Here is a 72,089-nt window from a genome sequence, read left to right as displayed (position 1 = left end):
TACCACAGGCATTGTATGGCACATGTGCTATAAGGAAATGTCTTATCTAGCTGCATTTTTTTTCTAAGAATTTGTTTTCCTGTTAGATAGATAGCTCTTGGTTTCCACTATGTGCTTTTCCAAAAGTATGGATTTAGAGAAATTGCCTAATTAACTCACTGAAAGTTTGCTTTCTCATTTGAAAATCAGAATAAAATTTTATTTGGAATTAAATTTTGAGAAAACCACTGATCTCTGTCTAGACTCTAAAGGGTTCCAGTGCAGCAAATTTTCAAAACTTAGTTATGTACTACTGCAATAGGAAAGAAGTCAAAGTCACCAGGGATTTGTTGAGTACTTCTAAGAGTTAAATTGGAGACACAAGAGTACAGTGTGCTTTCCTAACTGATTATGATTAATGGTTGGCATTTCAAATTGATATGTGTTATGTTTGATTACATGCTGAGAAAGGAAAAAAAGTGCTGAATGAAACTGTTGGTCTTTTTTTCCCCTTAAATCTGAGTTCCTGATGTACTAACTTCATTTTTTCAGCAAAACTGTTCTTCAAAGAAAGAGAAATCAACAGTGCCGAGCCCTCTCTGTCTTTCCAATATTCACAATTCTGGACAATAATTTTATTTTTATTTCATTAGCTTTAAATTTAAAACTTAACTTTAAAATTAAAATTAAAATTTAATTTAAAATTAAGCTAGCAGGAAAAAATAGGTTGACACTGTTCACATATTCAGTTGCAAAATTCTAGCCTACCTCTCACTCCTGCTCTTTTCACTCTTACATTTTAAGTTAAATTCTCCACCAAATGAAATTCAATGGCTTGACAGTTAAATTTGTTTAAACAGAAGTGGGTCAATGTCATTTTCAAAACAAAAACAAAGATAGTGTTAGCATGGGCTGGTGCATAATATCATAGGCATTCATTTCTAAAACTAGACTTTAAGGATTACAAATGTAATTTCTTTGTGAACTAATGCTTGAGAGGTCAGTGTGCTTGATCAACTTGTGATTTCCTGATCTGAGTCTGTAGTACCAGATTCATATCTATACTGACACTCTTCCCTCTGCTGACCCAAGGAAAATGTGCTATAAATCAACTGAGTAGTTTTGTAATGTGCTCAGTACTTGTAATTTTGACTGTAAAATTCCTTCATTCATAGCAAAGCTTTATAATAATATAACATGTGATGAGGTGGATCTCAAATACAGTGGACTCTTCTGATTATATCATCCCCATTGCACAACTCTGGTTTCAAATGCAGCCATGACTTTTTGATAGGTTTTTTTTTTTTTTCAATGTCCTTGCCACTTTAACAACAGAAAGTTGTCAGATCTCTAGGCTTATTATTTTTTTTTTATTCTTTATGTTTGTTTATTAAATTTTACAGTGTTTCTTTCCATTCAGGTACTGAGTCTTGACGTTTCTCCCTGAGGCCACTCTGTGGTTTTCTCCAAAAATGGTAAAAGCTTTATCCTTTACATCTGAAACATGAGCAACCTTGGGTCGTCCTACCAGATTCCACTTGGCTTCATATTTGGTTACAACCCTATTCCTGTTTTCAGCTCCTCCTCCCTCTGCCCCTTTCACTGGGGCTGCTGACATTCCAAATCCATCTCTCAGCCCCACCAACTTTCTGAGTCAATCAACATTCAAACCACAGTATGGAGTTCACCAACAATCTTAGTCAGCAGCAAGTATGGTCAAGAATTGGTATTTCTGGGCGCCTGGGTGGCTCAGTGGGTTAAGCCGCTGCCTTCAGCTCAGGTCATGATCTCAGAGTCCTGGGATCGAGTCCCGCATCGGGCTCTCTGCTCAGTGGAGAGCCTGCTTCCCTCTATCTCTCTTTCTGCCTGCCTCTCCATCTACTTGTGATTTTTCTCTGTCAAATAAATAAATAAAATCTTAAAAAAAAAAAAAAGAATTGGTATTTCTCTGCCATGCATTTCACACTTGAGTTGCTCAGAAAAGCTCTAGGTTATCTGTAGACAAACTATTCCAACCCATATGGCATTACTGTACATATTAGTTTTTAGGCATGACACTCTAATATCCTCCTAACCCTGTGGTCCTGCCACAAACTAAAGGTTACATGACAGGACCTTGACACACAACCTAGTTTGTGCCTGTCCCTTTCTCTGGAGGGCTAGACCTTGTTCGTTGTACCTTTAGCTACTTTATAGATCCAGGCTATAAATGGACACTTCACATTAGAGCATGCCATAGTATCTATCTGATATAAAATTCCAGCCAGCAGACTGAAATCCTTATATAATAGAAATGAAAATTTGCCATAATCAAGCCCAAGTTACAGACAACCTTTGAGAACAGCATACTGAACCATTGGCTTCCTACTTTGGTAATCTTCTTTATATTTGATCAGGTTCTCCAATCCCCCATTCTCAAAAGAGCTAAACTTCTTAAGCAGTATAGCCTAATTCTGAGATTGTATCACACTTTACCCCAAGCCCTTCAGAACAGAGTAATATGAGATGCAGCTTCTAGCCTCAAGGTGGGACATGACACATACTTGTGAAACAAACAGAAAATACAGTATGTGATCACTGTTTCTGCTACTTTAGGCTCTGCTGACAGAGGCCTTGGTACCCATGGGAGGAATACTATCACTATGAGACATAAATGTGATTCCATTAAATTAGAAGTTGAGAGAACCACTTATATTGGGGATTCTCCTAGTATTGGAATGATTAGTAAAAATGAAAAGATATATTTCTGACTGATCCTGACTGTCTAGGAGAAATAGGGTGACTATAATACAGTGGGGATTTAAAAGAATGAGGATGGAAACTAAAGAAGGCCCCTCTTAATACTTAGTTAATTTTTTCTTTTAAAAAATGTGATAGCTAGCCCCAGCAGCCCTAAATAGGCATAACCAACAGGGTTTAGATCCTTAAGGAATCAAAGTTCTTGAGTGAAGTAAAAAATATATAAAATGAGTTGAAGTAAAGAGAAATTCTATCTATGACCTAGGGTCACATGCATGAATTATGTTCTTTTCCTTACTATAACAGACTTACATTTATTTATTATAACAGATTTAGTTATTACAACAGAGCATGTTGGTAATAACTTTTTTTTTAAAGATTTTATTTATTTATTTGACAGAGATCACAAGTAGGCAGAGAGGCAGGCAGAGAGAGAGGAGGAACAGGATCTCTGCTGAGCAGAAAGCTCAATGCAGGGCTCGATCTCAGACCTTGAGATCATGACCCAAGCTGAAGGCAGAGGCTTTAACCCACTGAGTCACCAGATGCCCTGATAATAACTTTTCAATTTAGTTCACAAGTTATAGAATATCAACACATGATTGTGACAGAACCAGTGTAAGGGTGAACATTTCCCAAAGATCCTGAGCTAGGCCTTGCATGCATCAATGGATGAGGTTCTGGGTTTTCTCATTTTGGGGAGGAGGGAAATATGCCTTGGTTGTTAAGGGTTATCTTTAGAATGATAGCCTGGAACCAATGTTTGTAAATGAAAATATGTTCAAAAGATATCCAAAGGGGTGAATTGTGTAAAATTTGTCATGTTTTTTAGCCACTCCATATTCTTGTATTTCAGAAATTCTCCACTTTAAGTCTTTGAAATAGGAGGGCCTGCCTTCTGTTGTGGAAAGTTCCAAGAACTCCGCTGGACCTTGAATTAAGAGCTAGAGACACAAGAAGAGAAAACTAGGACAATGACAGTGAGGCTGAGCACTGCCTGGGTAAGTTGACAGCACTTAACATTCAGTGGAAATGGTAGAAGCTTTGTCAAGTAGTTTGGAGTATGTTGTGGAATGCCTCCGAACCAAGCTATCCAGTTTACTTCATGATAATGTAAAATACCCTCTCACCTTTTCATAAATCTATTTCCTCCTTAAACTTCTGTTGAAACCAAAAGATCTATCTTGTCATTCTCCTGAGTCATAGCAAGATTCTACACTCCATTTGAAATCACTGACTTGGGTAATTTGTTCCATGCTTTACTTCCCACAGAGAATCTCTTCCCTGTTCCTTGTGACCTTTAATATCACCCTTTCTCCAACTGTCATTTTCCCTCCTCACCCTCTCACCAAATAATAATTATTTTCCCAACTAATACCCTAAATAATAATCTTATTGTTATATTTTGATTGGAAAAGAATAGTAGTAAACAGTAACTATGACATTACATACATCACTAAAGTTTTGAGTTCATTTTGTTCATGACAGAAGTTAGGTATCATTTATGTAAAGAACTATGCATCTCCTGAAAACACACAGAATGTTATGAAATACACCAAAGTTATTTAAAATGTAATTTTGGGTGCGCTTGGGTGGCTCAGTGGGTTAAAGCCTCTGCATTTGACTCGCGTCATGATCCCAGGATCTGGGATCGAGCCCCGCATCGGGCTCTCTGCTCAGTGGGGAGCCTGCTTCCTTCTCTCTCTCTGCCTGCTTCTCTGCCTCCTTGTGATTTCTGTCAAATAAATAAATCTTTTTAAAAAATAAAAAATAAAATGTAATTTTGGCATCTCTTAGAGAAATTAAATAAGTAAAATTTAAGAGCAGAGTGAAAGTGGGTCTTAGACTGGAACAACAGAGTATCAAATTTCCTTTGTGTAATAAATGAGATATGAAAAATAATACTTCTATACAGACTTTAAAGCTTTTTGCATATGTGATGATAACAATCATCTATTAAGGTAAAGGGCTACACGTCAGCATGCAACTATGATAAACACAGAGTTTTTATAAAAAAAGAAATTTTCTGGATAACTACAGCCTACCCGTTTAACTTCCAACATACTTTCAACTCTTTCTAATTGAAAAAAAAAAACTTCTAAAAACATATTATAAAACTTCCCTGCCTTCCTAATAAGATTAGATGACACAGAACACAAACTTTTCTCTATGAAAAAGTTTGCTTTTGTGAATGTCAATTATTAAACCATGTTACAAGGCTGATAAGACCTATTAGGAAACATGAAGCTGTTTGCCACAAGCCACTTTACTTTAAAGCTTTGAACTTGGCATAAGACCCAAACTCTTATGGAACCTACAAGTCCCTTACAACAGAGTTGCTGCCTACATCTGCAACCTCCTCCCAAACCAGTACTCATGCTCACTGTACTCTGGACATTTTATCTGAGCTTCTTCATACCCCAGAGACCTGCTGTGTGGTTTCTTCTGCTCCTGCCCTCTCCCTTCCATGTGTTACCTGGCAGCTTCTGCTCATCCTGTAGGCCTCTCCTTGTAGGTAACTTCCTCAGAGCCTAGCACAGTCCATGGCACATATTAAAGTGTTTAATGGATTAATGAATAAAGTATCAAAAGAGCAGATTCCACCAATGTTCTTGAATAAGAATTCAATATGGCAGTAGCAGGTCAAGATGGCAGAGAAATAGCTTACTGAGATGATGTCAGGTAGCAGGAGATCAGCTAGATAGTTTACCTAAAGATTGCAAACACCTACAAATCCAACAGGAGATCGAAGAGAAGAAGAACAGCAATTCTAGAAACAAAAAATCAACCACTTTCTGAAAGGTAGGACTGGCGGAGAAGTGAATCCAAAGCAATGGGAAGATAGACCGTGGGGGGAGGGGCCGGCTCCCAGCAAGCAGTGGAGCAAGGGAGCACAAAATCAGGACTTTTTAAAAGTCTGTTCCACTGAGGGACATTGCTCCAGAGGCTAAACCGGGGTGAAGCCCACATGGGGTCAGCATGGCCCTAGGTCCTGCAAGGTCACAGAAGGATTGGGGGTGTCTGACTGTCACAGAGCTCGCAGGTATTAGAACAGGGAAGCTTGCTACAGAGTTAGAGCGATCTCACAGCTCGGGGTTACCTTGAACCGGTTGCGGGCTGGGTGAGTTCGGAGCATGGCTGGAGGCCAGGGAGACAGGAGTGATTGGATGCTATTCTCTGAGGGTGCACTGAGGAGTGAGGCCCCGAGCTCTTGGCTCCTCCGGGCTGGAGACTGGAAGGCCACCATTTTCATTCCTGTTCTCTGGAACTCTACAGAAAGCGCTCAGGGAACAAAAGGTCCCGAAAGCAAACCAAAGTGGATTACTCAGCCCAGCCCCTGGTAAGAGGGTATAATTCTGCCTGGGGCAAAGACACTTGAGATCACTACAACAGGCCCCTCCCCCAGAAGATCAACAAGAAATCTGGCCAGGACCAAGTTCACCTACCAAGGAGTGCAGGTTCAATACCAAGGAGATCAGAGGAATTCCAGAGGAGGAGAAAGCAAAGCACGGAACTCATGGCCTTCTCCCCATAATTCTTTAGTCTTGCAGTAAATTTAATTTTTTTCAATTTTTTTTCTTTCTTCTTCTGCTAAATTTTTTTTTACTTTTACCCGTTTCTTTTTTTAACGTTTTTTAACTAGTTTATCTAATATATATATATATATATATATATATATATATATATATATATATATTCTCTTTATTGGTTTTCTTTTTTTAATTTTTTCTTTTTTTTTTTTTCTGAACCTCTTTTCATCCCCTTTCACCCCACCCATGATTTGGGGTCTCTTCTGATTTGGTTAAAGTGTATTTTCCTGGGGTCTTTGCCACCCTTTTAGTATTTTACTTGCTCCTTTATATACTCTTAACTGGACAAAATGACAAGGCAGAAAAATTCAGCACAAAAAAAAAGAACAAGAGGCAGTACCGAAGGCTAGGGACCTAATCAATACAGACATTAGTAATATGTCAGATAAAGAGTTCAGAATGATGATTCTCAAGGTTCTAGCCGGGCTCAAAAAAGACATGGAAGATATTAGAGAAACCCTCTCAGAAGATATAAAATCCCTTTCTGAGGAAATAAAAGAACTAAAATCTAATCAAGTTGAAATAAAAAAGCTATTAGTGAGGTGCAATAAAAAATGGAGGCTCTCACTGCAGGATAAATGAGGCAGAAGAAAGAAATAGTGATATAGAAGACCAAATGACAGAGAATAAAGAAGCTGAGCAAAAGAGGGACAAACAGCTACTGGACCACAAGGGGAGAATTCGAGAGATAAGTAACACCATAAGATGAAACAATAGAATAATTGGGATTCCAGAAGAAGAAGAAAGAGAGGGGGGAGCAGAAGGTATATTGGAGAGAATTATTGGAGAGAATTTCCCTAATATGGCAAAGGGAACAAGCCTCAAAATCCAGGAGGGGCAGAGAACACCCCTCAAAATCAACAAGAATAGGTCCACACCCCGTCACCTAATAGTAAAATTTACAAGTCTTACTGACAAAAAGAAAAACCTGAAAGCAGCCCAGGAAAAGAAGTCTGTAATGTACAATGGAAAAAATATTAGATTGGCAGCAGACTTATCCACAGAGACCTGGCAGGCCAAAAAGAACTGGCATGATATATTCAGAGCACTAAAAGAGAAAAACATGCAGCCAAGAATACTATATCCAGCTAGACTATCATTGAAAATAGAAGGAGAGATAAAAAGCTTCCAGGACAAACAAAAACTGAAAGAATTTGCAAACACCAAACGAGCTCTATCAGAAATATTGAAAGGGATCCTCTAAGCAAAGAGAGAGCCTAAAAGTAGTAGATCAGAAAGGAACAGAGACAATATACAGCAACAGTCACCTTACAGGCAATACAACGGCACTAAATTCATATCTCTCAATAGTTACCCTGAATGTTAATGGGCTAAATGCCCCAATCAAAGGACACAGGGTATCAGAATGGATAAAAAAACAAAACCCATCTATATGTTGCCTACAAGAAACTCATTTTAGACCCGATGACACCTCCAGATTTAAAGTGAGGGGGTGGAAAACCATTTACCATGCTAATGGACATCAGAAGAAAGCAGAGGTGGCAATCCTTATATCAGATCAATTAGATTTTAAGCCAAAGACTGTAATAAGAGATGAGGAAGGACACTATATCATACTCCAAGGGTCTGTCCAACAAGAAGATCTAACAATTTTAAATATCTATGCCCCTAACGTGGGAGCAGCCAACTATATAAACCAATTAATAACAAAATCAAAGAAACACATCAACAATAATACAATAATAGTAGGGGACTTTAACACTCCCCTCCCTGAAATGGACAGATCATCCAAGCAAAAGATCAACAAGGAAATAAAGGCCTTAAATGACACACTGGACCAGATGGGCATCACAGATATATTCAGAACATTCCATCCCAAAGCAACAGAATACACATTCTTCTCTAGTGCACCTGGAACATTCTCCAGAATAGATAACATTCTGGGTCCTAAATCAGGTCTCAACCGGTATCAGAAGATTGGGATCATTCCCTGCATATTCTCAGAACACAGTGCTCTGAAGCTAGAACTCAATCACAAGAGGAAATTTGGAAAGAACCCAAATACATGGACACTAAACAGCATCCTTCTAAAGAATTAATGGGTCAACCAGGAAATCAAAGAATTGAAAAAATTCATGGAAACAAATGATAATGAAAACACAATGGTTCAAAATCTGTGGGACGCAGCAAAGGCAGTCCTGAGAGGAAAATATATAGCGGTACAAGCCTTTCTCAAGAAACAAGAAAGGTCTCAAAAACACAACCTAACCCTACACGTAAATAGCTTGAGAAAGAACAAGAAAGAAACCCTAAACCCAACAAAAGAAGAGAAATCATAAAGATCAGAGCAGAAATCAATGAAATAGAAACCAAAAAAACAATAGAACAAATCAACAAAACTAGAAGCTGGTTCTTTGAAAGAATTAATAAAATTGATAAACCCCTGGCCAGACTTATCCAAAAGAAAAGAGAAAGGACCCAAATAAATGAAATCATGAATGAAAGAGGAGAGGTCACAACTAACACCAAAGAAATACAAACAATTATAAGAACATACTATGAGCAACTCTACACAAACAAATTTGACAATCTGGAAGAAATGGATGCATTCCTAGAAACATATAAACTACCACAACTGAACCAGGAAGAAATAGAAAACCTGAACAGAGCCATATCCAGTAAGGAGATTGAAACAGTCATCAAAAATCTCCAAACAAACAAAAGCCCAGGGCCAGATGGCTTCCCAGGGGAATTCTACCAAACATTTAAAGAACTAATTCCTATTCTGAAACTGTTCCAAAAAATAGAAATGGAAGGAAAACTTCCAAACTCATTTCATGAGGCCAGCATCGCCTTGATCCCAAAACCAGACAAAGATCCCATCTAAAAAGAGAACTACAGACTAATATCCTTGATGAACACAGATGCGAAAATTCTCACCAAAATACTAGCCAATAGGATCCAATGGTACATTAAAAGGATTATTCATCACGACCAAGTGGGATTTATTCCAGGGCTGCAAGGTTGGTTCAACATCTGCAAATCAATCACTGTGATGCAATACATTAATAAAAGAAAGAAAAAGAACCATATGATACTCTTAATAGATGCTGAAAACATTTCACAAAGTACAGCATCCCTTCCTGATCAAAACTCTTCAAAGTGTAGGGATAGAGGGCACATACCTCAATATCATCAAAGCCATCTATGAAAAACCCACCACAAATATCATTCTCAATGGAGAAAAATTGAAATCTTTTCCGCTAAGGTCAGGAACACAGCAGGGATGTCCATTATCGCCACTGCTATTCAACATAGTACTAGAAGTCCTAGCCTCAGCAATCAGACAACAAAAGGAAATTGAAAGCATCCAAATCGGCAAAGAAGTCAAGCTATCACTCTTCGCAGATGACATGATACTCTATGTGGAAAATCCAAAAGACTCCACTCCAAAACTGCTAGAACTTGTACAGGAATTCAGTAAAGTGTCAGGATATAAAATCAATGCAGAGAAATCAGTTGCATTTCTCTATACCAACAACAAGACAGAAGAAAGAAATTAAGGAGTCAATCCCATTTACAATTGCACCCAAAACCATAAGATACCTAGGAATAAACCTAACCAAATAAGCTAAGAAACTATACTCGGAAAACTATAAAGTACTCATGAAAGAAATCGAGGAAGACACAAAGAAATGGAAAAATGTTCCATGCTCCTGGATTGGAAGAATAAATGTTGTGAAAATGTCTATGCTACCTAAAGCAATCTACACATTTAATGCAATTCCTATCAAAATACCAACCACTTTTTTCAAAGAAATGAAACAAATAATCCTAAAATTTATATGGAACCAGAAAAGACCTCGAAGCCAAAGGAATATTGAAAAAGAAAGCCAAAGATGGTGGCATCACAATTCCAGACTTCAAGCTCTATTATAAAGCTGTCATCATCAAGACAGCATTGTACTGGCACAAAAACAGACACATAGATCAATGGAACAAAATAGAGAGCCCAGAAATAGACCCTCAACTCTATGGTCAACTAATCTTTGAGAAAGCAGGAAAGAATGTCCAATGGAAAAAAGACAGTCTCTTCAATAAATGGTGTTGGGAAAATTGGACGGACATGCAGAAAAATGAAATTGGACCATTTCCTTACACCACACACGAAAATAGATTCAAAATGGATGAAGGACCTCAATGTGATAAAGGAATCCATCAAAATCCTTGAGGAGAACACAGGCAGCAACCTCTTCCACCTCTGCCATAGCAACATCTTCCTAGGAACATCGCCAAAGGCAAGGGAAGCAAGGGCAAAAATGAACTATTGGGATTTCATCAAGATCAAAAGCTTTTGCACAGCAAAGGAAACAGTTAACAAAACCAAAAGACAACTGACAGAATGGGAGAAGATATTTCCAAACAACATATCAGATAAAGGACTAGTGTCCAAAATCTATAAAGAGCGTAGCAAACTCAACACCCAAAGAACAAATAATCCAATCAAGAAATGGGCAGAAGACATGAACAAACATTTCTGCAAGAAAGACTTCCAGATGGCCAACAGACACATGAAAAAGTACTCCAAATCACTCAGCATCAGGGAAATACAAATCAAAACCACAATGAGATATCACCTCACACCAGTCAGAATGGCTAAAATTAGCAAGTCAGGAAATGACAAATGCTGGCGAGGATGTGGAGTAAAGGGAACCCTCCTACACTATTGGTGGGAATGCAAGCTGGTGCAACCACTCTGAAAAACAGCATGGCGGTTCCTCAAAATGTTGAAAATAGAACTACCCTATGACCCAGCAATTGCACTACTGGGTATTTACCCTAAAGATACAAACGCAGTGATCCGAAGAGGCACGCGCACCCAAATGTTTATAGCAGCAATGTCTACAATAGCCAAACTATGGAAAGAACATAGATGTCCATCAAGAGATGAATGGATAGGGGCGCCTGGGTGGCTCAGTGTGTTAAACCACTGCCTTCAGCTCAGGTCATGATCTCAGGGTCCTGGGATCGAGTCCCGCATCGGGCTCTCTGCTCAGCAGGGAGCCTGCTTCCCTTCCTCTCTCTCTGCCTGCCTCTCTGCCTACTTGTGATCTCTCTCTGTCAAATAAATAAATAAAATCTTTAAAAAAAAAAGAGATGAATGGATAAAGAAGATGTGGTATAGATACACAATGGAATACTATGAAGACATCAAAAGAAATGAAATCTTGCCATTTGCGATGACATGGATGGAACTAGAGTGTATCATGCTTAGTGAAATAAGTCAATCAGAGAAAGACAACTATCATATGATCTCCCTGATATGAGGAAGTGGAGATGCAACATGGGGGGTTTAGGGGATATGAGAAGAATAAATGAAACAAGATGGGATTGGGAGGGAGACAAACCATAAGTGACTCTTAATCTCACAAAACAAACTGAGGGTTGTTGGGGGGAGGGGGTTTGGGAGAGGGGGTTGGGCTTATGGACATTGGGGAGGGTATGTGCTATGGTGAGTGCTGTGAAGTGTGTAAACCTGGAAATTCACAGACCTGTACCCCTGGGGATAAAAATACATTATATATTTATTTTAAAAATTAATTAATTAATTTAAAAAAAGAATCCAATGTGGCTTTTTTTTTAGTTCCAGCATTTAAAATCTAAATATTTTATATTTTCTAAAAATTAAAATGAATATCTATGGAATAGATTTAATGGGAAAATATATAAATATATATAAACATATTTTATATATAAATAGAAATATTTATATAGATATATATAAATAGAAATAATAATAGATAAATAATAAATAGAAAATAAAGCTAGCGATGAGTTAAACAATAGATATGCGAATGTACAGATCCCTTTTTCTACCATCAAGATAACATACCACCTTCAACTGCTAGGTGGAAATCAGCCAGAAGAAAGGAAATGAATAATCAGATCAATTTCTTGCAAAAGGTGCCTTAATTAGTCTTAGAGATTATCCATGCTATCCCCCATCCCCCTCTTCTATGGAATTTTAATTCTCATTTTTTTGGAAAAGGGATAAAACATGCAATATTACAAGATGGTGATATTCTGTTGCAATATAGTACTACTAAACAGATGGCAAAATTTGGGGAAGTTTGTGGCATAATATGTTAGAATCAAGAAAACACAGGTGTGTGGCTCATTTCTTCTAAGTAGCTAAGTACCTGCGTGTATTCTATGATCAGAGTTAATTTCCTCATCGACCATATTTTAATTTACCTATATGTGTGTGGCATAGGGTCAGGAACTGTGTGTGTATTTGTGCAGGGAGAGTGAACCCAGACTGTAGGAGAAATCATATATATGTATACATATAAAACAGTCTTTCCCCTGAAGGAGTTAATAACCATTATGGAAAACTTGAAGCAATCAGAGAAAAAGCAGGCACATAAACAAAAGCTAAATTGTGTGGTTCAGACTCCCAAGTGGAGTAGGAGTTCAAAGAGGAAAGAAATGAATGTGGGCTGGGGTTTTGCCTGAAAACTTTTTGCAGGGGGAGCTCAAGAATATGTTAAATATTGTTGCAAAGGATTGAAGATATTCCTATAACATTTCACTAATTTTTTTAAAGGTCTTCCTAAGATGTTCAACTTTTTTTTTCTTTTTTCCCAATTGACTGGTTTCTGGAAACATATAAGAATTCTTTAAGGAGAAAGCACTGGTCTAGCCGGACAATTTAGTGGAATCAAGCCTGGGGGGAATGAGTTACAGATGTCACAGCACTTCCTCTTTCTTTGCATCCCTCTCTGATGGGAGAAAGGAATCAGACCATGGTGGGCAGCAAAAGGAGCAGAGGGAATGTAAACAAGGTAGAAGTTAGTTCTGGGTACATGCAGAAGCACAAGGAAGCTGACAGGTGTGGGATACAGCCCTGTGAGGATGGAAAAACCACATAACAGCATACATTTGATCTATTTAAATCAAAAGAAAAGCCAAAGCTCCTGGGACAACGACTGATTCCAGGGCTTGAAGCAGGGAAAGTGCAGGATGAGCCCTAAGCTCGTGGGTGCACTAGGAAATGAGGTGCTCTCAAAAAATGATGGGGATGCATCAGAAGCACACAAGAACCAGTCTGAAATAGTCTGGACAAATTTGAGCACTAAATTATAATGCCATTGGTAACGTATTATAAATATTTGAGTGAAACAAAACTCCTGAGTCTATACCGAAATAAACAAATGAGTAAATAATTATATCCAGGGAAGAGAACATTATTCTTTACTGTATAATGCCAAGTAATAAATACAGAAGCTAGAAAATCATTAACGAATAGGAGAATTAGTAGGTGAAAGTTTAATAAAAAAAAGGGGGGGGCATTTCTATAGTCTCAAAATAGTTGCACAAATTACTTGTTAATTGCAAAGAAAAAGACAGTAACTTGACAGAGAAATCTGGAGGATATTTTAATTCAGTCAAACAAAGCTAACCTCACCAATATTGGGACACAGGGACATTATATGACTCTTGAAATGATATACTGAAAAGGACAGAACATTCTTTTGCTGATATTCCTGCCAAAAATGCATTACCAGGATCTATCACGAGCAAACATCAGACCGACATGTTTTAGGTAAAAGGAGACTAAGTAGAAAGAGAACTAAATGCAACACCCAATGCTGGATTGGATCGGGAACCAGGAAAAGAATAGCTATAATGGGTTTACTCGGACAAATTGATAACATCTGAATATGGAATGTGGATAATAACATTATATTAGTGCTAAATTTCCTGTTATCACCAGCTCTGTTGTGGTGATATAAAAGAATATCCTTGTTTCTAGGAAACACATACTTTTAAGAGTAAAAGGAAATGATATTTTCTACTTATTCACAAAAAATATATATTAATATTACAGGTTACATATATACATGTGGTGTATGTATGTGTATAGAGAGAAATAATGGCTCAAAATGTAGATGATATTAAAAAAAGTCACAAAAGGGACACCTGGGTGGTTCAGTCAGTTAAGTGTCTGCCTTCAGCTCACATCATGATCCCTGGGATCGAGTCCCACATCCAGCTCCCTGTTCAGTGGAGAACCTGCTTCTCCCTCTTTCTCTGCCTGCTGCTCTGACTACTTGTGCTCTCTATCTCTGTCAAATAAATAAATACAATCTTTAAAAACAAATTTTTAAAAAAAGTCATAAAAGAGGGGAAAAAAAGCCAAAGTACAATGTTTAATTTTATGTCTTGAAATGTGACCATCATTTATATTGTTATAAGAACCAAAACCAGTATCTAAACTTCAAGCTAACTCTTTGCTTAATAGAAAACTCTGTTATTTCATTGGCCCCAACAGAAGAAAATGGCAAAAATGCAAGAAAAATGAGTTCAAATTTAAAACAACACGATTTGGTCTAAAGTATTTACTTACTCTTAAAAACTTGATAGTGGCGACATGAGAAAGGGATTCTTGCCTAACCAGCGCACCCAATTACATAAACACAGCAATTCCCTTTGCCGATTCTTCTTTTTGCTCATGCTCCATCTCAGGTTTCACTTTTTTTTTCTTTTTCCTTTTTTTTTTTTTTTTTTTTTTGTGTGTGTGTATGTCTCTACCTAAGGGTAAAATAGGTGACATTTTTCTATCACAGAGGGTTTGGGCCTATAACACCTACAACCTTCAGATTCAGCCCCACCACAAAGCCCACAAGAACAACACCTGGCAATTCTGAGTGTTTATGGTTTCAGAATTATTCTTCTGCCCAAGGTCAAGTTTCCATATATCCTGAGTGAGCCTCTCGGCTGCCCACAGGCTCTCTCATTCGTAGCTTCCTACTTGATTCTTCATCGTAGCTCCCTAACCTAAGCCTTCAGGCTCAGTTCCTGCCCTATTTCCTTACTGTTCTCTAGTTTCACCAGAGACAAGAATCCACCCCTTCTGTCTACACCGTGACAATCTATTAGTTCTGCCAACTCCCTTTTTTTTTTTTTTTTTCAGTCCCTGCCTTGACAAGGGAAATTTTTCAACCGAGAAAGTTTTTACTGGAACTATGATTCTCTTAGGAGCTTTTGATCTGTAGGTATTTGTGAACTCAAGTTAGAATATGCTTTCTCTCTATGAAAAAAGGATATATGTCCTGGAATAATCTGAGATCTTTCTTTCTTTCTTCTTTCTTTCTTTCTTTCTTTTCTTTCTTCTAAGATTTATTTATTTTAAAGAGAGAGAAAGCATGAGCGGTGGGGAGAAGCAGAGGGAAAGGAAGGGAGTGAGAATCGCAGATTCCCTGATGAGCGCGAAGTCTGAAGCAGGGCTTGATCCCAGGACCCTGAGATCATGACCTGAGCGGATAACAAGAGTCAAATACTTAACAGATTGAGCCACCAAGGCACCCTGAGTTTACCTTTCTAACATGCTCCCAGCTCCTGCCACTGCTGTTGGACTTTGAGAGCTGTGACACTAGAGTTAGCTGTTGGGTCCTTTCAAGAAGTGTGATGCTGTGTCTTTACCTATTCACTGAGGACAAGCAAACAGTTACTCTTAAACAAAAGAGCTTGTCCAAACTCACTCATGAGAAGATAAATGCAAATTAAAGGTACACGGAGATACAATTTCTCACCTATTGGATTGGCAAAAACTTAAAAAGTATACTAACACACTCTATTGGCAAAGCTGTGGTGAAATGGGTCCCCTCCTGTCCTGCTGGTTAGAATGAAAATTCGTCCTGCCCTTAGACAGGGACATGGTGCCATATCTAACAAAATTACATATGAATCCCCTTAGGATATAGATGTCCCACTTTTAAGTAATTCATTGTGCAGATGTACCGCCCATAACTTGAAAGCACTGGTGCACAAAGATATTCCTTGCATTATTTGGCAGTGCCAAATACCAGAAGCAACATGCCCGAATACATGTGGTCCGTTGAATAAGCTGTGGATACATTTACACAGTAAACTCCTAAGCATGCTGCAAAGGGATGAAGCAGAGTTCTGTGAGGTGAGGCGGAGTGCAAACAAGAGCTCCGTTTTCATTAAGAAATATAAGCAAATATGGTATCTAATCACACGTGCAAGGAACAATAGAGGGAAGATAAGACTGACACGAATGTGGCTGGTTACCTCAACAAGATGACTGAGGACTGGGAAGCAGGGAAGGAAGTCGAGGGCGGCAACGACCCTTCTCTGTGTAAATATACCTTTTCGTACAGTTCTGACTTTTGGAACTACATTAGCGTTTTACATCCTCAAAAAAGGAGAGAATTAAAGCAAAAGAAAATCAGGAAGGAAAAAGAAAAAAATTTCTGAAATGGAGTATGAACAAAAACAAATAAACCATATTTCAAGGCAATAACCTAGCCCCACCAAATGAACTGAGGAGAGAACTAACCTAAGCAACATTTGCATACAAGATTTAGACAAAATGCCCTCAGACTAAAGAACTAAAGAGTTTTAAACAAACATTGAACTCCAGTTAGTATGTTTTCTTTTTGCAGAGGCCTGGTTTAGCAATTCTGAAATTATTTTCTTTATATTCTAGAACTGGCAAAAAAAATTATTATATTGTGGATAATGGGAAGCAGTTTTATGATTGTTGGACACAGGATTTACAGATACTGAAAGGGATGAAGCTGAAAAAAGAAGAAAAAAGACAAAAGAAAGGAAGAACAGGCCCTGTGGTATTGGACTGGAGATGGAGGTGTTAGTGTAAACTCGTATTTTATATATAAATAGGAGAGAGAGAGAAGACGCGGGAGAGTAAAGAGAGAGGATATAAAAATGGACATAAACATGTGAAAGGATATAGAAATGATTATACTCCAGTATAAATGAGCCCATCTCTTTAGATAAATGCTCAATCTCAGGGCTGAGGCAGAGAGATGACAAAATGAGCCAGAAACATTGTGTTGTTCCAGGAAATAAAGAAGAACCAAAAGAAACACAGGGACATGCCAGAAGGTTATAGGAGCCCGTCTGAGAGACTCCTACTTGCCAAAGCTGAGATAATTGGGACGTCAAAATAAATAATAGTATTAAAACCCATTGAATAAAGAAATAATCCATGAGACCATCTGCTACAAACAAACTAGTGGGAAAAAAATAAATCTTTAGAATAGAAAGGCAGCTAATAAGTACTGAGGCAGTTATAAAATTAGAAAAATCATCACTTAACAACCATCATAATAATTAATTCAGGCCAGAATCTCCAGGGTATGATAAAACTCAGTGAAATTTGACAAGTAACAGGATATTTATAGAGTTTCAAAGTTCCTCTCCACAAATATTTATTAATTACCAAAGGGAAAGTCAGAGTTTTATAGTAGAGAAACTTGGCAGACAGGATCTTGAGTTATCAGAGTCAACGTTGCCCATAACAGAACAAATCAGCAACACACCTCTTGACGGGTGCACCGAGTACAAAACATCACTTCCATAGGGTTCCTGCCAAAAGCGCATAAGCTCAAACTAAGCAGGAAGAAACATTAACAAGCCCGAACTAAAGGACAGTCTGCTATAATCTTGGCCTATACTTTTTAAAAAGCTAAAAAACTGTTCCAGATTAAAAGATGATAAGAGATGTGACAGCCCGTAATCCTAGATTTTCTTTCGCTAGAAGGAAACACTTTTGGGACAAGTGGCAAAACCTGAAGAAGGACTGCAGATTATATAATAATGTATCAATGTTTAATGTCCTACTTTTTTTTTAAAGATTTTATTTATTTATTTGATAGAGAGAGATCACAAGTAAGCAGAGAGGCAGGCAGAGAGAGAGAGAGGAGGGAGCAGGCTCCCCAATGAGCAGAGAACCCGATGTGGGGCTCCATCCCAGGACCCTGAGATCATGACCTAAGCCGAAGGCAGAAGCTTTAACCCACTGAGCCACCCAGGCGCCCCTGTCCTACTTTTTATAATTGTGTTGTGGTTGTGTAAAAGAATGTTCTCATTTCTTAATAAAATAAGGCTAAAATCGTTAGAGGTAAGGAAACATCATATCTATAGCTTACTAGTGAAATAGTTCGGGAAAAAGCATACACGGGCTGATGATGATGATGGAAATGAAGAGACGATAGATGTTAGATTAGATAGAGAGAGAGATAATAGATGGATAGAAAAGTAATTGTTGACATTTGAAGAACCTAGGTGAAGAGTATGTAAGAATTCTTTGTACTATTTTCATAACATTCTGTAAATCTGAAAATATGTCACAGTACATATTTTTTTTAATTCCCTTTGGCTGGAAGGCAAGAACATATATGCAGAGTGCTGCCTTTGTTACCTCTGCTAACTGGAGAAGATGTCCCACAGCCCAGCTGGCCTCACTCCCACTTTGGCATATTAGGACAGTAGACATAAGATTGGGAATCTGAATATTTAATATTGATTCAGATCCTAACTATGTTTCTTGGGAAAGCCATTTATCATCTCTGTGCTTGAGAGTTCTAGTGTGAAGGAAGGTTTAAACAAGATAATCTCCCAATCAATTATTAAATATCTCATGGACATATACTAAGTGTTAGAACTGTGACAGTGAGCAAAATACCTGCTCACATGGAAATAGTGATCTAATGTAGACCACTAAAGACCCAAAAAATTATTTATGTGGATAAATTTCTGAAAAAGAAAAAATAATAAAACATAAAACAGAGATCTGGGAATGTGAATCAAAGAGATGTGAGTCCAGGGAGATCAGGGAATGCTTCCCTGAAATAGTCTCAATGAAGCAGAGACCTGAAGGCAGGGTAGGGGCTAGCTGGGAGAAAGAACAGCTGGGGTAAAGAGCATTCTAGGAAAGAAGAAACTGTATGTGCAAGATCTGAAGGAGGAGATTGCTTGGTATCTTCAAGGTCTTGAAAGAAGTCCAGATGCCTAAGGAATAGAAACAGAGAGAGAAGTCTCAGGCTAGTGGTACAAGATTGGACGGGGAGGTGGATGGGACCATACAGAATGATGAATGACATCTCAGGAAGATTGAAATGTCTTCCTAATATATTATTGTATTTTTATTAAGATTTATTTATTTATTTTAGAGAGAGAGCGAGTAGGGGAGGGGCAGAGGGAGAGAGAGAATCTTAAAGCAGACTCCCCACGGGTGCTGAGTCTGACATAGGGCTTGATCCCAGGACCCTAAGATCATGACCTAAGTGGAAATCAAGAGTCAGCCCCTTAACAGACTGCACCACCAGGTGCCCCTCCCAATCTATTATTTTATTTAAAAGATACTCAAGGGGCGCCTGGGTGGCTCAGTGGGTTGAGCCGCTGCCTTCGGCTCAGGTCATGATCTCAGGGTTCTGGGATCGAGTCCCGCATCGGGCTCTCTGCTCGGCGGGGAGTCTGCTTCCCTCTGTCTCTCTCTGCCTGCCTCTCCATCTACTTGTGATTTCTCTCTGTCAAATAAATAAATAATAAAAAAATAAAAGATACTCAATATAGATGTTTGACTTTAAAAAAGAATCCAAATTTCATAAGTCCATTATTATATGGCTCAGGACTTGAGTGTCTGGCTCATAATAGTTACTCAAAACTACTTGTTGAATGTCAAATATATTTATTACTCTACAGCTCTTCAGCTTAGCAACTACATATGATAAAAGTCTGCTATATCATAGAGGGCCTGGAAGCTATCATAAAATTATCATTCTGTTCATTAGGGGCTGGCACAATCAAATCTTGACACTGACAGAGAAATTCACCAACAGTGTCAGAAAGGGAGAGAGTTCTCAAAATAGAATGCCTGATGGCTGCAAAATCATTTAAAGCCATAGCCAACTAGGCTGTGAGAGCTTGAATAATTGTCCCATAATTGGGAGACTGACAATACCATCTAATATGCCCTGTCTATAAATTAGAAATATAGGTTAATTCATGGAAAGTTATGATTTCCCAAACTTGCCTGGAATAATAAACTTTACTCCCATTGGGACTTTTGACACATTTATTATAAGGAGAGAGCATATGTTCACCATGAAGGATCAAAAAGGAATTCATGCTCTTATGAAATGGAGACAAAGTGGGTCTATAGCCTTAAACCAATCTAAGCTAAAACCATTGGGCCTTATGGCCTTTTAGTAAGAGCCGGGGACTAGACTTTCATCTTCCTCCAATAAAGCTGCTAAGCTAATCTGCTATTATGTTTCATCAGCATAGATCATCGCACAAAGCCCACTCAGAGTGTCTATGTTCTCACTAAAATGCCGTGACTTTGTGTGTGGTCACGGAGGAGAGTTTTGTGGGGATCACAGCAGGGACCTGACCCTTCTGCAAACCAGGCTTGCTGATGTGCTTCATGTAGCAACTCTTATGACTGCGTGTTTGAGGAGACCTAAGAAAAATGGTGTGGACCAGTCCTCCAACTCAGGGTCAGTCCACAGTGAGTGAAAACTCATCCTTAGATGACAGAAGGAAATGTATCTTCTCCCAGCCCACCTCCCCAGAGTAAGAGATGAGAGAGGACCAGAACCTCTGTGGGTGAGATTTGTGTCAGGTAACCCCTGCACACCCTGAGATCACTGCTTCCGGTGTCACTTTGGCCCCTGAGGGGAAAAAACCCTAACCCTGCTCTTGATGGCAGTTTACCAAATACTGTCTCTGAATTAAAGCTCATATTTCTCGGTCTGGCATCTAAAGCCCTCCACAGGGTGGCTTGTTCTTCCCTTTTCAGTGATTACTCCTCAATATCCTTTAGCCAAACTAAACCAACTCTCGGAGTCCTATTCCCCTGACGTTCTATTCTCCCTCTCAACACGTCCCAGCTGAGTTCCAGTGTTCTGCAGAGAGGCCTGTCTTCTGAAAAGCCTCTCCCCATGCCTATCTTTCTGCCTCTCGACTTCTGTAGTCCTTAGTCCCTTATTCTACCCCTGGGTTATATTCTTTGATTTTATGTCCAGATACTGGGCTAGCCTTACTTCGTTTAACTATCTACAAAATCATCTCTACTGTGAAAAATCAAATGAAGCAAAGAGAAGTTAAAAGTTTTGCCCAGGCTAAATTCCTCACGTTCGTACCATAGATTGTAGCCACTAATTAGTTGGAAAGAGCATGGCATTCAAATGCAGTATTTTCAATAAGTGAAAAATTGATAACACGATCCACCTGAGACTGTTTTGAGTATTTTAACCTACTTCAGAACTTAGCAGCATGATAAGTATGCTCCAGTTTGTTTGTTTCCCAAATATAACATCATTTGTACATTTACAGGATTTCTTATTTTATAAGCAAAGCAAGAAGCTTATCAAAGAAGTATGAAGGGGAAGCCGAGGTGGTTTTATTATTTAGAAAATCATGTGATGCAGCCATGATACGTCTGAATTCTGTAAAACCAAGGTCAAAATTTCTCACTTTTTTTCCTCCTCATGTTTGAAGTAGCAGGAAGGCAGTCTTCCCAGCAAATGGACAAAGTCCATCTCTCTGATCTCAGCATCCCCATACCATTCTCTGCAAACACAAATAACTAATTACTGAGCTGAAGAAAAATCAGCTGGAAAAAACTGGCAACAGTGACGATATTCTATGGAAGAAAGTGCAAAGTCAGCTCTCTCTGATAGGGAGAACTCAACACTAATTAGCACAGGAAGAAGTAAAGACTGATAGGGGACAGCCCTACTCTGGCCTAGAAAACCAAAAGAGGGGCGCCTGGGTGGCTCAGTGGGTTAAAGCCTCTGCCTTCGGCTCGGGTCATGATCCCAGGGTCCTGGGATCGAGCTCCGCATCGGGCTCTCTGCTCAGCGGGGAGCCTGCTTCCTCTCTCTCTCTCTCTCTGCCTACTTGTGATCTCTGTCTGTCAAATAAATAAAAATTAAAAAAAAAAAAAAGAATTCTAAAAATACACAAGAAAGTGCACTGTGAAATCCTCATCTCCTATGACTACTCCCTGCCAGAACTGGGGTATCCCTCCCAGAGTCAGCCAGGCATGGAAGATTGGGTTTCCCTGAAAACAGAGACTGGAACTCAGAAAAGCCCACCCATGGAGTGGACCAAGCTGGGAGCAGTTACTTAGAACAATGGAAGTAAATGCTGAAGACAAAGGAAGAGGAAAGAAAAAATCTTAACTGTGAATTTCTTAGTATAAAGGACTCTTGCATCATCTGGAGGTAATCTGAGGCTTCAGGACTATCCAGTTTCATCTGATGTGGGATGCAATTCACCCTCTTTTCAAACCACAGTGGTAAAAGTAGCATAGGTAATTCCTTCTATCTCATCCTAGTCAAGTGACACAAATACGGTTCTCTCTAGCTGGGGTAGGGAAAGCTTTCTTTAAGCTGAGGAGGTCAGACACATTGGAATTCTCTGGTATGTCTTGAATATCAGAATTTTTTTTTTCCATAAGAAGAAATTACGCATACAAGAGTTTTGTGAAGCTTTTCCTTCATGTTTTTACTCCCGGTGGGGTGCTGCCTCGTAGAGGGTGGATGCTTGACACTTGGCATCCAGCCCTGCCATGCTCTCAAGATGTCCTCATTCCACACCTCAGGACTCACAGAGATACCTTGCTTAGAAAAGTCCACAAATGGAGTTGTGGAGAAAAGCAAGGAGCATCAGGGTTCCTCAAGAAGTTGTAGCTATCTCCTGACACTTAATACTTACATATAACACTATATGTTATAATTTATATGTTACATATAACCCAAGGTCTACCTTGGGCCCTTTGTGTTAGAATTAGTACCATTTCTCCACTCTAAAAGGACTGAGAACCATTCTATCCTCTGTAATTTTTATGAGATCTCTACAGCCCACTTAGCAATAGCTCTCCTAGCTAAAATTGACCTGAGGGATACCATCCAACATTACTGAGCAATGTCTCAAGAGCCCCTGACTATGACACCAAATTAGAGGTGCAGACCTAACAATAATGACTAACCCCAGTTATGACTTTTAATTATATAGCTGATTGTTTGGGCAAAGTATGCCCCTTCAAAGGAGAATCTCCAGGAATTATTAACCAAGCCCATTAACTCCACCTATATCCTGCAAAATAAAGCCTCTGGAGAATAAAACCAAAGTAAGCTAAAATTAGAACATGTTGGACTCTCCTACAAAACTTTCTTCTGTTGAGCTGCTGTGCACACACACACACACACACACACACAAAAACTGCCTAGATGTTTTACTAGGCATCTTGAAGATACAGAAAGCAAAGCAGCATATACTTGACTGTAAATTTTTTTCAGATCAGATCAGATGCCCTGATTTTGTTAGATCTCCAGTGTCAACTACGGTGCCTGACAGATATTTAAAAAGAAATAAATGTTAGAGTCTGAATCCATTTGCAGGAAAAAGAGAAAGTGTGAAATATTATGTTTTGGAAATACTGTCAGTTAAAAATGGAATCCATTTTAGAATATAAGGGTTGTTTTGAATGTTATTATATACAAGACCAGTTTTAAGAAGATCTAAAACAGGCCTTAAAAAGGAGGAAGAATGGATTATTAAGTTAATGTATACAGTGAGAAAGACTTAATTACAGAGGAGTCCAGGAATTCCAAATGGCTTACTGAGTATCTAAGCAGGACTGAACAAATGAAAGGACTCGTGAGGTTGGCAAGCTTACCTGTGACCAGAACAACCAAGTTATTGTCCAAACCCTATACATTGTCCAAGGTATAATAAAAATCTAAGATATTCAGGGGCACCTGGTTGTCTCAATCAGTTAAACATTGGACTCCTATTTTGGCTTAGGTCAAGATATCAGGGTCATGAGGTGGGGAGCCTACTTCAGACTTTCTCCCTCTCTCTCTCTCTCTCTCTGCCCCTTCCCCTCCCCCACTTTCTCTCTCTCAAAAAACAAAAACTAAGACATTCAGACATTTGAGGACTGCAGTAAGAAGGGGCCTCTGGAAGGAGCATATCCAGGTGAAACCGTAGCACTCTCATAATTAACTATAATAGCATAAGGAGGATTGATGGGGCCTATTTGAGTGTAAATGTTATTGTATCAAAAAAATGTTTAACTTACTGAGCCAAACCTGTTGGCCAGTTGTCCTGGGCCTTATTCCCTTCGATGCAGTATTACCAAAGTAAGCTCTTGCTTTTCTCCTTGGGATTCTATTTGACTTGTGGTTTTAAGTGTGCCAATTAATATTTTAGAGATAGGTTTTTAAATCCTAGGAGACATGGTTTATATTTGGAGATATTTCTCTATCCTAGTAAGTATAATCTAAAATTTCCCTAACCAGATATTGGGGATATAGTTTCTAAATTCATTTCATTAAAGAAAATAAAAGACTACACAGTAAGGAATAATCCTCATCTCTTTTTTCATCTCAGTATGTTAAAGTCATCTCAAAACTGGCAAAAAAAAAAAAAAATAAATAAACCCTAATTCATAAAACTCTGCACAAACACAAGCCAAACCACACTCATAAATATCAACGTGCCAGCAGATAACTTAAGTAACCATAGAGCTAAATGACAAGACCCACTGATAAGAGAGGCAAATTTGCTCCATCTCAGTTCCCAAGAAATCTTCTAAAAGGATGAATTGAAAGTTTTTATTTCCGACCCCAGGAAGAATAAGAACCACACAAAATTTTGTCAGGGGTAGAGCACAGACTTCTTTAAAAGCTTGTAAGCAATCTATATGTTTATTCTTTTCCTCATTTCAAAGAAAATCACATCTCATTTTACAGGGCTGCTAGGAACATTTACAGGAAATGATTTTTTAAAAAAAGAAAAGTAACCAGGAGAACAAATGGGGCTACCTAGCTCATTGTAATTCTATGCAAATGACATCTGATACCTACTGAAAGCCAACACAGAGACATGTATCAGCAAAAATATATTGCTCTTTCCAATCCAAATTCCATTTATCCTCTAAATCTCCTAGGAGTTCTGTGGAAATGATTCTCATTAACAAATATGACAGATTCCATATGGTGAATGAGCTGAAGTGATAGCTCAAGGTTACTGAGTAAATCACCAGTGAAAATGAATCTAAGATGCAAGAAAAGTTGATTTTTAAGTTTAATTCTTAGACTATCAGAATTTGAATAGCAGAATCCAAAATGAATCCAAAGGTAATCATTAAAGAGTTGAAAGCTAGGTAGAGAGATGAGAATGATCTCCTAACAGCCTAGGTTTTAGTGATTCTGAAACTATAATTTGTTTAAAGCTGAGTATAAAGTCATTATTAATTTAGAGAAAAAGTATTTTTAAAAGAGACAGTGTCCTCCTACTCTCTGAAGTAAAATCTGCACAGCTAAGAAGTGTTGTGCTTTTAGCTATGTACTTGGATATGGGTGTATTTTTAACATTCTAATAAATAGATAATGGGTCATGCAGTTAGAAAAATTGAGCAGAATCACAGAGAGTTCAAAATGCATTCTGCTTTTCAGCCAAAATCTGCCACCGTGTATCCCCCAAATATCAACAGAAATGATGCATAAGTTCACATTTAAACTCAGATGATAGTCCTTGAAGTCAAGGACAAATTTCAAAATCTATCAATTATTAAAAGGAAAACAGATATTCCACCATTCTAGATTATGCTCTGCTGGTCAGCTGGTGCAGTGGTGGCACAGGCTGCCCTTCCTTTTGTTAGACAGCAATCATGATGCTTTGTTTCTAGTTATATAATCAGATGATTTGGGTTTTTTGTATCATCAACATAAAGTCTCATTCGACCCATGAACATTAATACTATTAAGTAGAAACTCCATGTAAAAGTTAAACAGATGAATTTAGGAAAAGACTGAAAGGACATTTGGCAAAAATTCTCCTTCAAACCATATTCATTGGAAATAAAAATCAGAATTTGTGAAGTCAACATATTCGTAGTCTTAGTGTAGTTCTGCTACAGCCAGACTAAGATCTATGAATGAGTTATTCCTGAAGGTCGCCTCAGCATGGATATGGCTAAGAAAATTTCAGTGTCAAGTAGGCTAGATTGAAATCAGATATCCTGAACAGTAAGGGTAAATAAAACACACAAAAGAAGAATCATATGTGATCCAACTTTTCCAAGTATTTACCAGTCACCAAAGTCGCTCTTTGTTGCAACCCAAATCTCCCATGTTCACCATTTCTTCTCCTGCTACTATGTTTGTTTTACAACTTTTTTCTGACCTATTGCAAATTCCTTGTTTTTCTCTTCATTCTCCTAACCTACAGATTATCTGTTGCCCAATCATTCTTCCTATAATCTGCTTCCCTCATTTTATTCCCCTACTCATATTGGCCATTGTGTGTCTATTCTCCATAGTAATTTTATCTATCAATAATTTCATGTAAAGAAAGCAAATTTAAAGAACTTTATATTGTTCTTTTTCTTTTTCTTAAAGCTGGGAGTTTGTTTTCTTCTCAGTCTGTGCATTTCAAGATGCTTTTTTGAGTCTTCAAAAGTATGCCCTGTGGTCCACGGAGCTTTTCTTTTTCCCTTCCCCACCCAACACAAGAATTCCAACAAAGAACTTTGTAACTGGTAGGTAGAATTGAAAAATAGGGATCATGGTTTAATTAAGTGTAGCCATTAAAGATTCTGATTGGGAAGACATCTTTTTTATCTAAACATCATTAAAAACAAGTTGCAAATTAAAGAAACTTGGGGCCAAACTTTGGAATTTAAAATTTTAAAGCTATTATGTTAATGTCATTCATAATCAAGATTTTCAGCATAAATATATAACCAAATATATAAATAAAACCCCTCAACTATTATATTTGAATTGGAAAGAATAGTGAGTACTTTTTTTCTTTTACACACACACACACACAAGTCTCTCTTTCTACTCCTCTTTACCACTCATCATTCATTCTCTTGACTTTATCGTTTCTTTGAAACTTTACTCCCAGTCACTGTGTCTAGTCCTGTCTTTTCTATATTCTGGAATCCAAATTCCAATCCTGCAGTTTCAATAGTACATCCTTCCAGTATGGACTTCTCAATAATTCAACCCCATGTGTGCAAGGACGTGTCCTAACATGAAGAATCAAAAACTTAAGAGTTAACCATCTTCTACTTGCTGCTTCATCTTCACAATCAAATCCTATGGATGTTTTTCATTTGAAATATCTTTATGCCTTTCTCATTTTCCGCCGGCATTCTCACTGCTACAACCTACCAAGTTTTAATTGTCTCTCATATCACATTACTGAAAAATCTGAAAATAAGTCTCCTTACTAGCCATCCTGATATCTTTCTCCCTACTTCCCATTCCATTTGCCCAGCGTACTACTACTAATATTCATGAAATATCCCTTTTATCAGGTCATGTCCCTGGCCAAAACTTTTAAGGTCTATTGCCTGGTTTTTACATCCCTCTGTTTTAATGCAACAACTCCATCTCAAATATGACCTCACCTTTCCACCTGGAGCATTTTCCCTTCTACTCTTCCCCATCTCTGTACCTTTGTTCCTCTTAGCTTCTTTACCTGCAATACCCTTCCCTTTCCTTACCATCTATTCTTCAACCCTTGGTCATATTGAAGGTCTAAGTTTACTTCTGGAATTAAGCTTTCCCTGAATTACACCTGCTCCCAGTCATCTGCTCCTCTCTAAAGTCCTACGCATTTATCCTTTGTATCACCAGTTTCAGGTTTTAATGTAGATATAACCATAATTTTATAATTCCTTAGTTTTATCATATTTTATTATGATATTATTTTATTACTCAGAGTAAGAAGCATAAGAGAGGTACCCCCCCAAAAAAAAGTCTTTGAAAGGGGAAGTTACAGATCATCATCAGGTGTTGAGTTTTCTTAAGCTTTTAATAATCAGCATTTTAATGGCAAATAGAAAAAATCTAACTCAAACTGGCTTTTGAAAAAAAAATGAAAAAATACTGCTTTGTATCACTAGGTAATCCAAAGGGTCATCTAGATATGAGGGCTCTCCTAATGTCATTAAAACATTCTCCCAATCTTATGGTTCCACTTACTTCTGAGTCTGAGGTTCCCTTCCAGACAGATTTTCCTCCCATCCCAGGAAAAATAACCCCTGGCAGCACAAGTCTGTCCATAGACTCAAACAGGCCAAATAGAAGAAAGCTCTCTTCCAGTGCCCACACATCAGGGAAGACACTTTGATTAGCCGTGCCTGTGCACATGCCTACTCCTGGACCAACGCCTGGGCCAGCATGCTGAGTTCTGTGATTATCCAGCAAGGATCGTGGATTCACAGAGCAGATATTAAGAAGTCAGCAACGAGAGAGGAGAAAGATTTTGTTGTCTTCAATCATAAAGGCAGACATTGATTGCATCTGTTCATTGGACTGGTCACTTTCAAACTCATGGAACAACTGCCTTTATAATTTATGAAACAACTTCTTTGGTGGATATCACTGTGGTCTCTGGTATCTATCCCCATTCCAATTTTCATATAACATACAAAGAATAAAGAAGATGGGAACAGAATCCACTCTTGACATATGAGCTTGCTGGTTTTTACCATTGGATATTGTGATTTGGAGGGAAGTGAGAGCATTATCTTTTCGTATGTGGGCAGCCTCTTCACCTGGAGTATTTGCATTCCAAAGCCATGTGTCATTAATCACAGGAATGTGAAGGGTATCATTTGCCTTTCCATGCATGTGCCTTAAATGTTCATTTACCTTGGCTCCATGAAAAGCCAGGCCGGATATTTCCTCTCAGTCTTAAATCTCCCTTTAGCCTACTTGGTACCTTTTACTTAGAAAATTGAAAAAAAAAAACCACTTAAGAATCTATTAAGTATTGATATTAAGACACTGCAATAGAAACAGAGCGTTAGGGTGCCTAGGTGGCTCGGTGGGTTAAAGCCTCTGCCTTCTGCTCAGGTCTGCCTTCCGCTCAGGGTCCTGGGATGGAGCCCCGCATGGGGAATCTCTGCTCAGCAGGGAGCCTGCTTCCTCCTCTCTCTCTGCCTGCCTCTCTGCCTACTTGTGATCTCTGTCTGTCAAATAAATAAATAAAATCTTTAAAAAAACAAAACAAAACCAAAAAAGAGCATTAAAAGAATGGTTTGAAATGGCAAAGTATGAATTCCAAAATTGTAATTTCAGCTTATTTTCTCCATAATGTGAGACAGGCCTCAGTTTTTTCATGTGAAAAGTGAATGTAACAATGTTAGCCAAATGTTTTAATAATTTTAAAAGGATGAATATGTGTAATTTGCAATGTAACACACACTAGAAATGCTTGAACATAAATAGGATCATGAACAAATTTTTATGTAACTTTTAAAAAGTTAATAGAATAATTTGCATTCAGTCCACATTTTTCTCAATTTGGTATACAATGAAGACTGCCTTAGAACTGGGCCTCTGATTGTGGCTGATAAATGGAATAAATAAAAATACATCTTCCAAAAGGTCCACTTGTGAAACTCCAGAGGAATTTTCCCTAATAAAAACTAGGAAAAACAAAAGTCATCCTGCCAAAATGTAAATCCACAGTTTCTAGGACTGAGTTCCTTTTCTTCATGGCTTCTCTTGCACAAGGCATATATTTCCTATTTACAGTTTGATCTTTAAAAACATTTCCATATTAAAATATCAGGATCTAATTAGACTTCCTGTTGAAATGCAAGCATTATTCACAGCTCTCTTCATGGGTCCTTCCTCTGTTCTCATCACACGCCTAAGATACAATGAGTCTCATATTTTGTTCATCTAAACTTAACTTTCCATCCATCGGATTAAGGAGTCCATGTGTTTTATTGAAGTCTGAGCACTTGCTCCTGTTGACATGGCCCAATACAATGCAAGGAAGTCACGGCATTGCGGAGAATGTGTACCTTTCAGTTTGAGGTTCAGGGGTCATCAGGGACAAAAACCACTTTCCCATGACCTTGTAGCTTTAGAGAATCAAGACTTATTTGCCATGCAGAGGGGGTATCTGGCCTTATGATACTTTGTTTCCTTTCCATGTTTAGATTAAGCCGTGAACTCAAATCTCAATCAAAAATGTTCCTCTTGGATCTTAGAAAGGTTGCAGGGAGTGGTGTATGTGGAAGAAAGACACAAAGCTTTACTCTTCCATTCAAAATGATGGTACGGGACCCCCACAAATAAACTGAGTGAATCACATACAAAAATAGTACAGTAAGAACTGGACACCCTGCTCCACTACACAGAGTTCAGCATGATAGTCTATTAGCAAACAGCATGCAAACAATGTATACAGTGGACCTTTAAGGTTTTAAAGTATAAAGAGGGGGAGAAGTAATATTAATGTAAACTTCCCTGTTCTTCCACGCCAACCAATAATCTATTATTTAAAAAGAAAAAAAAAAGTTGACTTTGGATTCTGTATTCAATCCAAATGCACTTACTCTATCACATAGCTGGCAAGTTGCTAGACTCCAACCTCCCCCCCAAAAATGTCAATTCGAGTAAAAGTTAACTGGATAGGAAGTTTTGAAGAGATAAATTTCTAGGGCTGACAAGTGAATAGCCTTGGACAATAGAAAACTGTTATTTAGATTTTAGCCATCTGGCACGTAAGCATTTAAGATACATTTTCTCTCTTTTTTTAATGGTGTGTCTAGCCAGTTATCAGATAGAACTGTTTTAAGGATGTTATCTTGCCTCTCCAGCATTATGACTCCTTGCCTAATTTCTGCTTCTCTGCACACCAGCGGACCGTGGCTTTGTCAGTACCCTTGTTCTCCTCCACACAAAGTCAACCACTCTCTTCTAGGCATTTGGTTAACACATTATGAACACATAATAAGTTGTTCCCTAGCACAGCTGTATAAGCCTTAAAAATAGCATTTTCATAACCTCTTCTAGCTCAACTATTTTAAGGCTGCTGCACTCCCATATCACAAAGCCCTGTTATTTATACAGCCCCACGTATAGAAGACTCATTTCCCTGTGAGACTGCAGCCCGATGTGCACAGAAGACAAAATTACAGGCCCCAAACTTGAATCATCCTGGCTTGCCTATATTCCTTGAAGGCAGGCCAAGTTTATTAATATTTTTTTTTTACATCAGAAAAAACACAAAACAATTTTCATTTGATAAAAGGGTATGAGGAAACAACATAAACAAGAAACGTGGCCAATCTCAACCCAAAAGGTGACCATCCCAGGCCGAAGCCGCCACGAAACAGGGCAGATGGCTGGGAGTGCTCAGTGTGCCTGTGCCACAGCTCACCTGTGTCAGTGACCGTGCTCCTTAGCCACACCTCGTTATTCACAGATGGACCACAGAACAGAGGGAATGGACATCGTTACTGGTGGCTGGAGAAAAGATCCCCCTAAAATTATTTCAAAACATTCTGAATGAATGTGATGAAGAATATACATTTACTTGGCATCCTGGACTAAACTAAGAATTCCTTTTCCAAATGACTTTGGTGTCATATCCTTCTCCAAACAGTTTAAAAGCCCCTGTGGTTGCCGGTGAAGGTTACCTTCAGGAACCCAGTGGTCACAGAAATATCAGTTGCTTCACTCTACCTCTCCAGAAAGTACAGAACAGAGGGAGAGTGTTTTCCCATTAGCCAAGGCACAGAGCAAAGGTTCTGTAGAGGGAAGTCCCTGGTTTAGATTTATTTGGCCAAAGGACTTCAAGGAGAATGACTGCTCTCTAGTGTATGCCTTTGGCTGAGTACCAAGGTTAGGGCTCAGGAAAGTGATCTGTCCAGGAGTCCAGATCCTACCTGCCAGATGCCTGGTCTCTCTTTCCATACATGGCCTCTCAGAGGACAGGGAAGGGAAAGGCAGAGCAACAGTGGTTCATAAATTTCCCCTTCACCTAGTCCCCAAAGACTTCTCACAATCTTTGTCGGACCAAAGCCCTGCAACAGTGAACGATCAGAGCCTGGCCTCTCAGACCTGCAGGAAATTTGCTCTACGGTTCATGACACAGATACAGAGCATTCTAGCTCTAGGTTTTGTGTTCAACCTAATCCTTATTCTCTAGACCATGTGGCTTCACTCTCAAAAGCAGAGACAAAAATCTCCACTACCTGTTACTTAAACAGGAAGAAACCTACTACTTTTACCTGCAAGGGCACTTGTTACATAGGAATAGGTATCGGTCAGGAAAGACCCCAGTGTGTGGGGCCTGCCTTCACCCACCTTCTCCTCTCCAGGAGCACAAAGTCACTCACCACCCATTCCCGTCCCGTTCTCCAGTCCTCACCCCTACACTCACAGCTGTTCAGAGCTGTTGTTCCAATGACGAGAAGACAGATCTATAGTTCAAGACTCAGGGACTCTAACATTCTCTTTTGTTTAGGGCATGTTCATGGCTATGAAACACTGGAAACTGCCACTTAAGAGGACACAAGAGCCCTGTTCCACTGCTCAGTCCAAGCACATGCTAGATTCAAATTACTCCTACAACTGCTGTCAAGGAGGGTATGAAGAAGCAGGGAAGTCGGGGGGCCTGCTTTTCTAACACTGTTCCATATCAGAAGCTGATAAGTGCTGTGGCTTTTTTTTACCCTTTAGCCAAGACATTTCCTATCTCTTTAGACAGAGAATCTGGTTACAAAAACCACCTATTAGATTCAAAGGCAAGATGGACAAGTCATTATAAGCTATCAGAATGACAGAATACAGCAGATATACATGTATGTGCATGTACATAAATATTTTCCTTACTGCTTAGTTCTATGTTATTTTACAGGGTAAATACGAAGATTAAACACAGATTATCCTCAATGGCACATCATTTGCTGGGAGTCACGTGAAGGAAAAATGTGACCCAGAGAATGGATGCCGTTATGATTCCGTAAAAACTGACTACAACAGGCTAAAGGAAAACAGAGATTCACATTCATTCATTGCCATTAGCAACTTAGAATTACTCGAGTTTGCCTGGCCCCTGATGAGTCACCAGCTGAACTCCAGGAGCAGCAACACAGTCTGGGCCTTTCCAGGCGGTTCCAGGGTGGGTCGTGCAGAGGTCAGCAAACTATCAAAAAGACACTCTCCTTCCCTGGCTGCCTCTTAAAAATACTTTGGGACTGTTTGCCTGGAAGGATTAAAGTCATTTTGATACCTTATAAAAAAGAACAACACCCTTTACTCTAAAGATGAACTATCCATAACAGATACAGACAAGGAATAAGGGCACCATATTCAAATGCTGATTATTAGGTTTCTAAAATAGGAAGCATAAAATGCTACCTGTTCCAGCATGAGGAAGGCAAGAATTCATTTCCACACTACCTCTCATCTTAGTTAAGACACTTAGCCTCTAATTGGCTTTTTCCTTCTTAAGGTGCAGGAAAGCTGATATTCTATCTTTCTAATAATGAAGTTGTCATTGCAAGTTGCAAGTTGTCATGTTATACCTCTGAGCTCAGACTGCACCTCACCGAGTGCAGAACAGCACTGCAATTTTGCCACCCAAGACACACATCTGTCTGTTTTCTAAGGTATCCAGGGAAAGAGTTTGCAAACACACTTAGAAACATAATCTACACTTCAGAATTTTGCCTCTACTGCCTGGAGAACTGCCTTCTGCTATTGATGTTCATTCCCCCTCTGTTCCCAGGAGATCATGGAAAACAGCTGGTCATTACACAGAACAGAAATAATTTCTGGATTGGTGTCACAACCAGTTCAAATGTGAAAAAATTTAATCAGCTGTCCTATAAAACCAATAATCTCTCACAATTATTTGACAAAAATCTTTTTCTGACTTATTTTCTTGTTAAAAACTGTTTATACCACACTCAATATTGATTCAGTCCAGACAATTGGTCAAAACATAAATTTTGCTTAGTTTTACATAAGCAAATGTGGAGAATTGATTATTGCTATTATTATTATATAGATCAAATATCTGCATCATTATGACTTAGTCTAAGACATTCCTATCCCTAATTACAAATCATTTAATTTTTCTAAATAGTCACCATAAAAAAATGCTTTAAAATTCTCAAACTAAAACTTTGACAGAAATAATAATAATAGGACTGTATGTAGCTACTTGGTCTTTCTAGTTTTGCAGTCATTTTTCTTCATCCTCTTCCCAAGATACCTTACCCTAAGCTTTCCCTGATGTAAGCAGTGTGATCTTCTAAGCTAACTCTTATGAAGAAAAGAACCTTTTTTTTTTAATTAATTTATTTATTTGAGAGAAAGAGACACAAGGGGAGAGAGACCATGAGCAGGAACGGAAGAGGGAGAGAGAGAATCTCAAGCAGACTTGAGGGCTGAGTGCAGAGCCCAACATGGGGCTTGATCCCATGACCCTGAGCCAAAACCAAGGATTAGACACTTAAAACTGACTGTACACTGAGGCACCCCAAAAGGAATGCTTTATAACTGAATAATTTTTCAAAATAAGTTTGTGGAAAACATTTCAAATAATAGAACTAAAGCATTAGATGAGATATCATGGGTTATTTATCCAATTTACTGCCCAGTGAAGGACTCCCTTCAAACATTCTTGTGAAGGCCAAGCCGCAGTCTTCACACAAGGCTGGAGGTGTTGCCACAGACACCAAACTGTGGAAAAAGCCAAGATGCCTTTCAACAGACAAATGCATAAAGAAGATATGGTCCATATATACAATGGAGTATTATGGAGCTATCAGAAAGGATGAATACCCAACTTTTGTATCAACATGGGTGGAAATGGAGGAGATTATGCTGAGTGAAGTAAGTTAAGCAGAGTCAATTATCATATGGTTTCACTTACCTGTGGAGCATAAGGAACAACATGGAGGACATTGGGAGATGGAGAGGAGAAGTGAATTGGGTGAAATTGGAGGGGGAGACAAATCATGAAAGACTGTGGACTCTGAGAAACAAACTGAGGGTTTTGGAGGGGATTGGGGTGGGGATTTTTGGTATGCCTGGGGGTGGGTATTAAGGAGGGCATGTATTGTATGGAGCACTGGGTATGGTGCATAAACAATGAATTTTGGAACACTGAAAAGAAAAATTTAATTTAATTTAATTTAAAAAAATAAAAAATAAATAAAGGTAAATCCTATAAGAAAACTCTTTATAACTTATTGTATGCTTTCAAATTACATTTGTCTTACACTTTCACTTTTCCTTTCAACCAATAAAAATGAGAAGTAAATTAAAATCTAACAGAAAGCATACAGAATGACTTTTTTTTCTTTTTTAACATTAAGAGTTTTGTTAGTTGGTTACTACCAATCACTTAGATAATGGTTATACCATGCAAAATATTTCGACTAAAATATTCTTTACAGGTTTCCTTATAATGGGATTCATGTGGGGTTGGAGGAGTGGCTCTTTCCTAGGCCAAACTAGACTATAAACAAATGTTAATTAAGCCCTTATTGTGCTCAGAACATCAAGGCAAGGATAATGGAGAACTGTGATTCAGTCCTTTTCTTCAAGGTCCTAAATCCTATGGGAAGATATAGCATCTATTCATCAAATAGTAAATAAAATAAAAGGATCTTGAAGTGAGTGTTAGAGAAACAGCAGAAGTAATGAGAATAGAGTAAGGATAGCTTGGGAAAAGACAAGAATGGCTGAGCAGACTAAGATAGGGATGAAGTGAATATGGTGCTCACTTAGGGCAAAGAATAATGAAGTAGTTTTTCAAAGGATAGTAAAAAAAGATGTGGTAGAGAAGCTGAGGTGAGCTTACATTACAGAAAGCCTTGTTTACTAGGCTGAGAAATTCTGTACTTGTCCCATAGGCTAGATGTAAGCCATGGAGTGATGTGAAGCAGGTCTAACATGTGGATCCATAGTTTTTAAGAGATCTATGTACAATAGCTTAAAGATAAAAAAGTTTATAGCAAAAGCTGGATTGCATGATGCAAAATAATAATTAGAATAATCCAGTTTGGAGAGAGGAGTCAGGATGGCAGAGGAGTAGCAGACTGAAATGACATCAGGTCGCAGGAGTTCAGCTAGATAGTTATCAAACCATTCCGAACACCTATAAACCGAAGAGGAGATTGAAGAGAAGAAGAGCAGAAATTCTAGAAACAGAAAATTGACCACTTTCTAAAAGGTAGGATGTGCAGAAAAGTGAATCCAAAGTGACAGGAAGATAGACCGTGGGGGGAGGGGCCAGCTCCCAGCAAGCCATGGAGCAACAGAACACAAAATCGGAACTTTTAGAAGTTTGCTCCACTAAGGGACTTGGCTCCAGGGATTAAGTGGGGGTGTATCCCTCACAGGGACAGCATGATCTCAGGTCCCGCAGGGCCCCAGAAGGTTCGGGGGTGTCTGAGTGTAGCAGAGCTCACAGGTATCAGAGCAGGGAAGCCAACTACAGAGACAGAGCTGAGGAGTGAGCTCTTTCAGCTCAGGGTTACCTTAAACTGTGATCCGTGGCACAGTCTGACCACGGCTCTTTGAGAACAGACCCCACAAGTGGCAGATCCAGGGAGACTCATCTTCCTTCTCTGGAGGCAGAAATCTGCTGGGTTTGGGCACTGCAAACGGGGCCATGCGCCAGAGACAGAAACACTCAGTCACAGGCCAGGTGAGCTTGTAGTGCGGCCTGCAAGCAGGGAGATGGGAGTGATAGAAGCTTTTCTCTGAGGGTGCACTGAGGAGGGGGGACCCCGAGCTCTCAGGTCCTCCAGGCTGGAGACTGGGAGGCCGCCATTTTCATTCCTGTCCTCCAGAGCTCTACAGAAAGTGCTCAGGGAACAAAAGCTCCCAAGAGCGAACCTGAGCACATTACTTAGCACAGCCCCTGGCAAGGGCAGCACAATTCCGCCTTGGGCAAAGACACTTGAAAATCAGTGCAACAGGCCCCTCCTGTAGAAGATCAGTAAGAAATCCAGCCAAGACCAAGTTCACTGACCAAGGAGAACAGAGGAATTCCAGAGGAGGAGAAAGTAAAGCATGGAATTCATGGCTTTCTCCCCATGATTCCTTGGTCTTGCAAAGAATATTTATTTTTTAATATTATTTTTTTCTTATTCTAATTTTTTAAACTTTTCCTCTTTCATCTTTTAACGTTTTTTAACTAGTTTATCTTAACAATACCTTTCTTTTTAAAAAAGTCTTTTTAAACCTTCATTATTATAGTCATACTTTTATCCTTCGTTGTATCCAACTTTATCTTCTGTATACATATAGGGTTTTTTCTTATAAAAATTTTTGGGATACAATTTCTTCTAATAGATCAAAATATACCATAAATCTAGGACAGGACTTTGTTCTAGTCTCCAACCTGAGCAAATTCTTTCCACTTTCTTTTTCTTTCTTTTTCCAACCAACTTATCAATTCCTTTTTTAGACTTTTTTAAAAAATTTTCATCTTTACAGTCATATTCCATCCCTTCATCGTGTTTACTCTTATTTTGGTATATACATAAGTTTTCTTTCTTTAAAATTTTGGAAAGTAGTTTCTTCTAAGAGACCAAAATACACCCAAAATCAAGTGAGTAGCTCTGTTCTATTCACCAGTCTAATATATATATATGTGTGTGTGTGTGTGTGTGTGTGTGTGTGTGTATTTCTTAATTTTTAAAATTTTTCTGTACCCCCTTTTTCCTCCCCCCAATTTGGGGTCTCTTCTGATTTGGTTAGCATACATTTTTCTGAGGTCTTTGCCATGCTTTTAATATTTTATTCTCTTCTCCATATAGTCTTATCTCGATAAAATGACAGGGTGGAAAAACTCATCACAAAAAAAAGAACAAGAGGCAGTACCAAAGGCTAAGGACCTAATCTATATGAACATTGGTAATATGTCAGATCTAGAGTTCAGAATGATGATTCTCAAGGTGCTAGCTGGGCTTGAAAAAGTCATGGACGATATTAGAGAAATCTTGTCTGGATATATAAAAGCCCTTTCTGGAGAAATAGAAGAACTAAAATCTAACCAAGTTGAAATTTTAAAAAAGCTATTAATTGGGGGCAATCAAAAATGGAGGCTTTTACTGGTAGTAAAAATGAGGCAGAAGATAGAATTAGTGATCTATAAGACCAAATCATGGAGAATAAAGAAGCTGAGCAAAAGACACAAACAACTACTGGACCATGAGGGGAGAATTAGAGAGGTAAGTGATACCATAAGATGAAACAATATTAGAATAATTGGGATTCCAGAAGAAGAAGAAGGAGAGAGCAGGGGCAGAAGATATATTGGGGTGAATTATAGTGGAGAATTTCCCTAATATGGCAAAGGGAACAAGTATCAAAATCCAGGAGGTACAAATAACCCCCTCAAAATCAATAAAAATAGATCCACACCCCATCATCTAATAAAAATTGTAAAAATTGTAAAATTGTAAAATTTACAAGTCTTAGTAACGAAGACAAAATCCTAAAAGCAGCTAAGGACAAGAAGTCTTTAACAAACAAAAATATTAGACTGGCAGCAGACATATCCACAGAGATCTGGCAGAATGGAAAGAACTGGCATGATATATTCAGAGCACTAAATGAGAAAAATATGCAGCCAAGAATACTATATCCAGTTAGGCTATCATTGAAAATAGAAGAGAGATAAAAAGCTTCCAGGACAAACAAAAACTAAAAGAATTTATAAACAACAAATCAGCCCCACAGGAAATATTGAAAGGGGTCCTCTAAGCAGAGAGAGCCTAAAAGTAGTAGGCCAAACAGGAACAGAGACAATATACAGTAAGAGTCACCTTACAGGAAATACAATGGCACTAAATTCATTTCTTTAAATAGTCACCCTGAATGTAAATGGGCAAAATGTCCCAATCAAAAGACACAGGGTATCAGAATGGATTAAAAAAATCAATATCCTGTCTACAAGAATCTCATTTTAGACCTCCAGATTTAAAATCATTTAGACACCTCCAAATTTAAAGTATGGGGGTGGAAAAACAATTTACCAAGCTAATGGACATCAAAAGAAAGCTGGAGTAGCAATCCTTATATTAGATCAATTAGATTTTAAGCCAAAGACTATAATAAGAAATGAGGAAGGACACTATATCATACTCAAAGGGTCTGTCCAACAAGAAGATCTAACAATTTTAAATATCTATGCCCCTAACATGGAAGCAGCCAGCTATATAAACCAATTAATAACAAAATCAAAGAAACACAGGACAATAACACAATAATAGTAGGGAACTTTAACACCGCCCTCACTGAAATGGACAGATCATCCAAGCAAAAGATCAACAAGGAAATAAATGCCTTAAATGACACACTGGACTAGATAGACATCACAGATATATTCAGAATATTCCATCCCAAAACAACAGAATACACATTCTTTTCCAGAGCACAAGAAACATTCTCCAGAATAGATCACATCCGGGGCCACAAATTGGGTCTCAAACAGTACCATAAGATTGGGATCATTCCCCACATATTTTCAGACCACAATGTTCTGAAGCTAGAACTCAATCACAAGAGGAAATTTGGAAATTTCCCAAATAGCCCAAAGGAGGCTAAAGAGCATCCTTGTAAAGAACGAATGGGTCAACCAGGAAATTAAAGAAGAACTGAAAAAATTCATGGCAACAAATGATAATGAAAACACAACGGTTCAAAATCTGTGGGACACAGCAAAGGCAGTCCTTAGAGGAAAATATATAGAGATACAAGCCTTTCTCAAGAAATAAGAAAGGTCTCAAAAACACAACCTAACCCTACACCAAAGGAGCTGGGAAAAGAACAACAAAGAAAGCCTAAACCCAGCAGGAGAAGAGAAATAATAAAGGTCAGAGCAAAAAGTCAATGAAACAGAAACCAAATAAACCAGTAGAACAAATCAACGAAACTAGGAGCTGGTTCTTTGAAGAAGGAATTAATAAGATTGATAAACCCCTGGCCAAACTGATCAAAAGAAAAAAGACAGGACCCAAATAAATAAAATCATGAATGAAAGAGAGAAATCACAACTAACACCAAAGAAATATGAACAATTACAAGAACATATTATGAGCAACTATACACCAGCAAATTTGACAACCTGGAAGAAATGGATGCATTCCTAGAGACATATAAACTACCACAACTGAACCAGGAAGAAATAGAAAACCTGAACAGACCCATAACCAGTAAGGAAACTGAAGCAGTCATCAAAAATCTCCCAAAAAACAAGAGCCCAGGGCCAGACACCTTCCCAGGGGAATTCTACCAAACATTTAAAGAAAAATTAATACCTATTCTCCTGAAACTGTTCCAAAAAATAGAAATGGAAGGAAAACTTCCAAACTCATTTTATGAGATCAGCATTACCTTTATCCCAAAACCAGACAAAGACCCCATCAAAAAGGAGAATTACAGACCAATATCCCTGATGAACACAGATGCAAAAATTCTCACCAAAATACTAACAAATAGGATCCAACAGGACATTAAAAGGATTATTCAACATAGTACTAGAAGTCCTAGCCTCAGCAATCAGACAACAAAAAGAAATTAATGGCATCCAAATAGGCAAAGAAGAAATTAAATTATCACTATTGAAGATGATATGATACTTTCTGTGGAAAACCCAAAAGTTTCCACTCCAAACTGCTAGAACTGGTACAGGAATTCAGTAAAGTGTCAGGATATAAAATCAATGCACAGAAATCAGTTGCATTTCTATACACCAACAAGAAAGAAGAAAGAGAAATTAAGGAGTCAATCCCATTTACAATTGCACCCAAAACCATAAGATACCTAGGAACAAACCTAACTAAAGAGGCAAAAAATCTATACTCAGAAAACTATAAAGCACTCATGAAAGAAATTGAGGAAGACACAAAGAAATGGAAAACAATGTTCCATGCTCATGGATTAGAAGAACAAATATTGTGAAAATGTCTATGCTACCTAGAGCAATCTACACATTTAATGCAATCCCTATCAAAATACCATCGATTTTTTTTCAAAGAAATGGAACAAATAATCCTAAAATTTATATGGAACCAGAAAAGGCCTTGATTAGCCAGAGGAATGCTGAAAAAGGAAGCCAAAGTTGGTGGCATCACTTCAGACTTCAATCTCTATTTAAAGTTGTAATCAATCATAAAGACAGCCTGGTACTGGCACAAAAACAGATACATAGATCAATGGAACAGAACAGAGAGCCCAGAAATAGACCCTCAACTCTATGGTCAACTAATCTTTGACAAAGCAGGAAAGAATGTCCAATGTAAAAAAGTCTCTTCAATAAATGGTGTTGGGAAAATTGGACAGGCACATCCAGGAAAATGAAACTGGACCATTTCCTTACACCACATACGAAAATAGACTCAAAATGGATGAAAAACCTCAATATGAGACAGGAATCCATCAAAATCCTTGAGGATAACATAGGCAGCAACCTCTTCAACCTCAGCCGCAGCAACTTCTTGCTAGGAATATCACCAAAGGCAAGGGAAGCAAGGGCAAAAATGAACTACTGGGACTTCATCAAGATAAAAGCTTTTACGCAAAGGAAACAGTCAACAAAACCAAAAGACAAATGGCAGAATAGGAGAAGATATTTGCAAATGACATATCAAATAAAGGGCTAGTATCCAAAAATCTATAAAGAACTTATCAAACTCAACACCCAAAGAACAAATAATCCAATTAAGAAATGGACAGAGGACATGAACAGACATTTCTACAAAGAGGACATCCAGATGGCCAACAGACACATGAAAACATGCTCAACATCACTTGGCATCAGGGAAATGCAAATCAAAACCACAATGAGATACTAGTCAGAATGGTCAGAATGTCCAAAATTAACAAGTCAGGAAATGACAGATGCTGAAAAGGATGTGGAGAAAGGGGAACCTTCCTGCACTGTTGGTAGGAATGCAAGCCGGTACAGACACTCTAGAAAACAGCATGGAGGTTCCTCAAAAAGTTGAAAATAGAGCTACTTTATGACCCAGAAATTGTGCTACTGGGTATTTACCCTAAAGATACAAATGTAGTGATCTGAAGGGGCACATGTACCCAAATGTTTATAGCAGCAATGTCTACAATAGCCAAACTATGGAAAGAACCTAGATGTCCATCAGCAGATGAATGGATAAAGAAGATGTGGCATATTTATACAATGGAATACTAAGCAGCCATTAAAAGAAATGAAATCTTGCCATTTGCAACAACATGGATGGAATTAAAGGGTATCATGCTTAGCGAAATAAGTCCATCAGAGAAAGACAATTATCATATGATCTCCCTGATATGAGGAATTTGAGAGGCAATGTGGGGGGTTTGGATGGTAGGGAAGGAAAAAATGAGACAAGATGTGATTGGGAGGGAGACAAACCATAAGAGACTCTTAATCTCACAAAACAAACTAAGGGTTGCCAGGTAGAGAGGGGTAGGGAGAGGGTGGCTGGGTTATGGACACTGGGGAGGGTATGTGCTATGGTGAGTGCTGTGAAATGTGTAAGCCTGACGATTCACAGACCTGTACCCCTGGGGCAAATAATACATTATATGTTAATAAAAATTTTTTAAAAATGCAAATAAAAAAATACTCCAGTTTGGGGGTGGCTGGGTGGTTCAGTTAGTTAAGCGTTTGACTCTTGATTTCAGGTCAGGTCATGATCCCAGGGTCCAGAGATAAAGCCCCATGTTCATGGAGCCTGCTTGAGATTCTCTCTCCTTTTCCATCTTTCTCTGTCTGCCCCCAATACCCACTCACATGCATATGCTCTCAAAGAAAGAAAGAGAAAGAGAGAGACAGAGAAAGAAAGAAGGAAGGAAAGAAAGAAAGAGAGAGAGAGAGAAAAGAAGGAACAAAGGAAGGAAGGAAGGAAAATTTTTTTAAAAATCTAAATTCAAGAGCTTTCCATCATGGGCTGCCTTTGTCAATGGAGGTCTTATATTGATAGGATTCATACACAGATTTTTCAAATGGAATTACAGGGGCACATGAGTGGCTCAGTGGGTTTACCCTCTGCCTTTGGCTCCGATCATGATCCCAGGGTCCTAGGATCAAGGCCCACATCGGGCTCTCTGCTCAACAAGGAGCCTGCTTCCCCCTCTCTCTGCCTGCCTCTCTGTCTACTTGTGAGCTCTCGACCTGTCAAATAAGTAAATATAATCTTAAAAAAATAAATAAATAAAATGGAATTATAATGGGCACCCAGATGAGTCAGTCAGTTAAGTGTCTGACTTTGGCTCGGGTCATGACCCCAGGGTCCTAGAATTGAGCCCATATCAGGCTCCTTGCTCGATGGAGAGCCTGCTTCTCCCTCTCCTTCTGCCCCTCTCCCCGGCTCATGTGCGCTCTCTCTCTTTTTCTCTCAAGTAAATAAATAAAATCTCTAAAAAATAAAATAAAATAAAATGGAGTTGTAACAGTATTTTCTCATTTTCTGTGAGTAAAGATGGTTCAGAGAGGTGAATATTTGAGTAATGCTCCCAATGGGTATTTTTTTTTCAATATTTTATTTATTTATTTGACAGAGAGAGAGATCACAAGTAGGCAGAGAAGTAGACAGAGCAAAGGGAAAGCAGGATCCCCGCTGAGCAGAGAGCCTGATGTAGGGCTAGATCCCAGGACCTTGGGATCATGACTTGAGCCGAAGGCAGAGGCTTTAACCCTCTGAGACACCCAGGCGCCCCACGCAATGGGTATTCTAAGCAAATATTTTTTATTTTATTTTAATTGTGTGTATGAATTATAGGGTTCTTCCAAGTTGGGAGAGCCTTAATATTCTCCTTCCTACAAACTCCTAGTTGATTTTAAGTGAAGTAACTGGGTCTATGACTACTTCGAGCTACTGATCCCCAGACTACGTTTAGAGCAGAAAGGTTCCAGCCCATACCTCTATACCAGCTAGGCTGACTGATATTTGTAACTACTGACACACTTACTGGCATATCACTCAACCAGCAGAAACATTAATCACGAAAGACAGCTAAAATGAATCAACTGACCACCCTTTAATCATCTTGGTCCAACAAATACGGTTAACTAAAAAGAAGAATCTCCAGGACAGTTTTATAAAAACTATACATAAAATATTCCCCCTTCTCTCATTCTAACACACACACACACACACACACACACAATCCATATTCTTTTAAATATGGCTTAGGATGAATGAAGGGTACTCCAGCAAACTAATTTAATTTGAATCCTTTTTTATTTCCTATTTATATTACCCATTTGCAAGATTTATTCATAAACATTAGATCTCTGGCATTTACACCTCCCCTGTTGTTAGATCTCTTGTCTAGGTGGCCAGGCTAAGGGGTCCAGATGTTTGGTCAAGCATTGCTGGATGTTTCTATAAGGGTGTTTTGGGATGAAATTAACATTTAAATTGGTGGAGACTGAGTAAAGCAGATTACCCTCCATAATGAGAGTGGCCTCATCCCAATCAATAGAAGACCTGAATAAAACAAGACTGACCTCCCCTGAGCAAGGAGGAATCCTGGCAGCAGATGGACTTGCACTGCAACACTGACTCTCCCTGGATGCCGAGTCTTACCAGCCACCATGATGGATACAGCCAGTTCCTTAAAATAGGTGTCTTTCTCTAAATATATACACATCCTATTAGTTCTGCTTCTCTGAGGAACCCAAGTGATACACCTCCCTATGAAAACTTGGGCATGTCTATGGTCTTCTATACTTCTAGATACTAAAGGCTGAGATTCTTGATTCTCCCCTCAGGTTTAGCCTTTAAACATATCCCAGGGATAGTCTCTCTATGTAGGGATCACGAGTAAGCTTTATGCCAGGGCCTCACTGGGTAACGGATTGCCACATAATCAACTTGAATTGGATCATCAAAGTCTAGTACCTAGACTCTTGGATTGTTCCATTGATCAAGTCCCTGCCCAGTAGCCCTGTCCTACACTGACCGGCATTCTCACCCTTGAGGGCCAGTCTCACATGGTTGAAAAGCTGACAGGTTTCTGTAGTTGCTGTTTGAGTCTCTATTTACTGCAATCTTGGAGTCATTTTCAATCTTGACTACTGGTGCTTGAATCCTGCTTGTCCTTTGCCCTTCTAGACCAATCATTCAGATGCAGAGCAATCTGAGATCAATTACCAAATCCTGACCTAATCATATTTTTTAGCAGCTGGACTTGGTCAGACTCTGCAGGCCTCTTTTTATCTATGTGCTAGCCAACCCGCAACTATTCACACCCTACTTTTGACCAAGACAAACACCCCACATGTGCCATCGCATGCCTATTTTCCTGCCTCCTCCACCACCAATCCTCTCATCTGTACCCAAAGCCTGACGCACCCCACAAACACACCCTGCACCATAGGGCTCTGTGACTTGAGCTGTTCCTTGCACATCCTGGGTCTTTTCTCCATTCCATGTCCCTACACATATTAGTCTTTGCCTGGACTAAACTTCTTTCATTGCAAGTACTATGCTACTGAGCCTTTAAGAACCTGCCCAAATGTTGCTGTGACCCTTTTTTGGTCCATTGTTCTTGGTTTATAACTCTTTACTGCACTTCCTCTGTGGTAATAGTATCATCTGCTTGCATGCTGCTTTCTTCAGCAAACTAATTCTTACTAAATTGTGTAACCCAAGAGACAAGTACTCATCCTTGGAGGAGCTTAATTCTCTTTTGGTTCTGTTACTGATGAACAATTCTGGGCACTTCTGACCTCTCTTTCCCTTTGGGCAGAGAATGTGTTGTGCTCTATCAGCAACCATCAATATGCCATATGTCATTATAATATTAAATTAAATTACTTTCTTCTAGGTATCAGTTTTTAAGGATACATTGGCTGTACACCAAAACTCAACTGCATTATAAATGAAGATGTAGAAGACAAACATTTAATCCTAAATGTATAAGTGCCAGAAACAGTGACTGGTGGAAAGAAAATACCCAAAAAGCTGATCTCTAATCTCAAAACTGAAGTTCTATGGTTCAAAGGATAAAGAATGATTACAAAGCTATAAACCTTATAGAAGCTGTCCTGTACCATTTAGCAATTTCTGCTGATCTTTATACTTCCCCATATGCAATGTTTGGCTTTCTCAACTAAATTTCAGACTGCAATCTTACTTCTAAGGCTTAAAACCTCACTTTTTAGTTCTGGTTTTAGAACTGGCCTATTCCTCAAGGACAGATACCACACTTCAGATTCCTTTGGCCCTCGCAAGCACCTCACAGAGGGGTTATTTACTAAATGGGAGGCCCTTCCTAATATTTGCTCGTTGACAAATGGATGAAGTCAAATCTGTATTAAGTAGTGTGGCCATGAGAAATCCTGATTCTCTCATACCTTTTTATTTTAAGTAAGAAAATGATCGAATGTGGATTTTGTTGTTGCTGAGAAAGCTGACCAGGAAAGTATGGATACAATTTTCCAATTCAGAATAAACTGTCTGCTTTCCCAGAAAGTGGAGTCTAAACCAGAGATAGTGAAGTTCATGACCTTGGCAGATAAAGTTTAGTCAGTCCCTTTAGGGCTAGGTGCTTTATACTAAATGACCCTCATCATGGGCCTATTGGCAATAAGATTGGGGAATTTCATAATTCCTCGACTCTTCTTCGATTTCATACAAAACACTGCAGAAGCTACCTCCCAATGAACTAACTACATCTGCCTTATCTGTTCCCTCATGTATTCCCTTCCTGTGGAACCCGGGCTGCCCTGTGACTCACTTCATAGAACGGAGAGGGAGTCATGCTGCATGGCTTCTGAGGCTTGGTCAAGAGAAACTTTGCAGCTTCTGCCTGGAGTCCCAAGCTGTCACGTAGTAAATCTCAGCACCCCCAGAAACCATGATGCTGGGAAGAACACGTGTAGGCACTCAGGTCAACAGTTCCAGCTAAACCTGCTATCTGGTCATCCTACCCAGGTGCCAGGCATGGAAGGGGAGAAACCATCTGGGGGTGCAGCCCAATCAAGCCTGTTATGAAGATGGCTTCAGTCTTAGCTAAGAACTCAACATAACCGAGAGATCTCTAAGCAAGAACCAGTCAATTCATCAACACTGTATCAAATTATTGTGTTAAGGCACTAGGTATCCAAGTAGTTTATTATGTGACAATAGCTACCTGGAACACTGTAACCAGGGAAAAGTAGACAGAGTCCAGAAACAAGGCCTGCTGTAACAATTTCGAATCACTGGACACCTGGACACAGGGCTAGCTGAAAACACCTCTCTCCCCTAAGACCTGGATCTTTGGCCTTTCCACCAAGAAATTGGATTTGAAGATACATTTCATTTTTACATATGAGCCCTTTCTGTTTACTTAGTTTTACTGCTATCTGTGGGCAGTAAAGAATGCCACTAATACTGTCACTTGGGGCCGTAAGATAGGACCGCAGTGCCCCTTGAAAGTGCAGAAAACAGTCACTGAGAAGACCTCTGTTCCTTTGCAGACTGTGAGTTAGAGCAGGGAACTATACCCTGGTTCTGACAGCAGCTGAGCCAGCAGGTAGAATTCTCCCCCTTGATTTTTCCCTCCTGTAAAGGGGCCACAAGAAAATGACATGGCCAGGAGCAGGAGAGTGCCACCGATACCACGTGAGGATGAGATGGCAGGGTGTAGATTTGTGACTCAGCTCTACGAAGCTCACAATCACACTTACCCAAGAATGATTTAGCAAGTCTGCTTTCCAGACAGTTTCTGGTGAAGTTTACTCATAGCTGTAGGTGCCATTGCAACCACAATTAAAACTGAACCATGCTAACAATCCTAATGGCAACTAAATACGTACAATTAGGGCCTCCCACAACAGCGGAGAAGAAAATTTCATATCTATACATTGTTACACTAAAGATCTCATTAAGGAGCTTAAAAGACAGAGTCCTGGGATCTGTAGGTGACCACTGCCTTTATCCCTTGCCACCCTAGAGCGTTGCTCCTGAGCACCAGCACTGAGTCAAGCTGGACATTGTTACCCCAGTTTCCTCACAGGAACCTGATGTGATCATGCATTTTCTTGTTGCTCTCCACCCTCTCCAACATGTGACCTCCTTGTTCTGACTTCTGAATCCCCATTCTAAGGGCAATATATATATATTATATATATATATATAATTCCATATGCATTATTATATACCTACATCTATATTGTGCTTCCTCTCTTCCTTTTTATACCTACTGTGCTTCACATAGGTAATCTTTTAAAGCCAAACTAATTTTGAAACTATGTACAATGGATGGTTGTTAAATAGACTTATTGTGGGGATCGCTGGCAACACACACAAATATCAAAACCATGTGTTATACACCTAAAAACTAACATAGCATTATATGTCAATTGTACCTCAACTTAAAAAATAGGAAGAAAGCCAAACAAGACTTTGGTCAGTCCTTAATTGTGCCGACCTTGCTCAGAGAATGTTATCCTTCAGACACGGGTCCTGAGCCTCTTGGCCCTCAGAGTCTTCCAATGGGTCTTTTGTTTCCCACTGGCAGATGAAGGAAGAGAGAACAGGTGAAAAATTTGAGGGAACATATTGGCCAGGCCTGGAGTGGCCTGCATGATTCCCACACACATCCCATTGGCAGAACTGGTCACATGGTTGTGACTAACCGCAAGGAAATCTGAGAAATATCGTCTGTGTGCCAAGGGCAAAAGGGAAATGGTTGGTGAAGAGCTAGTCGTCCCTCTGCTTAACTCCTTCTTTTCCTTTTTTACATATTTATTTATGTATTTGAGAGAGGAAGTGTATGTGCACAAGGGAGGGACAGAGGAAGAAGAAGAGAGTCTTTTTTTTTTTAAGATTTTTTATTTATTTATTTGACAAAGAGAGATCACAAGTAGATGGAGAGGCAGGCAGAGAGAGAGAGGAGGAAGCAGGCTCCCTGCTGAGCAGAGAGCCTGATGCAGGACTCGATCCCAGGATCCTGAGATCATGACTTGAGCTAAAGGCAGCGGCTTAACCCACTGAGCCACCCAGGCGCCTAAGAAGAGTCTTAAGCAGACACTGTGCTGAGCATGGAGCCGGCACAGGGCTCCATCTCAGGACCCTGAGGTCACAACCTGAGCCAAAACCAAAAGTCGGAAACTTAACCAACTGTACCACCCTGGTGCCCCTATCCTTCTTTTCTGTTAAGCTTCTGGTAGGGCCTAGAATACTTCATGGACTTGACAGAGGGAAAATATTGACTTTTCACTACAAATCTACCTCCTCCCCACGCAACTCTCCTGCCAAGAAACCAAGTTGATTTCTGAATTGTTTTCTTACAAATATAGAATTTAAAATGAGGGTGCCAAAATACCTGTCTGCTAAGTCTGACGCTATTCTTTCAATCATTTTAGGTTCCAAGTAAACCTCTATCAAGCATTTATTGTATCAAAGCACAAAAGCTTCATTCTCATCACAAGCAGGAGTTTGGCAATGAACTTGTATAAAACCTGACTGGTGTTGAGAATTGCAAAAAGGTGTGGGTTGGCAGGCGAGGTGAAAAGAGAGGGATACTCACACGTGTTTTATGTAGTTAAGCCAGATCCATTCCTCTTCTTATCATCAGGGAAGTTCCTGTTCTCTTTCAAAAATGCCTTCTGAAGTCATTCTCTTCAGAGACATTTTGGCATGACTGACTTTTGTTCTGAGAGCTGCAAGAAAACGACTTGTTTTTTTTGGAGAGTTACAGTTCGTGTGTTGGGTCAAGGAGAACATGCCTTCCCATGCTGAGGGAGATCTAAGACTAGTTTTAAATCTCACATTGAGAAAGGAAACTATTCTGTTCTTTCCCACTTTGTTAACAGACACTGGTGGGGTAAGGGGGCTTTAAAAGATGCTGGAAACCCTTGAAATGCCTGGAACTTGAGGGTTTTTTACTTAAATTCTTTACTTAAATTCTTTACATTCCTATTTCAAAGGATTAGTTAGGCTGCTATTTATGTAAACATCACTTTTCACAGTAGTCTTTATTCATTTACCACCTGCTCACTTGTCCTATTTAATTTTACTGTTCAATGACTTGATAGAGAGATTTTTACATGCATGTTTAACCAGTTTCCAAAAGCCTTGCTTGTTTTTCAAATCACACCCTATTGGCACGATATAATGCCTCTGAGTGTAGGAAAGCAAGGAGACTGAGAACCATTTTCCAAGTCTCCCGTGGGATGAACATGAGATCAGGAATGTCAACAGGAGCTACCAGAATTCCCCCAGGGAATCATACAAAGATTTGTACGAAGGGTGTCCTTCCTATTGCTCAAAGGCTTCATCTGGTGGCTCCTCAGTAAGGCTAAAAGGGGTGAGAGGCTGCATTGGGTCTCTGCCATAAACAAAGCATCTTCCCTACTGGGGATACATGTATTTTCTGTGAATCAAAATAATTTCTAAACATATAACCTAGGCTCTGTGCTCTCTGGGGTCCAGTTTAGAGTAAAAATGGCAGAAGGAAGAAGAAACAAGAGGAAACTTTTTTTTTTTTTTTTTAAGGCAGACACTTTGTCTATACCCAATTTAAATTCAGGTTCCAAGTATGGAGATTCCATAAGAAATTAAAAACAGAGCTACCCTATGACCCTGCAATTGCACTACTGGGAATTTACACCAAAGATACAGATGTAGTGAAAAGAAGGGCCATCTGTACCCCAATGTTCATGGCAGCAATGGCCACAATTGCCAAACTATAGAAAGAGCCATGATGTCCTTCAACAGATGAATGGATAAAGAAGATATGGTCCATATATACAATGGAATATTATGTAGCCATCAGAAAGGATAAATACCCAAATTTTTTATCAACATGGATGGGACTGGAGGAGATTATGCTGAGTGAAATAAGTCAAGCAGAGAGTCAATCATCATATGGTTTCACTTACATGTGGAGCATAAGGAATAACATGCAGGACATTAGGAGACGGAAAGGAAAAGTGAATTAGGGGAAGTTGGAGGTGGAGATGATCATATGAGACTGTGGACTCTGAGAAACAGAGTTTTGGAGGGGAAGAAGGTGGGGGTTGGGTGAGCCTGGTGGTGGGTATTAAGGAGGGCACAGATTGCATGGAGCACTGGGCGTGGTGCATAAACATTGAGTCTTGGAACAATGAAAAAATAAAATAAAATAAAATAAAATAAAATAAAGCTAGCTGCTCTAAAAAATGGAAAGAAAAACCAAAACCAAAACCAAACAAACAAACAAATAAATAAATAAATGTGGGTTCCAGCCACACACTATAATGTCTCTTGCACTTCTGATCTCCCTATACAGAAATTTGGGAAGACTAGAGATAAAAACCTCAAAGACACCTTTTCTGTTAATTATTCTTACCATCATATTCTGTAAGCTAATTGTAAAATGCTGTTCAGTCTTTATATTTAACCAGCTAGCCTGTTCAGTATAGAAGAACAGAGAAAATCAAACTTGAACAGAAAGAACAGGTACACTTAAGACACACAGCAGACACAGTTTAGTCTCATAAACACGGAATTCTAGGGAAAGCAAAAGATAATGGCTCATATTCCACTAAGAATGACTCACACCAAAGATTTTTGGCATATGACCTGTTTATTATCTATTTCATTAACCCTAGTTTTGTTTGAAAGCAGATACTTTCTGGGTGCAGATTTATCTCTATTAAATATGAAACATATGCTCTGAGTTAACAAGCAGCAAATGATTCTGCTCTCCTTTGGCCACTTCTTTTCTGAATACAGATAAACTTTACTAAAGACCCTCACGAAGGACTCTAAGGTTAACAACCAGTCAAACTCCTGATATCACAGCTTAAGAGGAAGAAACCATGGATTAAATATATTCATTCAGCTGCTCACAAGCAGTGCCTAGATGCATTTTTTTTTTATTAAATTTAATGTATTTTTACAGGGTCATCCACCAAAAGGATAAAAGAAAGAGACTTTGTCCTGTAGCTTAATAGCATTAGCTATTTGTACATGATGGAGAAGTTGTTATTCTCCAGCTGTGTAATCTTTATTCGCAGGAAAAAAAGCATGCAGAGGGTGAGGTCTACCAGAGTTCAGGGGCTTCAAAACAAGCTGACTGTCCACGTTGTAAATTGCCTACTGAGCTTGCATTACTAAATGGCTTTTCAGTAGGGATGGGTTCTCTGAGTCCCAGGATGGTGCCCTGTCCATTACAAGCTCCAGGCTGCGATCAACTCTTCAGGGGGCTGAGGAAGAAGTGCACACCTATGGACATCAGAAATAGAAAGAAAATTGCAGGCACTGACCATTCTCATGTCTGTGCCCCTTTCCACAGCAGGGAAGCACTTTCAAGCCAGTTTTCTTTCTTTCTAACCAAATACTCCCATTGCAAACTATTCTTTCGTCCCCCTCCTTCCATGTTTATTTCTCTTGCTCTGCCTGTTTGGCAAATACGATATGACGGGTTTGGAGTGCTTGAGCCTGTTCACTGATCCAGCAGGAGGTGACAGTTGGCACATACTAGTCTGCTCTTCCACAAAGGATAAAAATGAATAAAAATGACTTCAAAGCACGGTGAAAATTTTACATGCTCCAAAATGCTAAGTCCCCTCAAAATAATGATATCATAAAAGAAGCAAAAGCAGCTTCTTTCATTGCAAGAACAAGGCCCCAGTGAAGGCACTCTAATGCTTTAAAATTATCAGAGAGTTTCCATACGGTTCTACTTACAGCTTTGGAACCACAAGGTGGAGAGCCAAAATTATAGGTTTGTATAAACTGTGTTTAGCACTTAAGTAAACTTCAAAAATCAATGCAAAAGTAGAAGGAGGGTAAGGGTGTGCTCTCCTAAGCTACCACAGATTCACTTGGGGTTCTCTCAAATCTCAGGGTTCCCTGAATTAAAATTTTACAAGGCTTCCAACTATAATGAAGGGACTCAGGAAGCTAGAATAAGAAGGGGAGATCAGGGACAGAGGAAAAGTGGTTCCCCACCCTGGGATCTGAAATTGCTAACAATCTGTGGGGATTCTGATGTATCTACCCTGATCAACTTAAAAGACTAAGAAATACTCTTGTGGTAAACCACAAGCCAGACATTTCGCTGTGACCAAAATCTAACCGCCAGCCTTCTTTTTAAGCCCACACCATGGTAGATAGTTGCCCTCCAGTGAAAGTGGTCAAGTCACTAACTTACTCAAACCAGCCCTTTATCACATGGAAACCCCAATGCCTCAAGAAACAGAAGCTTGATGGTTTGAATCTTCAACTTCTCTACCATTTGAGCCAGTGTCAAGAAGACTGTGACTCAGTGCCATGTATCTTACTACTAGACAACCCAAAGTGTGGTCCATGGACTGGGGCCAGGTTGAGAACTATTATCAGTTCACCATGAGAAGCATTTAAAAACTGTAATTACAATTCAACAGAATAATCTTGTATCTGTTTATTCGAATAATTAAAAATCAGGGCTTCTATTTTATGCCTCTTATTTCCTTATTTTAGTAATTCATTTTTCTCACATCTTTCAAAATGATCAGTCTACAATGGATTGGGAAGTTAAAAGGAAGGGGTCCTTTATATAGCACTGTTAATTTGAAAAATACTATTGTAGGGGTGCCTGGGTGGCTCAGTCATTAAGTGTCTGCCTGCGGCTGAGGTCATGATCCCAGTGTCCCAGGATCAGGCTCCCTGCTCAGTGGGAAGCCTGCTTCTCCCTCTCTCTCCCCCCGGCTTGTGTTCCCCCTCTCACTGTGTCTCTCTCTGTCAAATAAATAAATAAAATCTTAAAAAAAAAAAGAAAAGAAAAGAAAGAAAAATACCATTGTAAAAGATTCTGTTTTCGTCTTAGTCCTGAGGAATAGCTTTTGATACAGGCAAATTCACAAAGTATTATACTTCCCCAAATTCTGTCAATTTGTGTCTATGCTTGGTGTTACTGGATAGCTTCTGCACTTTATTCCTCAAATCTGTCCAAGTCCTCTAAGAAGCAGACGGTAACACAGAATTACAGACGAAAGAGAATTACTGGGGTAATGCCAGCAAGGTAAGGTGGGGGAAGAGAAGGGGAAAGTGGAAAGCATCAAGTGCAGTGCATCAAAGTGCAGTGCAGTCCTGACCCCTGTGAAGGAGAGGGGGATGGATGAGAGGAAGGAAGGTCTTGGACTGCAGTGCATCTCTAAGGAAGTTCAGCAAGGCTGGCATGGAGTCCACTTGAACTAACATTACCTCTCAAAAATTATCTCTCATAAATGGGCCTGCCTTGGGACACCTGGGTGCTTCAGTCGGTGCAGCCAACTCTTAGTTTTGGCTTAGGTTGTGATCTCATGGGTCATGGGATCAATCAAGTCATCAGGCTCTGTACTCAGCACAGAGTCTGCTTAAGATGCTCTCTCTTCCTCTACCTCTGCCCCTACTCCCACTCCTGCACGCATACTGCACACACTCTCTCTAATAAAGAAAGAAAGAAACCTTTTTCTTTTTTTTTTTTTTAATGGGCCTGCCTTGGTATCCCTTTCACATTCAGCTTGGCTAGGAATGGCCTTGGGGAAGTGAGACCCTGGAACAAATATAATGATGAATTACAAAGCAGAACAGACAAGGTTGTTGTTGAACAACATTCCCTGCAATAGGAGACCTGAAGGACACATTTACACAGCTGTGTAATCAGCTGTGGTATCCCAGGTATCCCACCTGATTCCCCCGGGGGAAGCAACTCCCTTTTCATTTGCAGGCGAGGAGCGATATGGTGAGGTTAATGCTCTGGTCCCCCTCCCCTGCTCACTCACTCCTCTAACTTACCCAACTAACAAGACGAAGGAAGTTTGACATTTGCTGAGCTCCATTAACCCATGGATAAGACCACAGCATTGTAAGAGGAAAGGTGGGGTATTTCTAGCTCTGTAAACAATTGGATTTTGTGGAATGAGTCATAATCGTCCTTTCAGCTAGCTGACAACTGTTGGATATGAAAACTCAACTCTCCTGTAGATCTAATACAAGAAATAAATTCATTCTATAGTTCAGCTCTACCAAGAACCTTCTCACTTTAGGATTTTGGAAGTTGCCTAATCCATAAATAAATTTAATTCTATGTTTTTAATCTTTAATTACATTCTTGTTTCTATTTGTCATTTGAACAGAGCTCAGAAAGGGACTGGCAATATTTAATTTCCAATAGAGGGATGAATTTGAGTTTACTTATTCAAAATACCTACCTTATCCTGAATATAATGCAATGGTCTGCAGAGTACTTATCTGCTCCTTAGTGCTTAAAGCAATGACTCTAGGGGCACCTGGGTGGCTCAGATTAAGGGGCTGTCTTCAGCTCAGGTTATGATTGTAGAGTCTTGGGATCAAGGCCAGTCAGGCTCCCATCAAAGTCCTATTCTTGTGAGATGGCTCAGATCAAGTCTGTCTCCTATCATACTCTCCTCCCAAGATACACCCCCCAAGAGCCAGCTGCTGCTTCTTCCTCTGCCACTCCTCCTCCCCCCACTCACAGACTCTCTCTCAAATAAATAAATAAAATCTTTTAAAAAAGAAACAATGACTGTATATAGAAGTAACTGCTACATAAATATCCATTGGTGATAGCCCTTGTCATTGAAACAGAAATATCAACCACAACTCCAAAAAGAACCATGTTCACACTTGAAGATAGAAATTTATAATCAAATACCTCAGAAACTTAAAAAAAAAAAAAACCCACACACACACAATAGGAATACTTGTGGCTTCTTAAGAAAGTAAGGTGAATTTTTGGTAAGATGTTCTTAATGGAGGTCTCTATAAATACAAGTTTCTGAAAGACCACTCAACCTGGAAACAAAAAGAAAGTTTCATTGGTAGGAATGGTCATTTCATCATGAGATACCAGGAAAAACTTCATTAAGAATTTTATGAAGAGGGTCACCTGGTTGGTTCATTCAGTTGACCCTTTGGCTAGGGTCATGATCCTAGAGTTCTGGATCAGGCCCTGTGATGGGCTCATTCTTTGGCAGGGAGCCTGCTTCTCCCTCTTCCCTATGAGTGCTCTCTCTCTCTCTCTCCCTCTCAAATAAATAAATAAAATCTTTTAAAAAAGGAATTTTATGGGGCGCCTGGGTGGCTCAGTGGGTTATAGCCTCTGCCTTCAGCTCAGGTCATGATCCCAGGTTCTGAGATGGAGCCCCGCATTGGGCTCTCTGGTCAGCAGGGAGCCTGCTTCCTCACCTCTCTGCCTGCTATGATCTCTGTCTGTCAAATAAATAAATAAAATCTTAAAAAAAAAAAAGAACTTTATGAAGAAAGATAAAGGTATAGAAAGCTGAAGTGCCCCTATATAACAAGACTCTCCAGAGTGATAATGATTTTTACCACTGGTTAAATGGGAAGATTGACTTCATCATTTTCTAGTCTACAGAAGAAGATGATGATAGGCAGAAAAACATAAATAGGAGCACAGGCATTGACTTACAATGGAAAAATTTAAATTAATTCATGGTTGTTGTTTTGTCTCTGGATTGTCTTCTTCTGACAGTCATTAAATAACAAAGAGAATCTGTTTATGCTATTAAAAATGTAATAAACATATTGGATCTCAAGAACATAAGGCTGGAACACATTTTATTAAATGACAGAAGCATTGTGAATAGTGTACAAAAGTGTCAGGCACAGCCCAAACAGTACTTCCACCAACATTAAAGAGAATATCCAGGAAACAATTTGAAAAGAGCTTTCAAAGTCATCTGAAATCAGTCTTTGAAGAAAATTATCCTGGAAAATGGAGTGAAGCCAAAGACATTTCTCTTCTTCTGCTTAGGGATGATGCAGTGTTTTCCAGAGGACAAACAGAATATTACCCAAATCAATTGAACATTTATCATTGAAAAGTCTACATCTTTGTGTGGTTACAGGTCCAGCTGTATAAAAACTAAAAATATGGTTCCTTTTTTTTAATCAGATCTCCTAAAGACAAAATGTTCCCATGAATTCTAAATCAGTAAGAGAATTCCTTTAATGACCAGCAATTCACCCAAAAACCTATATTTTCTTGGGCTAATTAAGATAAATGCCTAGTAAATCATCCAGCCTCCAAAGATATATTTTGTTTGCATAAATGAATTGCTATTCACGTATAGAGGCTCATTAAATCCTATGACCCAGAATTATAAGCGACTAAGGCAAAACCAACACAATTAGTTGAAGATTATAAAATGTGTTCTTTTTTTTCTGGGTCTTGACCCCACTTAAAAGTGACTTCAAGGATCCCATCAAAGTCCTATTCTTATGAGATGGCTCAGATCAAGTCTGTCTCCTATCATACTCTCCTCCCAAGATACACTAAAGAACTACTGAGTCTGAGCATCCTTCTCTGATGTCCAACCAGGCCATGTATTTCATTGGCTTTATTCAGACAAAGAAAAACATCATACATATCTTCATTGCAATGACTATGGAAAGTTCCATCTGTTACATAATAAAGGAGATTATTAAAGAAACTTCACACCTGGTACTGTTACAATGGCGCTTTGCATGGAATCAGGGCTTACCACAAATGAATTCATGTACAAGTAGGCTTGATGGGCTACCATATGAGGGCATGCCGTGATCTCACAGGCAACTTGGATTCAAATTTGAATCTTTAACTCTGCCTATAAAAAGAGGAAAATTTGTACACAGGATGTTTATGCAAGTATCACTTTATCTTCCCATCACATCAGTTTCTTTTTGTGTGCTCTAAAGAGACACAAAAGTTAAGTTACCTTTTTGTGTCATCTTCTAGATTAAGTGGTTTGGTTACATATAATATGAGCTCTCCACATGGGAGATTTCTGCCTTTAGGCATTTGCCAAAATTTAAGCTACACAGGAAAAAAGGTTAAAAGCTAAATAAAAGTCATTTAAAAACAGAGCAGAAAGGGCATCTTGGTGGCTTAGTGGGTTAAGCCTCTGCCTTCTGCTCAGGTCATGATCACCCAATCACATGATCAAGTGATCAAGCAAGGGATCAAGCTCCGCATCAGGTTCTCTGCTCAGCAGGGAGACTGCTTCCCCACCCCACCCCATACAACCCTGCCTGCCTCTTTGCCTACTTGCCATCTTTGTCTGTCAGATAAACTAGTAAAATCTTTAAAAAAAAAAGAGCTAACAGACCAGAAATCCCCAATAAAATTTTAGGAACTCAAATGCAGCAAAAGTATGAAAAAGAATAATATGCCCCATCAGAGTGGGATTTATTCTAGGCTTGCAATGAAGGTTTGATACTCAAAAATCAAACATTCTTATCCACCACATTAACAGGCCAAAGAAGAAAAGTCATATGATCATATCTATTGACTTAGAGAAAGCTTTTGACAAAATTAAAACCCCACTCATCATAAAAACTTTCAGTAAACTAGGAAGAGAGAACTTCCTTAATATCATTAAGAACATCTACCAAAAAACCCTATAACTAGCATCAAAGATAATGGTAAAATGCTGAATGCTTTCTCTCTGAAATCAGGAATAAAACAAAGTTTTTTTTTTTTACCACTCTCTTATTTAACATATTACTGGAAGTTCTAGTCACTGTAATAAGGCAAGAAAAATAAAAGTGTGTCTATTGGCAAACAAGAAACAAATTTGTCTTTACTCACAGAAGACATGATTGGCTGTGTAGATAATTCCTAGGAACCTACAAAAAAAAATCTCAGAACTATTAAGTGACTTCAGCAAGGTCACAGAATGCAAGATTGACACATTAACAATTAACTATACTACTATATACTGGTAACAAAAAAGTGGAAAACAAGGCCAAAAACACAAACCATTTACCATTACTCCAAAAAAATAAAATAAAATTCAATTATTATGTATAAACCTAACAAAACAATACATAATCTACACGATAATAATCACAAAATGTTGATCAAAGACCTAAATACTTGGAGAAATATACTGTGTTCATGGATTAGAAGTTTCAACATAGTAAAGATGTCAATTCTTCCACATTTGTTCTGCAGTTTAACACAACTTCTATCAAAATCTTAGTAAGATGTTTCACATAAATATACAAGTATGTTCTGAAATGTATGCAAAAATAAAAAAGATGTAAGATAACCCAAAGAACTTTTTACAAAGAAAAATAAAGTGAGAGTGAACACTTCACAGGTTTACTATATTGTTACTGTAAACAAGATAATATGGCACTGATGGAGAGAAAGGTACATAGCTCAGTAGAACAGAACAGAGAAATCAGAATTATATGCGAGCAAATATGATCAATTAATTTATGACCAAGGCATAAATAACTCATACTGAAATAATTAGACTTTTACAGTCAAAAGCATGAAATTTGACTGAAACTTACACCTTATACAAAAAAAAAAAAAACCCCTCAAAATGGATTATGGACTTAATGAAATATAAAACAAAAAACTACAGAACTTCTAGAAAAAAAAATCACTGATTTTCACAATTCCTTAGGACTAGGTAAATAGTCTTTAGACTTGACACCAAAACTCACATGCGCTTGCATACACACAAACACATAAAGGATTTTAATATGTTAGTTTTATCTCTGGCTATAAGGTTAGTCCGTTTTATTTTGGCCAAGGTAAAGTGTCTTACAGGTACCAGGATCACAGATCCTTGAGCCCTGAGGGAGACTAAACCTTCCTCGCACAACGCTGGTAACTGAACACCTAGTATCTTCAATTTCAAAGCTATCACAGCCTAGAAATGACTGCCAAAAAGTGCATGAAAATATGGCAGAATGAATCAGTGAGAATAATAATGATTCATGGATTTTACCATTTTGAGCACTTAAATATGCGCATATGAATGGAAGAATGTCCTAGCTGTTTGCGAATCCAGTGGTCCCCAAACTTTGGTCACCAAAAAACACCCTCTTATTTTTTCAACAACGCACTCTTTGTCTCCCGAGGCTAATAACCATGAATTATTGAGGGCTTAATATGTGCCTGTTATCATGATAAGCACTTTTTAAATGTGATCTCATTTGATATTTTAAAAATTACAAGACCAGTATTATCAATCATAATTACATATTGAGGAAACAGATGTCCACCGAGGCTGAGTAACCTGAAATCACACAGCCAGTGGAACTAGGATTTAAATTCAGGTCTGGCTGATTTCAAAGTCAAAGCTTCTTACCTCTATGCTATGTCACCTCCCTATGCTAAAATATATAAATATATAGTATTAGAACCATATGCAATTTGCTGTCTTTCTAGGTCAAAACTGTCAAATATCTTCAATTTTATATAATTCAATTTAATGATTAATTTCTTTCCCCATTCTGTTCATCATGAGAAAACCACAGTTACCATACTGAGTCGATATCATTTCACACAAAAACAAAGGACTCTTCTTTATTTAGCCTATGTACCCCCGACACAGTTTTCATTACTAGCTACTACTTCAAGTAGGCTGTATGAAATACTGAAACAGCTCAAGGACTCCAGTTCTGCACTCAGGTTGGGAACCACACTGACCCACCTAACTCCGGAGGCCCTTCTTTCTATAGGTATTGAACAGAAGCCAAGATGACAGACCTAGCAAGTGACAGCACAGGGTTAGAGAGCGAGTCCTCTGATTTCTACTTCATGCAGAGGAACACATCTCTGCGTTAGGATAGCATCTCCGGTCTGCACATTTAAGTAAATGCAGTTTACCAATAACAATCTCTGGAGCAATTGTTTGCTGCGATAGCTATATATACACAGGATATAAACAGACTCTAGAACTCTGAGTTTTCTTAGCTCTTTTCCAACTCTGCTAAGAAAGTGGGACAGAGAATGGAATGCTTGCCTATTTCTATTTAGATGAAGCGAGAACAATATTTCACAGTGCATATTTCTTCATAATTCTAGCTCATTTGCTCATTCATTAAATGCAAATTTTTCAAAAAGCCAGCAAGCTGAGAAAGCAGGAAGATAGTAAATTTAAAAAGGACTATTAATTGAACATCACATAAGGTAGGAGTGCAGCTGGGTTCCCAGGGAGCTGGTTGGGATGGAACAGCTTTCTTGCTATTTGGATGGAGTTGCACAGGACGAACAAGGCTCCCCTGCCTTTTGTGGATTTCTTTCCTTTTTTTTTTTTTTTTTTCCTCCAGGAGTCATCTGTTTGGTGCGAAGTCTACTGTGAAATGTGATTCAGGAGCAAGAAGATGCCCATTATAGATTGCCTGGAATACTGAGTTTACCTCGAGAGAACTTTGGAAGGTATTTTCAGTAAGTAGGAGATAGAGCAGTGACAGCTGAAAAGAAACTATAGATTTTAAGACATAAAGTACCTCAATTTATTAATGGTAACATTTCCAAAAATCACAATAACTACTTTACTTGGGTTTTAACAGGTCAAATATGTGGCTTTCTTCAGGTGCTTGTCACTCATTTACAAAAGCTCCTCATCGATTAGCAGCCATTGACCTATCAATCAGAGAGCACTTCAGTGCTAAACCTGGCATTTGAGCAAGCCAGGCAGCACCCATGATTCAGAGTCTCTTCTCCTGGCCCTCTGAAATAAGTGTGTTCTGAGGATTATACTATAATATCATATGTTTTTACAGCACCTTTCTCCGGGAAATTGCAAAGGGCTTATAGACTTTAACTCTAATCCTCACAAATAGTTCCACGAATAAAGTAAGAAGACCGGAATTGTTCTTGATTTTTTTCTGAGAAGACAAAGAATCAGAGGAAAAATTTAGCCATCTGTATCTCAGTAAATATTTTCCAGTGAGGAGAACAGCTGGTCTAGTGGCAATAACCAGAGTTCCAGTCCCATCTGTGGCCCCATGCCTCTCCACAACCAAAGATTAGTCTCCTAATTGTCTCCTCTTCTTCAGCTGACAGAGAGTTAGGGTTTGCTATCAAATAAGACAGACCCCTAGTATTTATGGGACCTGGAGCACAATACAAATGGACATCCCCAGATGCTCTGCTCTTCCTATTCTCCATGGTGCCACATATAAAGGGCTTCACATGGATGCTTGTGGATAGCCCACCATGTGTATCTACCCTCCCAAATGCCCATCTCTCAGTCACCCCTGTGGCCTAGGATGGAAAGCCTTGGGCCTTCAGGCTCTTGAGTATCCAAAGTACAGTCAGAAGGAATGCAGGCTTTGACCATTAAGACCCTTGCCCTTTAAGGAGGCATAAGGCTGGGAAAAACAGTAGGGTCAGAGTGGAGCCCTCCAAAATGCCAGACCCTAGGCAAGGATCCAGTTGCCCAGGTCTCAGAGGTCATGAAGACTGTGATGCCTGTCCCAGAAACCATGTGACTGAAAGACTTGTAGTTACTGGGAGTGCTGTAGCTCACAGCCCTCAACCTCAGCTGCCAGCACTCTCCTGCTCTTTTCCCCCAGGAGTGACCCAGGCTGAAGAACGTTGCCTCAGATAAGTCACACTCTGTTCCCATATCCAGTGGCTGATTGACAGAAGTATGTAAAGTTCTGGGTCCCTCATTTCAACTGTGGAAAACTCTGAAGAACCATCCCAGACTCTGAGCTTCCTCACAGGTTTAGCTGAGGCCTTTTCTGAGTCTGCACCACAGCCAATTTCTTTTGTGCCCAATCCTGCTTCCTTTCCTTCCCCAAACGTCTCCTGCACACAGACTCCTTCTCAGAATCTGCTTCTTGGGGAAACTGATCTTCAACAAACAGTGATACTAGAAACCCCCGACCCCTTCCAAAAATGAATAAAAAATATTTTTAAAAACTCATGAAAAATAATCAACTAATTAATGTTATTCTTTTTTTTAAGATTTTATTTATTTTATTTGACAGATAGAGATCACAAGTAGGCAGAGAGAGAGGGAGGAGGAAGCAGGCTCCCTGCTGAGCAGAGAGCCCAGTGCGGGGCTGGATCCCAGGACCCTGGGTTCATGACCTGAGCCAAAGGCAGAGGCTTTAACCCACTGAGCCACCCAGGCACCCCAATTAATGTTATTCTTATGCTTTGTTTTATACAAAGCTAAAATGGGATTTACCTCAGTGTTAATTTAATCAAACTCTACTTCTCTACGTGTTTACTTACTCAGCATAATTTTTGTCCTTAAAGAATTGAGGAAGGAGGCAAGTCATTTGAGGCAAGAGGACTAAGAAAAAAAAGGTCTCCTTCACAACCAAATATCAAACAAAAAGTTAAAACATTTCTGTTGTTACAGTCAAAACAAAGGGAAATACAGGTTCTCTCTTTCACAGAGCTTTGTTCTAACAGAGACCTTTAGAGGACACATTCCTGGAATTCTGCAAGGACTCCTAATCATTTAGAAACCCCAATTCATCTATTTTCAAAATGCATGGATATTTTCTGAGATTTACTGAACAGAGAGAGGAGCAGGATCTACTCTTCTTAGAAGAAGGAAATGCACAATGTCCAAATGAATTCCGCTCAGCCACCTGCTAGCTATGGCAATCAAATAACATGACCTGAAAAGAAAGAGCTGGAAGTCTAATCTTAAGAAGAACACGTGTTTGGCTCTCCTGCTCATTTAGCATCTTCATCTCTTACCTCCTTAAAAAAAAGAAGATCTATCTAATGTCAAAAGAGGATGATGGTTCATGTTCCTGGAACTGAGACAAAAGGTTAATTCAGCAAGCAAAGGTAACAAAGTAGTGGTTAGCAGTCAAACAAAGAATTGGCAGAGAGAACCTAGAGCCCTCATCTGTCCTTGTGGCAGAAGGACAAAGATTTCCTAAGGAGGCACAAAAAGAAATACGTAGTCAGGAAATGCACTTCCTAATTTAATATCTACACTGTCCATACTTTTATAACTCCAAATTTGGACATGCCTCTATATGATCTAATAGATGCTCTTCTAACAGGGGAAAACAATTGAACTCAGTAATATCCCAGGAAACGCTGGATGTTTAGAGTTAAAGTTTCATAGCTTCTCTTCTTAACAGGATACTTCTTGAAATCTGCTTTTTAGATCTTAATTGATAATTCTTATCTTCTCCAAGAAAAGTAGAACAAGGATAGAATAAAGTTTCAGCAGATACATTCAATGTACAACTATGCCCAAATGGACAGAGCTGCTGAATACCTAAATTTTAAACTTGGGAAACAGTAAATTTGGTGATAACAGGTAAGAGAGGAAGAAGGAAAAGTTACGACAAAGACTTTCTTCACTGAGCCAAATGACCAGGAGGACAAGGGTCCACCTGGATACCCATGGAGTTGGAAAGATTTATATATACTTTTCCCATATTTTTACATTTGAGTGTAGAGGAGCTATCTGCTCCTAAGGAAGCCCTAAAGTAGCAGGCCATATTGTGATAGCAAATGATACAAAGATAATAATAGTTAATATTTACTATTTTCCTGTAAGAATCTGTGTGCTAAGTACTTTATATTCTCAGTAACTCTGTGAAGGAAGTGAAGTTATCCCCATATTATAGATGAGAAAAATGAAAGTCAGAGAATTAGATAATTTCTCCAAGATCACAAAGCTTATGGAGTCAGGATTTAACCTTAAGTCTGTCCCTCTAAATCTCTCTGTTTCCCACTATGACTAAGTCTCTTTAATCCTGAAATCAATGGTCAGCATTTTAGTTGACAGTTTGAGGTGAATAATTTCTTGGATCATTAAATCATTATTTGTGCATTTGCTCTGCTCTTTCCTTCTGTGACAGTTTACTCTGGAGAATAAGTAAAAAAAGATCTCTGTATATGTAATTATCAGATCACCTATGAACCCTACCTGACAATCTTAGTGAGGTAAACAGATACCAGATGTGCTTATGGAATCGTGAACAGTTGGGGTATACATGTGCCCATGTCTCTGTGCCCTTGGCTCAACATCTGAGGGGCTGTGACTGTTTTCAGTTCTGAGATCACTTACCTCTCATGAGTGGTATATGGTCAGCAAAGATGGTCACCAATAAATACTCCCATCTTTATAGGCATGTGCCCATGAAGAGTTCAAGACTACATCTGGACTTCCTATGTGTTTTGTGTTGACCAACAGTATGTGACAGAAGTGATTCATGCTGTTTGAATTCTAGACCCAGGCCTCAAGAAACCAGGGAGCTTCTCCTTCCACTCGTGTTTGGAACCCTGAGCTACTACGTAATGAAGCTCACTTATTCTAGTGGGCACACCACTTGTAAAGAGGAGTCCAACCCAATAATCAGTATGAATCAGTGTGTGTGTAAACAAACCACCTTGTACCATCAAGTCCCAGAAGAATGCAAATATATAGGTGAGACCACCTGACACCATGTAGAGCAGAAAATATGGATCAGCTGAGCCCAGCCAACCCACAAAACTCTAATAAATTATGGTTATTGTTTCAAGTCCCTAAATTTGTTATGTAGTAATAGGTCATTGATATAGGTGGGCCTACCAAGGTTTTTGTTCCAAAATAAGCAACAAAGCTAAACTCTCTCTTCTAGTAACCAGCTTATAGAATACATACTCTAAGTTCTACAGGCAACACCAACTGCCCACTGAAGGAAGGTGGTAAAAGGGAAACCATTCTGTATTAGTTTCTCCATTAGTTTCTGGATAACCTAGCTTGTTCAGCAGAGGCACTACAGGCCCTCTGGATCAACTGGTCATTCAGCTCTCTCCTATAAACCAACATTTCCCTCAGTCCTTTGCATAAAAGAAGAAAACTAAAAATATCATTTCAAAGCTATGGGTCTCAAATCTCAAAAATCTCAGATCTCACAAATAAGCCTGAAGTCTAGCTCCATAAAGCCCAACCACTGAGCTATCCTTGTTGGCCTTAGGGCCCCCCTTCAAACTGTCTTCGGACAGCAGTTCTACATCCCAGCATTAATTTGCAAGAAATTTCCACTTCCTCTTAATCACTTTTCTGCAGGATGCAGAATCTCACTGCCTCCATGAGAAGGAGGAAATGTTCTTCCCTAGGTTCCCAAGATGCACCACGAGTAACATATTCCTCAACCAAGTGCTTCATTCAAGGGCAATATATGCCCTTAGACCTACTTGCTACCAATGGTGTGGAAGAGTTCCTTCAATTTCTCAGTGTCACTTCATTCAGAGCCCTTTTATAGTTTCTTTCCCCATTAAAATGAAAACACTAACCCAAAAGGATACATGCGCCCCTATGTTTATGACAGCATTACTTGCAAGACAAGTTATGGAAGCAACCTAAGAGTCCACTGATAGATGCATGGATAAAGAAGATTTGGTATATATTCATAAAATAGAATATTGCTCAGCCATAAAAAAGAATGAAATCTTGCCATTCATGACAATAGGGATGTTTCTAGAAGGTATTATGCTAAGTGGAATAAGTCAGACACAGAAAGACAAGTACTATATGATTTCACTTACATGTGGCATCTAAAGAACAAAATAAATTGACAAACAGAAACAGACTCCTAGAGAACAAACTGGTGGCCAGTGGTTACCAGAGGAAAGCAAAGTGTTGGCATGGGTGAGATAAGTAAAGGAGATTAAGAGGTACAAACTTCCAGATATAATATAAGTAAGTCGTAGGAATAAAAAGTATCACAGGGAATACAGGTGATAACTACATTGCAATAACTTTGTACAGTGACAGTTGGTAACTACACTTACCATGGTAAGTAAGCATTTCATAAGATATACAATTATCAAACCACTAAGTTGTGCACCCAAAACTAATCTTGTAAGCCAACTATATTTCAGTTTTAAAAACATATAGCTATCATGACTAGTAATAACTTTTCTATTACCCCAAACAAACAAAAAATTTCTTTCCCCATTGTATGGATTTAAGAAGCTTTATTTTTTACCTTCTTCGGATCATATTCTGGTTTAATAAATTCACAAACTCTGAAAATTTTTCATTATACAGGAAAACAGTCTCTAAAAAAGGGATGAGCTTGCAGAAAATATGAAACTCATTCTATAGAGAGTGGAATTCAGAAACTGGCAGAAGAAAGGAAGGCTGCATTGCAGGGGAATTAAACTCAAGGTTTAGTAATCACTGGATTGCTGTCTTCATGATGGTGGACTGCCTTGGAAACGGTACTAAAAAAGGGTGAGGGGAGTAAGAAGGGAACTGCCTTGGTAGAAAATCCAAAAAGAGTCAGAAAGAGATGACTTTACAACACAAGATAAAAAGGCCAAAGGACAGAGCAAAAGGCTAGTCTTGAGAACAAATTAAAAGAGGAAGTTAGAGTGGGAAAGCCCACTCTATGAATCTGAGAAACAGTGTTCTTGGTAATAGCTCTTAAAAATAGTCCAGAGTTACTTGAACAGAAATACTGTGATGACAGGAGGGTTTTTTTTGGGGGGGGGGGGGGGTGGGAGGTTTTTTTAATTATTATTTAAACATTTGAGGTTTATTGAGTTAGTTAAATTTTAGTAAAGATCATCTTTTTTTTTTAATTAAAAAGAAAAAGAACTCCCTTTTCTACACTGATAAACCACTTCATTATGTCACAGGGTTCAGAACCCTATGATCATGGCTCTTTCCTCCACGAGGTTATTGGAGGCCTATCAGAAGGGAGATGGTCAAAAAAGAGAAAACTCATATAGTCATGGGAGGAACAAGCCATGCATATCCTCTTTGCATTTGACCCTCAAGGTATGAATTGGCTGTGGGCCTATAGCAAAATGCCCATGGTCATCTTCTCCTCCTTCTCCTCTGCTGCTTCTTAGTTCTTACCCTCCACCCTGCTTTGATACCTCTGAGTGCACTTTTGACTCGCAGTTTCCACGTATTTCAGCAAACTTTGATTTAATTATTTGTGGTGTATCATGGACTGCAAAAATATCCACAATTCATCATTTTCTGGAAAAAATCCATGTCTCCCTTTGAAACCTCATTTTCACTTTAAAAAAAACCAGCATTCTCATGGAGGTATCATTTCCTTATTTAGAAAAGGGTTGTCCGCTGTTTGTTAGCCAGATTCCCTAACTCACCCAAGTTAGAATATCTAACATCTACCAAACACTTCTGTGCCAGACACGATGCTCAGTGTCTTCATGACTCGTTGGGGAGGCAGGATTATCTTCCTCAGTTCACAGCTGAAGAAGCTGAGATAATCTGATTTGACCTGACTCCACCCTAGTGAGTGGCAGAGTTAGGTGCCAACCCTTTATCCCAGGGCTTCAGGGACTATGGCTTCCTGCCAGGATAGAAATAAAAGCCACAGTTGATCAGACCACATCTCCTCAAACTGGATGCCAGAGCTGTTCTTACAAAATACTCTCTCGTAAAATGGTTTGAATTTCTCGTCAATAACTTAATCTTAATTACCACTTGCTCAATCAATGTGTTTACGTTGAACTGTGTTGTTGGTTTATAGTAACCCTAAACCTAATTCTTGAGGATATTGGGATGGAGTATCCACTTCTCTACTACCATTAGGTAAGGAAGATGTTTAATGTCCAATCTCCCCTTCTCTCTCATTTCACACAGGAAAAGTGAACCATGACAACTGCTTGGTTGCCCACCACCTGTGAGGTTTAACAGAAGAAGCCAGAACAACTTAAATGGCACTGAGGATCACTTCCTAAATCTCCACTTCATTGAAAACAGCATTTGTGATGATATCTTCCCTTTAACTCCATTTAGTTTATTCCCTGTCCCTCTGAACCTTGTTTTCTGACCCTCGCTGGCTGGTATGTTCAGAATATTTCAGTATCACCTGTTGCCATTGACTCTTGTCAGATTCAGCTAGGTAGAAGCTGGGTCAGGAGATCAGAAGCAGGAAGAGAGTGAGGGCAGGCATTTATTCCCCTGGGATGCCCTTGCTGGGCTGTGGGTTGTCTGTACTCCTCCACTATAGGCCACACTTCCTGTCAGGAAGCCCTCTGGACACAATTCCCTCAGTGCTTCCCTTACCCCCCCCCCCTTCCACTTATTCCCTCAGCCCTGGTAGAATTAACAGGAACCCATACTGGCATAGGGTACACACCATCCCTAGTGCTTTTCCGAAGCCATGCCCACACTCATGAAAATAGACTTTTCATCAAACTCCTTTCAAATTACCCAATCTTAATGTGCCATCTGTTTCCTGTCAAAATCTTGACTGATACAATATTGAAAATGTTGGCAAGAACCTAGAGCCTCACTAAAACATTACCACTCATTGAATCTGATAAAGAAAAGAAGATCTATTTCTTTCTATGTAAGTAAAAACATTGAAAATATAATAGAGCAGAAGGAAAAAAGACATGTTTATTTTTATAATTATCAAAAGTTAAGATGCCCTAATCTGAAATGTTGCTTGGGAATCCAAAATGTCTAATAGTATCATGCACTCTCCATATTCTTTCTTACACTTTCGTCTTCTTGACTCAGAGTAACATAGAGGCCATCTGCCTCCAGAAGTCTGGGATCTAGTCCTTCATCTGTCACCTAATAACTCTGACCCTGATGGTAATATATAATCTCCCTAAGCCTTGGTTCCTGCTATGGACTAAGTGTTTGTGTTCCCTTAATATTTTGTATGCTGAATCCCTCATTTCCAATATGATGGTATTTGAAGAGGGGGGCTCAGGGAAGTAACTGAAGTCAGATGAGGTTACAAAGGTAGAATCCCTCATGATGGGATTGGTGCCCTGATAAGAAGAGACCCCCAAAGAGCTTGCTCTCTTTTCTCTCCACCACATGAAGACACAGTGAGAGGTGGTTATCTGCAAATAAGGAAAAATGCTCTCACCAGAAAAAGAACCCTGACGGATCTTAATCTCAGACTTTCTAGCCTCTAGAACTGTGAGGAAATGAATTTCTGCTGGTTGAGCCATGAAGTCTGGTATCTTGTTATGGTAGCCCACACATACTAACACAGTTCCTTCACCTTGAAACTAGAGATGATTATACTGGACCACCTGCACTGGAATGTCTCTCCCGTTTACTAGTTTTATGCCCTTGGTCAGGTTAGCTAACTGTACCTCACCTGTAAAATTAGAGCAATTAATAATACTTATTTGGCTTGTTGGTAGGATTAAATGAGATAAGCCAAGTAAAGTACTTAGGACAGTGTCTGGCACTTACTAAGTCTTAATTAACATTAATCATTATTATGACTGCTGCGAGAAATTCTGCTATGAATGAATAACTCTGCCAAGGATGTACAGAGTCAGCAAAGTCTTCTCAGAAGAGGTGATGAACAGAGGATGCAAGACCTCATCATTTTTCCCAAAATATCCAACCATAGGTTAGCCATGTAAGTGCTTGTTCCCTGAAACAAGAATCCAATTACAAATGCATGACATTAATAAAGGAGAACTTATATTATGAGCAAAAGAAAAGTATGGAAAACGAACTGACCAGTAAGGAGGGATTCAACAGGCACTTCATGAGTTCACTGCTTATCCTTCTGGCTGAGGAGTGGCATGATAGGACTGGCATGATACAGGCAGCTAGAGAGAGGATTCACATAATCTTAAACCTCTTTATGATAGGATGTGTAACCGTACTGAATTCTGTGGATGGGAATTCCCTAACCACACACACACACACACACCCTCTCCAGAAGCATCTTGGAGTACTAAGCACACAGTAGACTTCAACACATCTTTACTGAATGAACAAATGCTAAGTAAACTTGCCCTCAGGCTGTCAGGCCATGGAAGATTTCCTGGAAAAGAAAGAATTTGAGGAGCCATGTGAGTGACAAGTACAAGATAGTGAGTTCACATGCAGGGGGCTGCTTCCTGGCAAAGAAATGGCCTGAGAAAGATTAGGTTTATAAGTAATTTTCCACAACATTTTGAAACTCTTGTTTTCTAGTTTTGTTTTTAAAAGAATTGCATCAATTTAAGAAGGAGAAAAAAAAAGAAGAAGAAGAAGGATGGGTTGGGGAAAGAGAGAAGAGGAAGAAGGAAAAGGCCCTAAAAGCCCTGGGAGAAACCCAGGGATAGAGAGGGGTTGGAACTCCTGAAAGAGCAGAAGTCCTCACTGCTTCTGCAGGAAATGGAGAACATTGAACCCAACTATAGGCTGAGGCAGGACCATCACCTGCTCTGCAACCCAGGGCTGACTCACATGAACACATTAGATCAGGAACTATTCAATTATCAACCCCCACCCCACGTTTCTCTAGATTTGACAAAATGCATTTAATCTGGACTCAGAATTTCTTGGAGTCTCACCACTTTGCTAATCCTAATTGTTGCAGAGTAATGGAAGACACCAAGATGAACTAGAATAGAAACTATTCCCAGTGACTTTCCATCTTGAGGGACGTGAAACACACAAAATTGACTATATAGAAAAGAATCTTATATGTAAGAGAGATTGACTCCTACATCAAAATTTTAATCATTTTTAATTACAGGGATGGTCATAAAGAAAGAATAAGAGTAACAGGTCTCTCACAGGAGGTGGTTCTAAGAAATATCCTGAAGGAAATGGAGAACTTGGTTTGGCTAGAGTAAGTAAGGTCATTCCTTAAAAGGGTGGTGGGAATTATCTGAAGAAAAGGTAGACAAAAATAAGCAAGATTTATTTATTACTTAAAAACTTTGTTCTAAACCGCGTATTACTGAGCACATTCAGGATTTATTGTTCTCCCACATAAAAGAAATCCAAAGGGAGCTGATCCAGATCTAGTATGGTGCTCCCTGATATCATCAGACATCCAGGCTCTTTTTAGTTTTCTGGTTCACCATCCTTGAGATGTAACCTCATATTCTTAGGATCTAAGATGGTTGCTGAAGCTCCTGCCATCATGTCCATGTTTCAGGCAAAAGGAAGGAGGAAAAGCTAGAATAAATGGGCATATGCTTCTCTTTCAAGAAACTTCCCTAACAACTTTCATTTATATTTCATTGGCTAGAATTCAGTCACATGGCTACCTTCCTCTGCTTGCAAGGGAGTCTCAGGCATATGCTGTTTGTTGGGCACTGCACTACTCCCAAAGGAATCAAATGTATATAAGTAAAAGATAATTCTAGAGTTCATCAACAAATAATAACAAAAAAAATTTCCACAAGAAATGAAGAATGCATGTAAGAAAGGAACCCTGTAACTTTTGACGTATGTCAGACTTTGAAGAGAGGGTTGAAGCCAAAGTAAAAACTGTTGCTCTTACAGAGTAGGCTGGTTTTGAAAAGATGGATTAAAGGGGAGCCTCAATGGTTCAGTTGGTTAAGCATCTGCCTTCGGCTCAGGTCATGATCTCAGGGTCCTTGGATCGAGTCCCAAGTCGGGCTCCCTGCTCAGCAGGGTGTCTGCTTCTCCCTCTTCTTCTCCCTCTGCCTCTCTGCCTACTCATGCCTGCATCTTCCCTCTTTTTCTCTCTCTCAAACAAATAATAAAAATCTTTTAAAAAACGGATTA

Source organism: Mustela nigripes, chromosome 12 (assembly GCF_022355385.1).
Source record: "Mustela nigripes isolate SB6536 chromosome 12, MUSNIG.SB6536, whole genome shotgun sequence".
NCBI classification, from domain to species: Eukaryota; Metazoa; Chordata; class Mammalia; order Carnivora; family Mustelidae; genus Mustela; species Mustela nigripes.
The sequence above is the reverse complement of the archived record's forward strand: the minus strand, read 5'-3'. Positions refer to the sequence as shown.